The 72,089-nt window shown below is 43.7% G+C and overlaps 1 protein-coding gene across 1 annotated transcript; it reads right to left on the bottom strand.

Annotated features, from left to right (window-relative positions):
- Nucleotides 1-16,710: 16,710 nt before the first annotated feature.
- Nucleotides 16,711-57,105, bottom strand: LOC311058213 (receptor-interacting serine/threonine-protein kinase 3-like). The gene is made up of 10 exons (XM_084075578.1): nt 56,807-57,105; nt 33,685-33,848; nt 28,360-28,528; nt 27,371-27,529; nt 25,888-26,030; nt 22,673-22,719; nt 22,284-22,427; nt 19,123-19,205; nt 18,957-18,972; nt 16,711-17,301 (listed from the first exon to the last, which is right to left on the bottom strand). The coding sequence occupies exons 2-10, from the start codon at nt 33,840-33,842 to the stop codon at nt 17,291-17,293; spliced, it is 930 nt and encodes a 309-aa protein (XP_083931704.1). The 5' UTR covers nt 33,843-33,848; nt 56,807-57,105; the 3' UTR covers nt 16,711-17,290.
- Between the last annotated feature and the right edge of the window lie 14,984 nt (nt 57,106-72,089).

The following is a 72,089-nucleotide window of genomic DNA, read 5'->3' as shown; positions in this document are numbered from 1 at the left end:
CATGTATTAAGACTTCATAAATCATGTGTTAAATCTTTGTTCTAGCCCAAGGCATGAACAACAAACCATTTCTAAGCAATTATTACATATTAAAAAAATGATCTGCAGATCATTATTTCCACATGATCAATTTCACTTGTCGGTAATTTGGGAAATGTGTTTGTTCATGTTTAACATGTGCCTTGTAAAACATTCCTAAAATATCTATAAATCCTTAGTACATGTTATTATGTGCCCTATAGTAAAGTGAAGACAGTTCATCATTTACAGCTGTCTGTTAATGTGTTTGTTCATGTTAAACATATGCTTTGTAAAAAATTACCTAAAATATCTATAAATCCTTACTACATGTTATTATGTGCCCTATAGTAAAGTGAAGACAGTTCATCATGTACAGCTGTCTGTTAATGTGTTTGTTCATGTTTAACATATGCTTTATAAAACATTCCTAAAATATCTATAAATCCTTAGTATATGTTAATATGTGCCCTAAAGTAAAGTGAAAACAGTTCATCATTTACGACTGTCTGTTAATGTGGACTTTCTCCTTACCTGTTGCAAACTACCTGGCTTTCATGAGTGCAGACACCAAACAATTACCAGAATTATCTTTCATGTTAAGCAAATTATTCATGAGACATTCATAAAGAGTATAAACCATTTGCTGACATTATCATGTGCCTTATAGTAAAGTGAAGACTATGCATTATTATTTCATGTTTAACAATGATTAGTAAAACATGTGACATCAAAAAGTGGCAGAAGTAACGTTATAGAGTATAACAGTATAAAACAATTTATTAAGATAAAATGTAACAACTCTTGGACACAGCACACACACTGACATTTAAACAAAGACATTCATCACAACAGAATCACAGAGTAGCAGCTTGGACAGTGGCGTAGCTGAGGGGCAGCAAGGGATGCGGTGCGGGGGGGCCACCAGCAGGGGGGGCCCCGCCTGCACTGATACAAATATTTTATTGGTCAAAAAACGGAAAAAATGTTGATTTATATTGGTCAAACAGAACCGAATTAGACCCGAATTAGACCGAGTTAGACCCGAATTAGACCCGAAAAATTTCGCGCCCGCGCATTTCGCGCCCGCGCATGTTGTGCACGCATGTTCGCAGGGAGGCCCCGCGATTCTGCGCTACGCCACTGAGCTTGGAGCCTCTGCAGTCACCACCTCTCAGTGCAAGTCAGCTTTAGCCGCTAAGCTAAACTGCTAAGCATGGAGGACATTACTGCACATCAAAACACACATTGTGGAGACAAACGGCCACCATCAAAATATCAATCAATCAATCAAACTTTATTTATATAGCACATTTTTACACAACGTTAGTTGACCAAAGTGCTGCACAGGTAAAAAGCAGAAAAAGAAGAAAAGCAACAATACATCAAATCAGAAAAAAAAGAACACAAAAAACACATAGCATATTGTATGTTGTACACCTATGTAGGTTCATACAGAGGGTAGGGAAGCGATTTGATAAGAGTTAAAAACAGTAAAATTTATGATTGGATGTGGTTAAAGGCCAGAGAGAAGAGGTGAGTTTTAAGTAAGGTCTTAAAGATCTGGATGGACTGAGCAGATCTGACGTGGAGGGGGAGATTGTTCCACTGTGGGGCTGCCACCGCAAAAGAGCGACCCCCTCTGGTTTTGAGGGTTAGGTTTGATGGCACAGTCAACAGCATCTGGTCAGCAGACCTTAGTGCTCTGGGTGGGTTATGGGGTGTTAGAAGTTCAGCCATATATGACGGGGCCACACCATTGATGGATTTAAAAGCAAATAATAGAATTTTAAAATCAATTCTGTGTTTTACCGGAAGCCAATGGAGGGAAGCCAAAACTGGAGTGATGTGGTCATATTTTGTGATACCTCTAAGAAGGCGAGCAGCAGCGTTTTGGACTAGTTGCAAACGCAGATGTCGATCCCATAATATAGTGCATTACTGTAGTCAATACTAGATGAGATAAAGGCATGGATTACTAATTCAAATTGTTTGAGGGGGAGATATGGTTTGATTTTGGCCAGGAGTCGTAAATGAAAAAAACATTTTTTTATGACTGAGCTAATCTGTTTATCAAATTTGAAGTTGCTGTCAAAAATAACACCTAGATTTGTTTGCATTATTATGGATATTGGAGGTGAGGGGGCCCAGGGTGTTGACAGGTGACGTGGGGTGGTGTCCAAAGATGATGATTTCGGTTTTATTGTTGTTAAGGTATAGGAAATGTGCATTCATCCAGGATTTCATGTCATCTAGGCAGTTGACCAAGGGTGTGAAGGAATTATCGTTGTTAGACGCAAGTGGCATGTATATTTGGAGGCAACATATATAATAAAAATCACACCCTGTGTGAAGGAAGCGGTGCCTTTGGGGCGGGGCTTAACTCATTTCAGTTCGTCCCTATTGGTGGTCTGAGTCCACTTACCAAATTTGTACTTGGTAGCATGCTGCAAACTGGAATGATGGCTGTTTAAAGCCCAGCCAATGGGCAGACAGAGGGGGCGGGGCTTAAATAATTACAGTTCATCCCTATTGGTGGTTTTAGTCCATGTACAAACTAAAGGCCAGCAAATGGGAAGACAGAGGGGGCGGGGCTTCAGCAATTCATGCTCGTCCCTATTGGTGGTCTAAGTCCACATACCAAATGTGGACTTGGTGACATGCTGCAAACTGGAGTTATAGCTGTTTAAAATCACGTGCTCATCCCGTGCTCATACGGGCGGACGGACATAACATACGCTGGGGGTCCCTGGACCCCTCTTTGATAACTTCATGAAGTCATGCTCGTCCCTATTGGTGGTCTAAGTCCACATACCAATTTGGACTTGGTGGCATGCTGCAAACTGGAGTTATAGCTGTTTAAAATCCCGTGCTCATCCCGTGCTCATACGGGCGCTGGGGGTCCCTGGACCCCTCTTTGATAACTTCATCAATTCATTCTCGTCCCTATTGGTGGTCTAAGTCCACATACCAAATTTGGACTTGGTGGCATGCTGCAAACTGGAGTTATAGCTGTTTAAAATCCCGTGCTCATCCCGTGCTCATACGGGCGGACGGACATAACATACGCTGGGGGTCCCTGGACCCCTCTTTGATAACTTGAGCAATTCATGCTCGTCCCTATTGGTGGTCCAAGTCCACATACCAAATTTGGACTTGGTGGCATGCTGCAAACTGGAGTTATAGCTGTTTAAAATCCCGTGCTCATCCCGTGCTCATACGGGCGGACGGACATAACATACGCTGGGGGTCCCTGGACCCCTCTTTGATAAGCAGTGGCACGTGTGGCCAATGAGAGGAGAGATGGCATAGGCAATCTCCAAGTCCGTGTGTGTGTGTGCGTGTGTTTGTATGTGTTGCTTCTTTGCCGTTCTCATCCCAGGCTCAAACAAACGGACGGACACGCAGACAGAGTCAAACGTAGAGCGGTTGGCACCACTAAAAACAGTAGGGGGGCCAGAATAGAGCCCTGGGGAACCCCACAGGTGAGAGGGGCTGCGGGAGAGGAGAACTCACCCAGCTGGACAGAGAAAGTCCTGTCAGTCAGTCAGATATGATCTGAACCAAGATAGGGCCGTGCCAGAGATGCCAACCTGATTGTCAAGCCGTGAGAGCAGGATTCTGTGGTCCACCGTATCAAAAGCGGCTGAGAGGTCCAGCAGAACCAAAATGGCGGGGCTACCAGAATCCACAGTTAAAATTAGGTCATTAAAAACTTTTAAAAGGGCTGTTTCCGTGCTATGGCCCGGTTTAAAACCTGATTGAAAATTTTCATGTAGGCCATTGTTGGTTAGAAATGATTGCAGTTGGGTGTAGACTGTTTTTTCGAGGACTTTAGATAGAAAAGGTAGCTGGGAGATAGGTCTGAAGTTGGAGAGAATAGATGGGTCTAGGTTTTTTTTTTTGATTAATGGATGAACAACAGTATGTTTGAAAGTGGCTGGGTCATGTCCTGAGAGAAGGGATGTATTTACTATTGATAAGAGGCTTGGGCCGACTGAGCAGAACACTTCTTTGAGAAGACGGGGGGGATGCTATCTGTAGGGCAGTTTGTGGGCCGGAGATGAGAGACTATGTCGGAGAGTGAGGAGATGGATACCAGTTCGAAGTGATCGAAAGCAGCAGGGCAGGGTGAAGGTGCAGAGGGTGGAGCAGTGAAGGTATGCAATGACCTAAGATCTGATATTTTGTCAGTGAAGAATTTTTGAAAGTTGTCGCAGAGAGTGAGTGATGGGGTGAGAGGAGAGATATCACAAGGATTGATAAGGGAGTTAAAAATATCAAAGAGCACCTGGGGTTTGTGACTATTGTTTGAGACTGTGTTGGAGATGAAGGCCGATTTTGCAGTTTTTACGGCTCGCTGGAAGGTAACCAGGCATCCGCGCAGGATTTCCAAACTAACATGGAGTCTGTCATTTTTCCAACGTCTCTCCGCGCACCTGAGGCCTCTGGTGGTGTTGTTAAGCTATGGCTCGGAAAGCGCCTTAGTGCGTGTTTTTCTGAGTAATAGTGTCTAAAATGCGAGTGCATGTGGAATTAAAATTCAAGAGGAGTGCCTCCGCAGTGAGGACGATTTGTGCCCATGACAGTAGGCACAGAATCATTAAAAATACTGGAGAATTGTGATGCAGTGGATGGATTTATCGCGCGTGTGCGACGCACAGGGACATTAGGTTTGGCTAATGAGCAGGGGATTGTTGAAGTGAATAAAATTGGAAAATGATCTGATGCGCATGGAGGAGTACAAATATCGGTAATAATGACGGATAGTCCCTTAGTTAAAACAAGATCTAAAATATGGCTCTTTTCGTGAGTAGGGTTGGATACAGATTGCGTGAGACTAAAATAATCAATGAGAATTCAAAAATCCTTGACGAGGGGTTTTGATTCAGAGCAAAAAAAAAATGCTACTTCAAGTGTGTAACATTAGCCATTTTGTTACCTCGATCACCTGCAACAAGGCGACATATTTCTGTCCAGTCTGCAACTGCATCACTGTTCACTTCCTCCCTAGTAGGCGACTGCAGGTGTAATGCAGGTAATCAGTGTGTTGCCAGATTTTGCAAAAGAATCAAAGAATCAAAACAAAATACAAATACGCAAAACCAAAATCAAAATCATGCAATGCTACTTCATGGCCCAGTATAGCTCTATCCTCAGTCAACCCTATTGTACACAGTCCAATAGCAAAAACCCAGTCTAAATAGTATATATGGCACGGTGGGAAAAACAGTGATGGTTAGTTCAGCTCCTACAAAAAATCAAATAATAAAGCATTAGACCAACCCTCCAACAATTCATCCCAGACATTAGGCCCTAATAGCAAGATGACAAAATACAGCAAAATAACAAACATACCCAATGAGTCAATATATGCCCATGGCTCCCATTGATATAGGCCTGCACAGCCACAGGGTACTGCTGCTCAAAGGACCTGGAGGCTTCTGGAAATACAGATATATATTAGTGTAATTAACAACAGGCCTAATATTGTCTAAACTCTTATATTATATACTATTGCTAAAATGAGTTATAAAAACCTTGTCATTTGTTTCAGATTGTCTTACCGAGAATGAGTCTGTACCCCTCACGCCTCCAGGTCTCTCTCACAAACACTCAAGCCAGGCTTCTGGCTAGACCGGAGGCCACAAACCTGGCCACCCCTCTTTATGCACTTTCCTTAAAGGTAGTTATTGTTTGGTGTCATGTCACTCAAAACAAAATAGAGTATAAATAATGTTTTAATGTGTTTTATAATAATGTTAAAATTATTCTTAAATGTTCTACAATATTTTAATACATTATTTCATAATCATTAACCAATGTATATAAATAGTTTGCCTATGATTAGTTATTTACCTACAAATAGCTTGTATATATTGTATGCTTGTATATAACATCAGATACAAATGATTTAATAATCATTTACAGATGTATATAAATGGCTTATTCATGAATAGTTTACTACTTACTAATACCTTATACATGATTTGTAACCATAGTTATAAAGGTTTTAGTAATCATTTATGAATGTCAACAAACAGGTTGTTAATGATTTGTTAATAGTCTACAAACTGCTTATAAACGCTTTATTATTGTAAAGTGCTACCGTAATTTTCTTTCTTTTAAAAATCTTTTTATTAGGTTTTTTACTGTACATTTTCTTCAAATATGGTACCACAAAAGACAGAGTGCATATATACCACATTCCCCTATCCTACCCTCCCCCCACCCTCACTCCCCAGGACAGTTGTAGGGCACAATCACAAGATACAAATTAAAACAAAAGGCAGGAAAAATAGAACAAAAGGCAGATAGAATAGAACAGATATTTTAGAAAGTACTTTTTAGGTTTGCTGTGGTTTGGTGCTGCAGTCAAAGCAGGAACAAGCCACACTGTGCAGCCTGTGTGTTGTAAGAAAACCCTAACCCGTTAGGTTGATAATTCCCTATTTGACGAAAATGGTAAGAGTGTGTGTTTGTACATTTTTTGCGGAATTCCAATTTTATCCAAAAGTCAATGTTATTCCTTCCAATTTCACATGGAATTAATAACCACCTTTACTGCTTCTTTGTATGTTAATTTATCCACTTTAACCTTCTGTACCTCTACTTCCTTTTTCATTGTAGCACAACCTCCAAATATGACACTATGCTCACCCCCACAAATACAACACTTTGGTTTTACTCCTTCTAAACACTCCCCATACTCATGATCTCATGTACTTTCGCACCTCCTCCTTTCCTTCCAACTTTGCAATATGCAGACATTTTTGACATTTAAATACCTCATTGGCTATCATCTCCCTCTCCTCAATATCCATCTCCTCAATATCCAAAGCAATTCCTCTTATTGTTTTCCAACTTGTACCACCTTCACCACTTTGTTCTTTCCAATCATTGTCATGTGTTTTGCCAGAGCCATCTGGATCTCATCTGTGCATCCTATCAGCAAATTACCATCTCCTAAAACCCTTGAACTTGATCTCACCGCATTTTCCTGTTAACTCTTTTGTAAGTTGTATCGGGTTCATTTCTCCCACTCCTTCCTCCTCAACAAACCGTACTATCACATTGAGAATATCACCTCCCTTGTCCTCACTTATCATCTCTTCTGTTTCATTGCTGATTAAGCTAACTGTTCTAGCTCTCTTTACATTGCTTTCTCTTCCCTGATACTCGTGTTCCCTCCATACCTCCTATTTTTAAATAATCAAGATATTCCATGAGTTTTGTATGATTTGTCTTATTAGGATAGTGCATGCGCGAGCACGCACCGTCAGCGGCGGTCTTTAACACCTTAAAGTTTAAACAATAGCCTCTCAAGGTTCGCGCCGTCAGCGGCGAGCCGTTCTCAATAGCGTCTACCTGGCTGCTTTGCATAACATTAGGCTACTCGAGAAAAGCCATGGACTTGAATTGAATGTGTTACATTCCTCTCACAGTGAGAGACAACAGTCTCTGCACTCTCTGAGTGTGAAGTTCTCTGAGACAAGACAAAGACGATGTAATTTAGTTCAAATTTTCGGGGGATTAGGAAAACTATACATTTTTGGAAACCTCAGAGTATAACAAATCAGAAAATCCATGATTCCATTTGCGCAGAAGCCAATATGGTGGCCATCTTGGATTTAGCAAAATGGCGACCTTTGAATATTCGTTTTTTAATATCTCGACTTCTAGATTACGTAGGATCTGCATTCTAGTGGCTAAATATACATTTTTAGGGTCAGGAAATCCAATGGTGCTAATTAAAAATATTTACAAATGATCAATGGCACAGCTTTGGGTCATAATCCTTGATTTTGGGGGGAAAATGAAAAATGTAATATTCGTTTTTCCACTATTTTGACTTCTAGATTACATAGGATCATGATTCAAGTGGTTAAATCTACATTTTTTAGGAAATCCAATGGTGCTAATTAAAATCAGTGATCAATAGCACATATTTACGTAACAATCTAGAATTGTAATATATGATTATTTGAAGAGACAGAGACGATTTCTCTCATTGACACAAGGTTGGGTCATTTATTTACACAAACTAGACCAGTCTACATCATCCTCACTATCATCATTGCTGTCACTAGCCAATGTATCTTGACAGTCTTCATCATTTTGGCAGTCAGCAGTACACTGACATAGCTCCGTACAGGGTAGCCCCACTGATCTGCACAAACATCTACGTGCAGTCTGCTTTACAGTGACATCTGACCATCTCAATGATAGCCTCTGGTGCTGGGAGGGACTCAGTTGTAACTGGTTTCAGCTGGCCGTCCAGTCAAACTAATAGAGTACAGAAGTCCTGACGTCACTCGTTCATCCCCTGGTTCGTAAAGTAATTTCTCTATGGAGAATAACATTGGGTCATCTTAGAATCGTCTCATATAAGAATTGTGGTCCAAAAATAAACAAACTGTCACTGCGATATTATCAGGGAGGATGTTCTGTATCGTTTATGATAGTGAGTCACTTATATTTGATACAGTCTATTCTGGCGAAAATTTAACTAATTTGTCGCAAGTAACATTATTGTTTTCTCACCGTCAGTTGATGCTTCATATCCATAAGAGTCATTTGTTTATTTTTGGAACACAGTTCTTATTTGACGCGATATTAAAGACGTCTATGGGAATTCAGAACGGGCCTGGAAAACCGCGAACCAGGTAGGATGTGTAAATTACGTCAGACTTGAGGAGCTTGACCGACAGGGGGAGGGAAACACAGCTGTTGGTGTACAGGGAGAACAGTAGTGGGGACAGGACACAGCCCTGCGGGGAACCGGTGCTGGTGGACCTGGAGCTGGAAATGCTCTTCCCCAGTTTCACACGCTGAGACCTGTTGGTTAAAAAGTCCGTAATCCACCTGCAGGTGGAGGCAGGCACTTGCAGCAGGGACAGCTGGTGCTCCAGGATAGATGGTAGGATGGTGTTGAAGGCCGAACTGAAATCGACAAACCGGATCCTGGCATAGTTGCCGGCAGTGTCCAGACGGTGTAGGGCGTAGTGCAGAGCCATGTTCACGGCGTCCTCCGTGGATCGATTTGCTCTATACGCGAACTGCAGCGGGTCCAGCACAGGATCGGTGATGCGCTTCAGATGAGCCAGGACAAGGCGCACCAGTACCTTCATGACCACAGAGGTCAGGGCGACGGGTCTATAGTCATTTAGGCCTGTGACCTTGGCCTTCTTGGGGACGGGGATGATGGTTGAGGCCTTGAAGCATGCTGGGACATGACACAGCTCCAGTGAGGCGTGAGACAAAATCCGGGGGAGACAAAATCCGGGCCGGGCGCCTTCCGGGGGTTCTGGCTCCCGAGCAACAGTTTCACCTCTCTCTCCGTGACAGAGAAAGGGGGTGGGGGGAGAGGAGGGGGGCCCACTAGGGTACGGGGGTAGTGGTTGTGGCGGGGGGGGTGGAGGGAGAGGGCGGGAAGGAACCTCTCTCTCAAATCTGCAGTAGAACTCATTGAGCTCGTTCGCCAGGGGGAGATTGTCGGACGCTTGTGGCGACTTTGGTTTGTAGTTTGTGATGGTCTTGAGGCCTTTCCAGACCGAGGAGGAGTTCCCCTCAGAGAGCTGCTGCTGCAGCTTCTCTGAAAAGCGATGTTTCGCCTCCCTCACTGCTTTGGCAAACTCGTACTTGGCTTGCCTGAACAAAGCCACGTCACCGCTACGCCCGGCCACCTCCTTCTCTGACCTCAGCCTCCTGAGATGGGTTGAAAACCAGGGCTTGTCGTTATTGTAGATCTTCCTGGAGCGGAGAGCAACGCACACTTCCTCACCGAGGCTGATGAATGATGTCACAGTGTCAGTGTATTCATCCAGACTGTTTCCAGCCTCAGGCCCCGCCCACTCAACAAGGTCCTGGTCACAGCCCGCATTCTCCAGCCAGGCACAGAGTCTCTCCTTTGCCTCACTGGACCACACTCTGAAACTCCGCACTACAGGTTTTGATATTTTTAATCTCTGCCTGTAGCGAGGGATCTCGCCATGTCTTTCGGCCTGGCGGAGACAACTATATGATATTTCTTAATCATTTCACCCAAAATGTTTATAACAAATTATGACTATTTAAATAGAAATAACACTGTCTGTCAGTTATGTAACATAAGAGATTTAAAGGTAGGGTAAGTGATTTGCTTTGGTTAAAATAAGTGTTAAATAGCTCTATATTCTGATAGTACTCATTGCTATAGAGTGTTTGTTCAGTATTAGGAGTCTCCTTGTCTCTCCCCCTCTTTATAAAACAGAAAATGCATTTTCGTTTCAGTTTCATTTCCATTTTTTTCCAACCAGGACAGAGAACTCAGTCAGGATACAGATTAAACAAGTGAAATTGGAAGTGACGACACTAAGACATGAGCTGATAAAATTTGAACTGGAACACTATACAATTTAAGCTTAAAAATGGGTACTTTCTCCTGAATGGCTGAGATTTTGACACCTACCCGAAAAATGTATTTTCTGTTTATTAAAGAGCTGGAGAGACAGGGAGACTCCTGTTACTGCAAAAACACTCTATAGCAACGATTACTATCAGAATATAATATTTTAACCTTTTAACAAAATACTTTTTTGTTTTAACCAAATATCACTTGGTTATATATTTTAACCAATATCACTTACCCTACCTTTAAATAGGTTTAAATAGGATTAAATCTGACTTAGGCCAAAAAAACAGCCAAAAAAATTACAAAATTGCCTAAATCAGTAAATAATTTGGCTTAAGTCACAAAACCATGTGACTTAAGCCAAAAAAATGCCTATTTTTTGGCCTAAGTCACAAAAAGGGGAGTGAACAGCATGATCCTTTCCAATTAGGATATGGGCGATTTTACCAGAGGTGGCCAGTGTCATGAGGAGCTGACTTAGGACAAAATATATTTTTTTAACCAAAGAAAATCACTTACCCTACCTTTAACCACTTCAGCCCTATACATTTTGGCCATTTGACAAGCTTGTAGATCTGCTATTTACAAAGGATGTTTATACATTTGAAATGAAAAATTTAAATGGGACCTTCTGCATAATAACTTTTACGTAAGTACATTTTGATACCAATACTTTTGTACTTTTTACTCTAGTAAATTTAGAATTTCTGACTTTTAGTTGTATTTCTACATTGCAGTATTGATACTTTTACTGAATTAAAAAATATGAGTACTTTTTCCACCACTGCCCATGGAGTAAATTAAAGCGCTGACCTGTACTACTTCCTCCTCCTCGCTCAGCTTTGTTGCAACTCTGTACCTGGAAAACCTTTGGCCAGGCTGCTGGCTCCCAATGGTGGAAAAAGTACTCACATGTTTTACTTAAGTACAAGTATCAATACTGCAATGTAGAAATACTCTGTTAAGTAAAAGTCCGGAATTCACAATTGACTTGAGTAAAAGTACAAAAGTATTGGTATCAAAATGTACTTAAAGTACCAAAAGTAGAAAGTACTGATAATGCGGAATGTCCCATTTCATAAGTTTTCGAATGTATAAAATGTATAAAAATCTTTTGAAAATAGCAGATCTACAAGCTCACAATGTGTCGCATTGCAAAGCATTGTGAGCTTGTAGATCAGCTATTTTAATATGGACAAAATGTATATAGGGCTGAAGTGGGTAATGTATGTTTTCTGTCGTTCCTTCTTAAGATGCTTTAATACTTATGGGATATCATCGCCCTCTAGCGATGTACAGAGCACAACACATGAACTCCCGGTACAAAATCCATTGGTTAGGGTCGAGACGCGAAACCGGAAGCCGCCGCGTCACAGGGAACTCCCTCTTCCTTCACTCTGCACAGCGAAAGTGCACAAGCCTGAAGCAACACTATTACGAGGAAACTTCTTCGAATCCCAGCTACTCCCAGAGCGAGGGCACCGAGTGCCACTCTACAGGTGATTCGTAATTTAAGTTTCGGTTATTATTAACGCTCCCGCGTTACTTAAAATTTTCTCTCCTATCCTCTCAAGTTTTTTCTGCCTTGAGGCAAAGCTAAAGCTAAGCCGCTGTCAACAGCTAAGCCAGGCTAGTGCTAAGCTAGGCTAGTGCTAACAAGTTGTTGGCCTCGGGAAAACAAGAGGAGAAGATGGAGGTGCCGAGTGTCTGCGGCCTGAGGGCTGTAGCCTCTTCATAGCTGCGGACGACCGTCACCGTCTTTGCATCTCATGTCAGGAGGTGGCAATGGTCAGCCCAGATCCTCCTGCAGCTCCAGCGGCGATGGCAGCGGCTCCTAGCGAGGCAGCGGAGCCCTCCGAACCCGTAGCAGCCATCCTAAAGCGGGCGATCTCCAGATGCGGCCTGGAGCAGCCCATGGAGGACGTGAGGGTGATTAACAGGGCCCCCATCCCGAGTTTCCAGGGCTTGGAACCCCTCCCTCCCCGACAGGTCGAGTCCAAACTGCTGCCAGAGAGGTTGGAACAGGTCCCTGAAGGTCCTCGTCTTTCGAATGCTGACAATGGGCACGTTGTTGCACTCGACACGACGAGCAGATTGGGAGGCGAGGTTGGGTCTCAAGGATGCACACTGTCACGTCCCAATCTATCTATGGCACCGGAGGTTCCGGCGCTCCGGCTTCGGAACCACGGTGGGCAACTACACGGTGCTCCCGTTCGGCAGGCCACGGAGCCCTGGGGTTTTGGTGGAATGCTTGAACGAGGACATGGTGCCGCGGCAACAGCAGGGTCTCCATCTGGCGATGGTCCTCATTGCTCTCAAGTGTTTCGAGAACCACATCGCGGGGTGGTTTGTCCCGGCCAGAGGGGACAATACCACAACGATGTGCTGTGTCAACAAACGAGGAGACTTGGGTCCCCTTGTGTTAGACAACTTAGCGTGCGTAATGACGCTGTGGAGAGTATCGCTCCTAGCTCTACTACGCACCTTCCTCCTGAGCTGCAGGTTGGGCTTGATGCCCAGAGGTGGCTTTCGGTGCGGGAAACAGTCACTCAACCCCCGGGTTGCGGTCCTATTTTGCTCACGAGACACAGCCCGCTGGCTCCAGTGTGGTGCAGGTGGGGGTCGGAGATCACTCCTCTCCTCCACGACAAACCATGGCTTCTCCCGCTGTTCAGAGACTTTCTGGGACAGGGCGGGGACGTGGTGTCCTACAGGCACCACCAGGTGCTATACCGGTGGGTCTGGCGCATGAACGGACGAGCTTGAGCTCACAGGGGCTGCCCCCTGATGTGGTGGCCACCATCCAAGGGGCCAGGGCGAGTTCCACGAGGTCTCAGTATGACATCAGATGGAACATATTTGAGTCCTGGTGCGTGGAGCGTTCACCTCCAGTAGTGGCTTTCCAGGCGCCTGTGGCCAGTGTCCTGATTTTCCTGCAGGACAGGTTGAACCAGGGCCTGGCTTTCTCCACCATTAAGGTGTACTTGGCAGCCATCTCCGCTTGCCACGTGGGGTTCGATGGCAAGTCAGTGGGCCTTCATCAGTTGGTGCAACGGTTTATGGCCGGGGTGAAACGGGCCAAGCCGGTCAACAGGCCTTTGTTCCCCAAATGGGATCTGGCAGTGGTGCTGGACGCACTCTGCCTTCCTCCTTTTGAGCCATTTGAGACTGTAGATCTGAGGATGGTTAGTCTCAAAACGGTTCTTCTGGTGGCCCTGTGTACAGCTAAGCGTGTTGGAGACATGCAGGCGCTCTCGGTGAGCCCAGACTGCATGCGTTTTTTAGGTGAGTCCCGGTGGGTCTCAGGGCCCACTCTACTCGGGGTGTGGCTGCATCTTGGACCCTTTACAAAGGGGTGCCGATGCAGGACATGCTCTGCGGCAAACTAGTCATGTCCTTCGACTTTTGCGGCCTTCTACAGCCTGGACGTGGCAGCATCTGAGATGGCGCACACGGTCCTGGGCGTGGCGGCTGCTGTCAGCCAGGGAGGTGGTGATCGGGGCTGAGGGCGCGTTTCTCCTCCTGCTGACATGTCATCAAAGTGTCAAAGCTCTTGACCTTTGTGACCTTCAACCTGGTCGTGGCAGCACTACGGGTGTCACTCACGGCCTTGGTTGTGTAGGCTAGCTACAGTCAGGGGGGGTTGGTGCTTGCATGGGGCATGCCTCTCCTTCTGCCTGTAGTTTTTCCTCTTATGCTTCCCCTAGACCGGCGAGGCTGGGCCTGGGGTAAGGAGGGCCTAGTTCTCTATGCCTGGGAGGTATAGACGAGGTCTACACCTCTCTGGCTATGGGGGCAGACTTTTGGTCTGTCAGGTCCTTGCCTTGAGGCCTTCTTCGCCTCTGACCTGAGGGGTCATGAGTCTGGAGGCCTGGGGTCCTGTTTATCTTATGGTTGGGAGGTAGATGAGGTCTAACCTCTCTGGCCATAAGGGTCAGACTTTGGTCTGACAGGTCCTTGCCTTGAATTCTTTCCGCTTTTAACCTAAGGGGTCATGCGTCTGGTGGCCAGGGTCTTGCCGGGGCAAGGTCCGGGGTCATGGGCGTGCGGATGGGATGGGGTTATAGACTGGGGCTCCCCAGGGGGCGTGTATGTGTCCCATAAGTAAGCATCTTAAGAAGGAACGACAGAAAACTAGGGGTTACGTAGGTAACCCCAGTTTTCTTAGTTCCGTAGTAAGATGCTTACGAGAAAACCCTTCTGTGCGCTTTTAGCGTGCAGAGTGAAGGGTTAGAGGGAGTTCCCTGTGACGCGAGGGTATTTATACCCAAGGCGGCTTCCGGTTTCGCGTCTCATGACCCTAACCAATGGATTTTGTACCGGGAGTTCATGTGTTGTGCTCTGTACATCGCTAGAGGGCGATGATATCCCATAAGTAAGCATCTTACTATGGAACTAAGAAAACTGGGGTTACCGACGTAACCCCTAGTTTTGTAATAATAATCTAAATCTACAAAGTAACTCAAGTTTAGTTTATTAACTAAAGTTTTCAAATAATTGTAGTGGAGTAAAAGTAAAAGTACTGCAATACTCCAGTAGAAATAAGTAAAACATAAAAAAATGTTTTAGTACAGTACTTGAGTAAATGTACTTAGTTAATTACTTACACCACTGCCGGCTTAGTAAAATCCAGCTAATCCGGAGGGGATAACTTTGCCATGGCGATGCACACACATATTCAGATGACTCAAAATTACTATTCCTTTTCTTTCCCAACTGTAATGTTAAAGGGATAGTTCACCCAAACAAATACTTTTTTTCTATCGATTGGTTTTTATCATGGAGACTGGAGACTTTTTTTTTTTTTTTTTGTCGCATTCCTAAGCCAATCATTTGCTGACCAGTGGTTCCGGTAGGAGACACAAAGGAGACTCTTTGGCCCTCATTTATCAACGCGGTGCAGACCAAATAATTGGCGTACGGCGAGATCACCGCAACTTTCGGCATTTATCAATATACTGTATCCTGACATTGGATTCATCCTACCGTAGGCTGAGATCTCACGTCTGGTCGATAGCAGTTGTTGACCTTGGCTGCGCCCGTTTATTCCATTGTAGACCTGCGGAGCAGCATTGTCTGACTGTCTGACAGGCATCTGGACACATAATCCACTCCAAAATGTGTATATCTACACTAAATAAATGAGAAAATATATCATTTTATAAACTAATTTAAACAAACTTCTTTAACAGTCATTCGGTTAAGCTTGCAGATCTGGCTGCATTGGCTATTTGAAAATAGCAGATCTACAAGCTCACAACAGGTTGCATCGCAACGCGTTGTGAGCTTGTAGATCTGCTATTTTCAAAATATACGAGCGCAGCAGCACTTCTGCGAGAGAATTTTCGGGAGTCCCGACCATCTTTTCATGGACAGTGAGGTCTACAAACTTACAGAAGCTTGTCCTATGTTATGGAGTTATGTCATAGAGAGTTATGTAGGCTACACAACCTGGCTGGGTTAAGGATATAAACCCGACGCTCCAATATTAACGTGGCGGCACGGGATCACTGCATTCTGCCCGAGTCTCATGACTGCTTTATTTAGTGTAACTCGAACACGCACTGCTCGGTATGGGTTAAATAAATGGGTATACAAACGTATTCCATTCATGGCGATGTGATTGGTATCATAATATGTCATTCATGTAGGCTACAAGCATGCCTATGTGACAACAAAGATTGTACCGCTACGTTACGGATTACATGAAAGACAAAGTTGGGCGGGTGTGTGTGTGTGTGTGTGTGTGTGTGTGTGAGTGTGTGAGAGAGAGAGAGAGAGAGAGGCGTGTGCGTGTGTGGCGAGGCGAGTGGGGGAAACTCTTTCTTGTTGGCTTTTCATGCTTTTTTTGGGTCGTATTCTGGTTCTTCATGTCGTGAAGTCGGGCATTTTGTGAATATTTAAGGGCGTGTTATTTAAATGACGCTCGTTTTCAGACGTGAGATTTATCAAAGCTCCGACCTGATATACGCTACGATCGGCTGTATAGGATCCTTTGATAAATGTGACTTCGACGTTGGTGTACGGCCGAATATATGGAAAAATATAAGACGCTTTTTACGCTCCGTTGATAAATGAGGGCCTTTGTGTCTCCTACCGGAACAGCTGCCGGTCATCAAATTATTGGCTTAGGATTGCGACAAAAATATCCATGAATTCAAGTCTCCATGGGATGAGTAATCGATAGAAGAAAAGTCATTTTGGGTGTGAACTATCCCTTTACCTTCTGAGACCATATGGCGTTTTCATGCGTTCGTAATCAATTTAGATTATAACACATAGGACGCTCTGACACACACTTCACAGGGTACACCACCAGACTGATTTATTTCCAGATGCCATTCAACCACAACTCACACACACCGGTGCGCGCATGCGCATAGCAGACTATGCATATAATATTCACTTTATGTGACATTTGGTTCCCTAAATAAAGGGGGTCCCCAGCTAATAGTTAATAGAGCATCAAAATCAGTTTAAACCCCTTTAAACCTATTTTACACTATATTCTAAAGTAGCCGATCTACAAGCTCATAGCTTGTATTTTCTAAACATTTTGAAAAATCTGGAATAATCATGCGGGGTGCCTGGTACAAAATATTTTGACCGTGGCTATGATACACATCAATTTGGGGGTCCCTGCTGTGCCTGTCCTCCTTTCTGAGGTTCTGCTGGCAGCACTGGACAAAGACTGAGACAAAGGCTAAATCCACTAACAGATGAAGGCAACGGGTAATCAACCCATGTGCAATTAATACAGGGATTACAAGCAAAAGGACAAGATGCGAAGACATCTGGTGGACAAGTATGGAAGTACACAAGGAGACTGGAGGAACAGGCCGTGCACAGCTCGGACAACAAAACTCCTGCTCCACAGCATCACTCACTTCCTAAGAGGAAAAGAACAAAGCTACTGTTAATTACCATATCTGTGCAAAACAAAACAAGTATTGACATTGATAATATTGGTGATGATGAGGATCTATTGAGAAAGATAAAAAGCATTCTAGAAAACCCATCTACCTTCCTATTCATCAGCCAAGCTAAACTGGTAGTATTTGTATCTACTCATTTGGGGTCAATAACACCATGGTAATCAGGGACTCACCAAAAATCAGGTGTTTGACCTGGGCATACTGTAGTTTAGCTGGACATAGCAGTGCATGCTTCTGAACAACAACGTAGGTTTGCCTGAGCAAGTCGCTAAATGAGGTTTTGAAAAATGCACTGAGGTGCATTTACCACAAGGGCTAAATGAGGTTTTGAAAAATGCACTGAGGTGCATTTACCACAAGGGTGGGAATCAGTTATAACATATTCTTAAATTGTGTAGTACTTCAATATTAATATTAACAGGGCGGGAGACTCTTGGCACTTCTCATCATCCCGATGAGAAGTGCGTAGTAATTTGTTGTAGGATATGTGCACGGCCCTGTTTTGAATATGAACTATCCAGGCCATTGTCTGTAAGGTACATAATAAGCAACAGCAGCAAGTGAACTCCACAAACACAACTCAGCTTCCAGATAAGGGCAGCATATGACACCCTTTCCTGTCCCAGAAACCTCGCCCAGTGGTTTGGAATCAAGCCATCCCTCAGCCTCAGATAGCGTAACACTCGGCTAGAGTGGATAGAGATTCTTTTTTGTTTTTATCGCATTCCTAAGCCAATAATGTGATGACCGGCGGAGTCTCCAGATAGAAAATAAGTACTTTTTTGGGTGAACTGTCCCTTTAAGTATTCCGACTTGGCTGCAGAGTGCAAAGACCTGGTCTGGGCTGCAACCATCCACCCTTTGGAAGTTGGGTGCAGGGACTTTATGGGCAGATCGGCAATCCAGCTTCTCTGTGCAGCTGGAATGACGGAGACTAACCTTAAAGGAGAATTACGGACTAGCCTTTTTCTCACCAATATGATGTTATTATATCATAGGACGAGTGGTACAGTAGAACATTTTCATATCTCCATCCCTAGTCTACCGTAGCTAAAAATATGAGCGGACGGTCCGTGCGCTAAATCGCATATTTTTATCGCTCCATTTATTTTTTAGGTGATATGATGACAGAAACGGAGTTGGATGAAATCACGGGTGAAATTTCGTCTTGCGAGACTTCCGGAGGGGCGCATCTAACACAAACACTGTGTGGAGAGTTTTCTGTCAATATGAACGTCAGATATCACCAAAAAATCTAAAACTTGTCACCAAGTGCATGATCTTGATGATTTTGGCCGAATTCCCTCCCAGCTAGCCCCAATAAATGCACTTTGGCTGTTCTGCCTAGCTGTGCTGTTATACAGTATGTCATGCTACCATGTTACCATGTTTTGATACATGCTGGATGCTACCATTTTTAATATGCTGCTCAGTTTGAATTCACTGCACTTCAGGATTGTATGCTTATTTTTTTATTTATTGATAGTTATTTTATTGTACACTTCTGGTCCTGAGTACGATTTTCGTTTCATGTGCTATCATGTAAATGACAAATAAAATGAACCTCGAACCTTGATTTACGAAGATGATCATTGAGAATAAGCACATACCTGATTCCTGTTGGTCCTGGAGAGAGGGAGAAAAAAAAAAAAAAAAAAAAAAAAGACAAACACATTTGAATAGATAGATAATCATTACCATCATCATTACCAGCTCCTTTAGCACTTGTAAGACGGTATCGTTTTAAAGTGAGTGCTGACTGTGTGTATTCATTACCAGCTCTGTAACCACTTGTTGGACGGCATCTTCAATCCTAGACTTGTGCTTCTCAAAGAGGGCTTCTGTCCGAACAGCGCATTCTGGGAACAGTAGATTCAGTTTATCAGACAGACTGCAGTTGATTCTTAGAACCATGACTATAACACTGTTCTATTCCACCACTCTCTTCTATTCTGCTCTCTGTTCTGCCATCTTAGAACAGAGAGGATATAATCTGGCACAACATCTGGCTTGTGGCATGTCGTGTAAATTGGGCTCCTCCCGCAAACATTGAAAGCCGATCATAGTCAATTGGAATGAATTGTGAAAGATACATCTTGATCACTTGACTACAGGTGGAAATGGGCGTAGCCTATTTGGGGAGTTGTGTAATGATCTAAGGAATGATTAATTGATTGATTGAATACTTTATTAGAAAGAAATGCAAACAGCACGAGTACAGTCATACACTTGGTCTGAAAGGATTTACTCCAAAAAGTCGTAGTGGTCTTGTTTCCATTGAGGGCCTATGTATTCCAAGGGAAAACAATATTATTATGACCAATTAGTTAAGTATTAATTAAACTAAGTATGTCCTAAGGTAGCTCTCCACCAAACAGAATACTACAGATTACTATACAGACTGGCAGTCGAATGAAGTCGGGAGATCAGACGGTTGGAAAGTGTGAAATAAAGTTTCTGGATGCACCTGAGACACAACAACGACAGACTACAGGGTGCTTAGGGCATGGGCACAAGGTCATCTGTAATTAAACTATTTTGGTGTATCATATCTTTCACATTTAATGTTAATTGAAACAATACACACTGTGTGCCTGCAGAAATAGATAGCTAGAATGATTAGAAAAAATGGAAGCCTATCATTTCTGTTCCGAGTAGCCTACTGTAGGATATTCACCACACAAGACTTGCACATAAAGTAATTCAACGTTTCATCTTCATCATCAGCCAACCAGAGAGCTCTACCTCCTCTCCGCCAGCCCGCTGCTATCCGACGGTCTAAATACTTTCAACGCTTCCCTAGAACCTCCGACCCGGCGCGACAGTGTACCCATATTTATACAATTGTGCTGTTTGTTTTGCATGGTGTGGGAGAATGCAAGTCAACCAGCTCATATTTGAGAAAGGCAGCATCTAATATACAACATAACATGAAGCCAGGAGGACCGAGTGAGTGAGCAGGCAGGAATGTGTGGAATTGGAATGTGGCTGTCATCCTTGATTCCTCCGGATTCACATCTAATCCTCACCTCCTCGCACAGAGGCAGGCCTGAGGCGTGAGTGGAGAACAGGAGTGTGGACGTTAGAGTATTGGAATATGGCTCTAGTCTTCATTGGTGTAACTAAAGGCCAGACTGCACCAATGCAACTCCTTGCAGCTGCCAGTGGGGGAATGGTTGCAAGTATAGTTGCATGTTGCAAGGAAATGCGACTAGTTGCATTGGTGTGGACTGGCGTTTAGCTTCACCCTTTTCTGATTGGTCATGAATATATGTTTTTTACACTGCGCTTGTCATACAGACTTGTGGTTCATAATTGGACTCGTTGAGGACTTTGTCCTTCATTGGTGTAACTTAGCTCTGCAGCCTGTTTCGTTAGGTCGATATTTGATCATTCCTATCTTTCGACCACTTCTTTTATACAGACATGTGTCATATCATTGAACTGGTTTCAGTGTCCAATCATAGTACACATCATTGGTGTAACTTAGGCATGCCACCTTTCCTGATTGGTCAATGGCTGAAAAACATCTATCGGGGGACCACAAAGGGAGGTAAATGTAATTTCCCCATATCCTTTGTACATTGAGGGTCGGTTGCACCAAGAGGGATTAAGCTTGAACCTGGTTTAAATCAAGGTTTATCTATTAATCCAGTTGCACCAAACTTTAAACCTAGTTTCCACTAACCAGGTTTAGTTTTAAACCATCCATTTAATCTTGGTTTTCATTTTCACAGTAAACCTGGATTAATGTTAATCCTGTTGCACCACTACTTTAAACTCCAATTTAAATGTCAGTAAGGGATTAATTCTAAACTTGCAGTACAGGTGGTTTAAATGTAAACATGGCAGCATATATCAGATGGCTTCATGAAAACGAAAGAGTAGCTCAAAGAAAAATAAGGGACCGTCTAAACCCAGTCGAATGTTATGATAATGCTGAATTTAAAAGGCGGTACAGATTCAGCAAAGAGTCTGTAATGAGAATAATTGATAAAATTGGGCCTGCAATTGCAGGAGATATTTATAACACGCCTGCCCACATTATCTCAAAAGTGAATAAAAAATAATTCTAATGATATTTGGCTCAAGAGAAGAAGTATTCCTTTTTATTTACAGCGCAAATCCAAGATGGCGGACACACAACAAAGTTTAATCCATGAAATAATCACTGTTTAAAGTTTTAATCACTGTTTAACGTTTTAATCACAGGTTAAGGATTTAAATCACAGATTTGTTAAGCAATGCTTAAAATTAAGTGGTGCAACACAACTCGAATTAAAATAAATCCTAGATCAACAAATCTTTGATTAACCCTAAACTAAGCTTTATTTAATCCCTTTTGGTGCAACCGACCCATAGTGTTTGTATTTGTTGATGACATGTAATATCGTATGCTATTTGATTAATGTTGCCCTAGCAACCACATCCTAGCAACTTCCTGTTTGATGATTAGAACTGCCTAAAATATCCAATTTGATTTGTTGCTAAACTACTTTTAGTGTTAACAGTAGTTGAACACAGCTCTCTGTTTTGCACAGTCGTTTTTAAGTGTTTCTAGCCCCTTCTACACGTTACTTTGTGTATGTATGTGTGTGTGTGTGTGTGTGTGTGTGTGTGTGTGTGTGTGTGTGTGTGTGTGTGTGTGTGTGTGTGTGTGTGTGTGTGTGTGTGTGTGTGTGTGTGTGTGTGTGGAACAGGAAGCACAGCACGGTATTCACGGCACTTGAAAATACACGCACCCACACGCGGTCACGACACACACACACACACACACACACACATAGCAGCAACATTCCATTGTGTTCAGTGGTATTTCATTTTTCTCTCCTTGGTGATCAGTTCACCAGTGTCAGCAGGCCTATCTCTGCAGGTTGGAGGTCTAAAACTATTCAACTTTCCATCAAGTGATGGTTGTTGCATGGCAGCCTTCTCACCTGGAAACAGAGGTCTTTCATCCTGTTTTTGGTGCCAGCACCCCTCCATGAGTTGGGCCAGGTCCTCCAGCTCAGGGTCAATCTCCACCAGGGACGGCCTTTGTCCCTTAGGGACCTGATACTCTATGATGGCGGGGTCGGTATCTGAGAGAACAGAGTGGAGGATAGATGATGGGAGGGGATGGATGAATTGAAGAGAATCCTTAGTAATTTATAGGAGATCAGGCACTTGTCAAACAATGTGTTTCTAATTATTGCTATCGTTGAATTAACATTAAGCCAAAGAGTGCCATATGTGAGTCAGAGGCAATGTGTGATTTAAGGAGTGAGAGATTGATGGAGAGATAAAGGACAAAGAAGGAAAAAATAAGAGAGAGAAAATCACTTGCCATATGGTTCTTTCCCCTTTGCAATGGACCACAGAAGTATCCCATAGCTAAAATAAAAAGAGAGACATCGGCAATGTCAGCAATTACCTTAAATATAACAATAACACATAACACATAACACATACAAAGGACAACAAAATAGCAACTAGATACAGGGCCGGAGATAAAATGTCCATATTGTTCAAATCAAATCAAATCAAACTTTATTTATAAAGCACATTTAAAACAACAGAAGCTGACCAAAGTGCTGTACAAGGTTGAGACAAACAAAGCATCAACGCATCAATAAGCGCCCATTGGCACACAGACAAATACGGTACATTGTTAAGACACAATAGTGGATCAAGGGCAATTAAAAGCCAGAGAGAATAGGTGGGTTTTAAGGAGGGATCTGAAAACCCCAATGGACTGGGCAGATCGGATGGGGAGAGGGAGGTCGTTCCAAAGCGCAGGGGGCGGCAGCAGCAAAAGCGCGGCCACCCCTGGTCCTTTTATTGGTTGGTGGGACGATCAGTAAAGACTGATCAGCAGACCTTAGGGCCCTGGCTGGAGTGTATGGTTCTATGAGCTCAGCGAGGTATAGTGGAGCTAGCCCATGTTGAGATTTAAAAGCAAATAAAAGGACCTTAAAATGAATTCTAAAATTGACAGGGAGCCAGTGTAATGAGGCCAGGACAGGACAGATATGCTCACATCTTTTTTGTGCCAGTAAGAAGGCGGTCCGCAGCATTTTGGACCAGCTGTAGGCGCCTGAGACATGACTGTTCTAAGCCGGTGTAGAGGGAAATGCAGTTATCGAGTCGTGAGGAAATGAAGGCATGAATAGCTATTTCTAATTGTGGTCGGGGGAGATAGGCCTTAACCTTGGCGAGAAGTCGGAGTTGAAAGGAGCTAGCTTTTACAACAGAACTGATGTGTTTGTCAAATTTGAAGGCGCTATCCAGGATTACACCAAGATTTTTGGCAGAGGTGCAGATGTTGGATATGAGGGTGTCCGGGATGTTGGGGGGTGTGACGGTGTTGTGGCCAAATAATATGATCTCAGTTTTGTTTTGGTTGAGTGTCAGGAAATTGTTGTCCATCCAGGTTTTTACATCCTGTAAACAGTCGAGTAGGGGTTGAAAATGAGTCCAGTTTGATGGGTAAATAAATCTGGACATCATCGACATAGCAATGGAAGGAGATGTTATGTTTGGTAAAAATGGACCCGAGGGGTAGCATATACAGTAAAAAATAATATTGGGCCCAGTACGGAACCCTGGGGGACCCCACATGTGAGGGGGGTGTTGTATATTATCAGTGATAAGGTCGCAGGCCTGCCTTGGAAGAGAGTCTTGAGTCAGAGTTGAAGATACTTTGTAAGTCTTTATTTGCAAGACAGCGATTACAGCAAGGTGTCTGTCCTTGGATCGAATGACACAGAGCACACAAAATCACATCAATCAATACAATTTATACTCTTCAGTCAAGAGATCATCCCTAACTTTCCAACTCCTCCTCTAGTTCTCATTTGACCAGTCACATTCAACCAAGCTGGAGGCTGGACAACCCAAACTCAGCACTCCCAGTCAGTGGTTGAACCAATTTGCATTTACAGAGAATTACATTAACAGGGATAAACATGTATTCTACTTTAAACTATATTTCCACATGAAACTTTGTAAACCATCTTACTCAACATGTTGTTAGCTTTTGAATGAATCCAAGAACCTGTATACGTTAGTGATTGTAGACTTTGGTTCGATGAACTTCATTGACAGACTGGCAACTTCTCAAGAAAGGAACAAGGTAATTGATATGATAATGAACTCAGAGATACCCTTGATCTGATCAGAAGGGTTCTTTCAACCCCCTATTTCTACTGTAAACACTCAACTTTGAATAACAGGTGAAGAAGGCCCAGGGTGCCCTTCCAAACAATGGATCAAAAGGTTTCTGAGGTGGCAAAGAATGAAAGGCCAACAGATCTACAGAAACATATGGGAGCATAGCACTTGAATGTCTTCGCAAAACAAACGTGGTAACTTTATACTAACATCAGTGATCAAAAACACAATACTTGATAGGGGAGATATGGTTCAAATATTCCACAGGGGCCGAGGGTTCCCCCAGTTTGACAGCAAAGGTCCTATCAAACAGGTACGACTTGAACCAGGACAGGGCTGTGCTTGTGATACCGACCTGGTGTTCAAGGCGTGACAGGAGAGTCCTGTGATCGACAGTGTCGAACGCCGCTGAGAGGTCGAGGAGCACGAGGATGGCGGGGGTATCAGTGTCAACAGTTAGAATTAAATCATTAAAAACCCTAAGGAGTGCTGTCTCGGTACTGTGGCCTGGTTTAAATCCTAACTGGAATTTTTCATGGAGGTTGTGGGTGATTAAAAATGACTGTAATTGGGCATAGACTACCTTCTCCAGAACTTTTGAAAGGAAAGGTAGCTGGGAGATAGGTCTAAAATTAGATAAAACAGAAGCATCAAGGTTTTTCTTCTTAAGAAGAGGATTTACCACAGCATGCTTGAAGGCAGCCGGGACACAACCTGAGGTGAGGGAGCAATTAATGAGTGATAAAACACTTGGGCTAACAGCACCAAGGACTTCTCTGAGGAGCCAGGGGGATGCTATCGGAAGGGCAGTTAGTGGAGTGAAGGTGCATAATTGTATCATTGAGGAAGGACAGAGTGATTGGCTGGAACTGATCAAGAGTGACAGGGCACAGGGAGGTAACAGGGTCTAGGGTGGTGAAAATGTGTGCTGACCTAAGGTCAGAAATGTTTTCAATACATTTTTTTTTTTAATTTACAGAGAGGGCAAGAGAGGGGGCAATGAGAGGTGCTTCACGGGGGTTAGTGAGGGAGGCCATTTTCTCTCAGCACGCCGGCATGAGCGTCTGAGTGCTCGGGTGGAATCATTTAGCCATGGCTCGGGTAATATTGTTGGGGTATTTGTCACTGTACACATAGGCCTAAGTGAACTTAGGTACACATAAGTAGTTTCATGTATCTACTTTCTGTTAAACAAAACAAAACAAATCTAATAAAACAGAAAGATCAACATGACAACATGAACTTTGTACTTGAATGGTATGAAGCCTATCCACTACACGTAATGAGCAGTTCATGATTTATGTTGACATGCACAGGGCTTTGCAGCAACAGACAGCTGAGTTGATTCTGGGGATATGATTAGATAGACGCTCCCACAGTGATTTATACCTGTAGACATCAAAGGCAAGGGTGGCTCTGTATGACAAGGAGGGGATTAAAGCCTCTGGAGGCATGTAGCTTGTCGTTCCCATCCCCTTGATACCAGCGGACGTCACAGTGTCGACAAACTTGGAAATGCCTAAGTCAGTGATCTGAATGAATAAGAGAGGAGAATGGAGAGAAAATAAAGGAAACAGAGATGGAGGAAGAGAGACATGCAGAAAAATGGAAGGAGGAATAGAGAGAAGGTTAGGAGAGAGAGAGCAAGAGTGAATGATGATATAGTAAGCGATAGTATGCTTCTTTCCTATTCTCTGATACTTTTCTCATAATGTGTTTGTTTACAATCGCCAGTGTGGCAAACGTGTCTTTTTGTATGTGAAAACATTTAAGCATTTGTAGCGTAAGCCTGTTACATTCATATAGAGTTGGTGCATGTACAAGACACTGAGGCTTGTCCTCTCACAACATGTTGATGCAGGTGAATAAAGTAGGTTAAACACCTCAGATGAGTGTGTGGGTGTATGCAAACAGTACTACTCTGTGTGTGTGTGTTGACAGGGCCCATACCCCTGTGTGTGTGTGTGTGTGTGTGTGTGTGTGTGTGTGTGTGTGTGTGTGTGTGTGTGTGTGTGTGTGTGTGTGTGTGTGTGTGTGTGTGTGTGTGTGTGTGTGTGTGTGTGCGTGCGTGTGTGCGCATGTGCGTGTGCACGCGCATGCGTTGCCAGCCTGTGGTGCTTGTGTTTTTAAGTGGCACTGTTTGTACAACTGAGTTGTAAATCACTTGCATAAGCAAGATGGGCACTTTGACACCATGGCCATCTCAGCCGTCATTAAATTCCTGACCTGGTCCATGGAAAGTTTCTGCAGTGATACGGGTAGGATGGATATGTATCCCATGACCCACCTAATTCCAACACATTTTGCTAGTCTGGGATGGCTCGGGGTAGGAGACAAGGTTAAGCAATTAGATAGGCCCAGTTATAGAACAAACATGGTAAATTTCTCATTCTACTACTCTACCACCAAAATGTGAAATGCGCGGCACCATCCCTTACACAATCTATTAAGGGATGGGATCTTTCAAAACAGGCCGGAAAATCCATCTATCAGGAGACCACAAGGGGAGGTAAATGCAATGTTTCCCACAGAAAGGAGGTGTCATTCACTGCCAGCATTTTTCGTTTTTCTCCTTTTGCACATAATAGTGTTTTGCATTTGTTATGTATTATTGTGTAATTTTTATGCTATGTTTATGAATTTAATACATAGGACCACAATGGAAACAATTCCCCAGGACTTGTTTGTGTTATCCTTTTAGCCTAAATGTCTGACTGTACTCATGCGGTTTACATTTCTGACTAATAAAGTATTCAATCAATCAATCAAAAACAATAACTGAATGAATATGAGCTCTAACAATCCCAGAGGATGGACATGCTTGATCCATCATCACTGATGGTAATCATCCAAACATTTGTCTGGGACTCACCTTGACATTTAGGTTGGTGTCCAGCAGTACATTGCCAGGCTTCAGGTCCTTGTGGATGATGGGATCAGGGGTGAGACTGTGAAGGTGCTTCATGCCCAGAGCCACTTGATGAGCCAGTCGAAAGACCAGGGACAAGGGTAGAGGGTGGTTTCGTTTTTTCTGTTGATGGAGGGGTTAAAGCAGAAAGGTCTGGCTCAGAATCAGAGTCACACATACAAATAAAGGCTCATTTAAATATATAATTCTTAAAGAGGTGGTGCCATGGTTTTGCACTTTTTCTGTTTTTCATGTGTCTATGAGGTTGATAGAACTTCATTACGCCCCCTGGTGGTGTTTTTATGGTGTTTTATGTCTTCTCTGACTATTTTGAGTTTCGACCTGGAGGCTGAAACCTTGAGGTCAAACGTGCCAATAGAAAAACAGCCCTTGAGTGACATAGTAAATATATACCCTCCTCATTATCATAACACAACAGGTGTGGGCATGAGGAGGAGGAGGGACTAGGACAGGTGGGTGGTGCGGAGGTGAGAACCAGGTATACTTAATGAACTGGAGGCGTGTCCACATAAAAACATAATTTTAACAATTTCTGTACACTTTTTTGAAAAAAATCTTCCTCCTGGTATAACCATAATACCTGATGATTATGTTTGGGGGGGGGGGGGTCACTGAAGATCACGGCACCAGGTCTTTAAAGGTTTCATGACATACTTATTATTTTATTTTTTTTGGTTTAGAGAAAGAGAAGATGATGTGACATTTGTGTATTGTTTTCTTTTAAGAATAAGGTTTTCAAATTTGGGAAGTTATTTTGTTTAATTATCAGATCAGTTCAACATACATAAATATAACCATCATCATAACCTTTTGAGATGAAAGACAAAACAGAAAAACATTTTACAAGGACTCACTGACACTATGTTGGAAATTGTTCAACATTATTGGATCATCAAATAAATCAGTGAATCAATAAAGGGGAAAAAGATGACCTGCAAGGAGGCGAGGGATCCTCTCTCCATCAATTTCATGACCAGGCCGATCTGTATGCCAGGGGCAGATGGTTGACGGCCCCTGAAGACCCCCAGGACCTGGATGACATGGCGGCTCGCTGCCCGTCTCATCAGTTTAGACTCACGATCCAAGGCCCTATCTGATTTTCTGAAGACGAGAGGGTTTCAATATATATAAGAATTTAATTGTGTGTGTGTGTGTGTGTGTGTGTGTGTGTGTGTGTGTGTGTGTGTGTGTGTGTGTGTGTGTGTGTGCGTGCGTGCGTGCGTGCGTGCGTTCCCTCAGCCTTATGTTCCCTCAGCCCTATGTTCCCTCAGCCCTATGTTCCCTCATCCCAAATTAGACCCTATGTTCCCTCAACCCTACGTTCCCTCATCCCAAATTAGACCCTATGTTCCCTCAGCCCTATGTTCCCTCATCCCAAATTAGACCCTATGTTCCCTCAACCCTATGTTCCCTCATCCCAAATTAGACCCTATGTTCCCTCATCCCAAAATAGACCCTATGTTCCCTCAGCCCTATATTCCCTCAGCCCTATGTTCCTTCAGCCTTATGTTCCATCAGCCCATGTAATATTCTAATGTTTTGTATCATGTCAGTATCATGGTCAGTATCATGTCAGTATCATGTCAGTATCATGGTCAGTATCATGGTCAGTATCATGTCAGTATCATGTCAGTATCATGGTCAGTATCATGGTCAGTATCATGGTCAGTATCATGTCAGTATCATGGTCAGTATCATGTCAGTATCATGGTCAGTATCATGTCAGTATCATGGTCAGTATCATGTCAGTATCATGGTCAGTATCATGTCAGTATCATGTCAGTATCATGGTCAGTATCATGGTCAGTATCATGTCAGTATCATGTCAGTATCATGGTCAGTATCATGGTCAGTATCATGGTCAGTATCATGTCAGTATCATGGTCAGTATCATGTCAGTATCATGGTCAGTATCATGTCAGTATCATGGTCAGTATCATGTCAGTATCATGGTCAGTATCATGTCAGTATCATGGTCAGTATCATGTCAGTATCATGGTCAGTATCATGGTCAGTATCATGGTCAGTATCATGTCAGTATCATGGTCAGTATCATGTCAGTATCATGTCAGCATCATGGTCAGTATCATGGTCAGTAGCATGGTCAGCATCATGGTCAGTCATGGTCATGGTCATCATGGTCAAGTTTTCCTTGTGACATAATGTACACGTATACGTACCCCCAGAACATATGCTTTCAACACGTACAATTTAAGGTTATTTGGCGCGGCTCCGACGCCCCGTGGGTCCGAAAGCCGAAATCCGGGCTCAAAAAGGGTGGAAAAAGAGCAGATCCACAAGCTTGTAAAAGCCTGTAAAGCCTGTTGTCGTGGGGTGCAATACCACCGGCGGCCACAGGTGGCACCGTCCCCGGTCCATGGTCCCCCAGGGGTCCATGGACCACCTCAGTGCCCGGGACGGTGTCTCCCGGGGCGGGTAGAGCGGGCGAGTGTGAACCCGGCACTGTGCCGGGAGGCACTGGGCTCCCTGGCCCTTCCCCTGTGTGAAGGGGGAAGCCAGGGAGAAGGGCCGACTGGTGCCATCGGATAGGTAGGGACCATGCCCAGGAAGAGGCACCTTCCTGGGGGAAGCGATGGGGCTAAGTGTCCACATGGAGCCAGGGACCCCCGGGGGTCCCCGGTCCACCTCCATGCCCAGGGACGGTGGCTCCCGAGGCGGGTAAGGGCGGCCGGCGGGTCCCCCGTCGTGGGTCTGGAAAAGGGACAAAGTCCTGCCGTGAAAAAAGAGCAGATCCACAAGCCTGGATAGGCCTGTGGTGGCTGCGGGGCGCAATACCGGCCGTGTCCACAAGGCCCTCCCCGGTCCATGGTCCCCCCCAGGGGTCCCCGGCCCACCTCCGCGCCCAGGGATGGTGGCTCCCGGGGCGGGTGGCTCCCGGGGCGGGTAGAGCAACCGAGTGTGAACCCGGCAGTCTGCTGGGAGGCCCAGGGCTCCTGGTCTCTCCCCTGCTGGAAGGGGGAAGCCAGGGAGAAGGGCCGACTCGTGCCATAGGATAGCTAGGGATCATGCCCAGGAGGAGGCACCTTCCTAGGGTAGCGACGGGGCGACGAAGACCCCCAAAATCATGGTTCTTTGAAAAAATTAGATTTTTTTTCTAACTGTCCGCATGGGCTCCAGAGGTCCCCGGAGACCCCTTGGAGGACCCCCGGCCTAAAATTCCAACTTTTTTCGGCTTGTCGATCTGCGCCTTTTTGGGCTAAAACGGCCGGTACCTCCCGATCCGTGGGTCGCCCGGGGCCGGCGGAGGGCTCGTTGGATCCGGGCCGGGGGTGCGCACGCGTCGGTGCCCCCCCCCCCCCCCCCCCCCCCCCCCCGGGGCCCTGGGTGGCTGCCCGGGCAAACGGCGTCCGAAAAACAAAAAAAAAAGCTCCGGAAGGCTCAGGAGCTTTAGGGCTTGCGGCCTCTCCCATGCGTGAAATTTCGCATGGGGGGAAAGTGGCCACTTGTGCCATAGGGTAGCTAGGGACCATGGCCGGACATGGTGCACCATATTCGGGGGCGTCCCCGTGCCTCGCAGGGCCATGGATCCTGGAGGTTGCAGCCTGAAGTGTTGCAGCCTCAGGTCGCCCTGGGCTCCCTGGCTCTCCCCTGGTGGAGAGTGGGAAGCTACGGACAAGGGCCAACTGGTGCCATAGGATAGCTAGGGCGACGGAGCCTCGCCCGACGCGAGGCTCCGTCTGGGGGGGGCGCGGGCCGCCTTGCCCTGGATCTCCGCGTCGTACCTCCCTGTCCCCTCCCCGTGGCCCAGGAGGCGTCCCGCTCGTCACTGCCTCCCTCCTGTGAAAAAGTCTCCCGGTCGGGACGCCCACTCACTCTAGAACGTACCTGTGGAGCTTGGCCGTGGCGATGCCCGACGCGAGGCTCCGTCTGGGGCGGCCCAGGTGGGCCGAGCGGCGATGGCCATGAAATTGGAGGCCACGGTGGCCATCGGGCTTATGGGAAGACAGAGGCCTCCACTCGGGCACGGCCGGGCGGATGGGCGCCCTGGAGGTCCTCGGAGAGCCCAGGAGGATCTGGGGTCCACCATGGCCCCCTCTTTTGAAATTCTCTCCCGGTACAATCGGCAACTTTTCCCAGACCGGATATGTTGATCCGGCGTGCGGATGCTCTGGACGGACGGTAGGCCTGCCCGAATGCAGGGCCCGCCGTCTGCCACAGTGGCCACTCTAGTCAAAGCACTGTGTTCCGGGAACCACGCCGCCCGCAAGGGCCGTGGAACCCACAATTGATTCTGACCGATTGGTAATCGTAGCCCGCCTCTTGCAAGGGCCCCGCCGGCACCTCTAGGTGCACCTCTGGTTGCTCGGCGGACGCTGCCGACCAGGCGCGGCGGGACCACGTGCAGAGAGGCCCCGGCCTCCTCCCCACTCCTCCGTGGCCCACCCCGACCTAGCGAGACCGAGACGGGGGTCTCCGCGGAGTCTTATAACTTAGAACGTACTAATAATATATCTATATATAGTCTAATACCTTTGGGGGATACCTTGGGGAGCCTGGGGGAACCCAACAGGTGACCCCAACAGCACATTATGGAAGGGCCATTATGTGACACTGAAGGAACGGCTGAGGGAAGATAGGGTCTAATTTGGGATGAGGGAACATAGGGCTGAGGGAACATAGGGCCTAATTTGGGATGAGGGAACATAGGGCTGAGGGAACATAGGGTCTAATTTGGGATGAGGGAACATAGGGTTGAGGGAACATAGGGCTGAGCGAACATAGGGACTAATTTGGATAAAATAAAATTGTTAGGGATTGAGGGAACATAGGGCTGAGGGAACATAGGCATGACCCCCTTTTGATTACAGCTTAGAGGAAGCCTTCCTAACCAAGTGCTAAAATATCATCAGCTAGAGCAGACCATCTCTCAGCTAGGCTACAGATGTAAACTTTTGTTTTTTATCTTTGGAAGCCCAGGGCACGTGCACAAGTTGGTTGTGACGGGTCTTCAAATGTAGCCTGGTAAACCCTCCCTCCGGAAATCTCATTTCCATTTGATTTCAGGAATGAGTCTGGCCTGAAACGCCTTTCTGCAATATTCGCTGTGGGCTGGAGTTGGGGCGGGAGTAATACCGTTGACTGACAACCCCTTCAGCCAATGATCGTTTTTCCCCTTCAGCCAATTGCAGTGGATTTTTACCACCTCCGTCACTAATATGACGCAACGGGACTTTTGAGATTGCCATGCCCAAAATAGGTTGCCTTATTGGGATACATTCGTGTCACAGCCGGGAGGCATGCGTTAATCCGACAGACCTTTTCTCCGACTATGTGGCATCCGCGTGCGGTTAGGGTTAGGGTGCGGGTTTGGTTCGGGTTTACTGTTTAATGTCGGAGCACTGCGCTGTCGGAGGAATGCGCTGTCGGACTAACGTACTGCACCCGTTTAACTTCATATATGTGGTCAATTAATCATGACAGAGCCTATTTAAAAATATAAATTCAGAGAACCGGGAGGGGCGGGCTGTGAACTAAATTCTATCCAAACGATATCTTAATAGTAAATTCCGTGCCTCAAAAAAAAAGTTTGAGACCGTTTTAAAAACTAAAGTAAGCCGTGAAGGCACTCGGACAACAGCAATGGCTGCCGTTCGTCTTTTGTCGGAGGCACTCAGGCTGGGGTGCAATACGTTAGTCCGACAGCGCATTCCTCCGACAGCGCAGTGCTCCGACATTAAACAGTAAACCCGAACCAAACCCGCACCCTAACCCTAACCGCACGCGGATGCCACATAGTCGGAGAAAAGGTCTGTCGGATTAACGCATGCCTCCCCTCCAAAAGGAGGGCTAAACAATTAGCAAGGTACTGCTCAATATCAGCTGTTATAGGAAGCCGCTCAATTTGGAGGAGGCGTTGTTTCCTTTACCCATGATTGTTGTCCGCTGTGTTCGACAAGTATGCCATCTTTTGTTTTGTATGTAATAATGCTCTGCCTTACATGCACTTTGTAACTGGCTGTTTCCCCATTATCTGACTGCACTGGCAGTGTTTATGTCCTTTGTACATCTCGTACTTCTGTTTATGTGGACATAAATAAATATTTCATTGTGTGTGTGTGTGTGTGTGTGTGTGTGTGTGTGTGTGTGTGTGTGTGTGTGTGTGTGTGTGTGTGTGTGTGTGTGTGTCTTGTGTCCAAGAACAAGTGCAGTGTAAGTGTACTTTGAAATACAGTTTGTATCTTTTTAAATTGTCATCACCAGTAACAGTATTCTTCAGTATCACCCTCATCACTTACCCGTCATCAAGACCTAATAGTTTAATGGCCACATCCTCTCTCCACTGAAGATGTCTGACCTTAAAGACTTGACCAAATCCACCTACACCAATCACCTTCCAGTCCTTCTTGTCCAGACTCTTCTCATCAATCACTGCTAGATCTGGGCAGCTGGCCATGGTTCACTAAAGAGAGGGGAGAGGATTACAAAGACAAGGTCATTTACATACTACACAAAAATACCGGGGGAAGTGTAGGGATGTTGCAATAATTGCATCATTGAAATATCACAATATTAACTAGAAAAAGTGCTCCTCGGAGCACAGGTCTCCACCAGGTCAGGTAGGTTATTGTGGCCTCCTGGTGGCGCTATAATAAGGCAATGTGAAAAGGGTAGCATTTCTTCCTCGACCTAGTGGGAATGTGTTTGCAAAATTCCACAGAAATCGCACGTTGCGTTCATGATTTGAGGCATTTTGTTCAAACGGACCTATCCAGAAAATTTTGGAAGCCAAGGTTGGCCAATTAGGATGGAATATGAAATATCGGACACTTCCATCTTGATCACATGACTATAGAGATACTGGCCCTCATTTATCAACGCGGTGCAGTCCGAATAATGAGCGTACGGCGTAATCACCGCACCTTTCGGCATTTATCAATATATCCTGACGTGGGCTTCATCCTACCGTAGGCTGAAATCTCACGTCTGGTCGAGACGAGTTGTTGACGTTGGCTGCACCCGTTTATTCCATTCTAGACCTGCGGATCACCATTGTCTGACTGTCTGACAAGCATCACTCCAGTTTTAGCCTCGCTCCATTGGCTCCCTGTCCGTTTTAGAATAGATTTTAAGATTTTAATGTTTGTTTTTAAGATTCGAAATGGGTTGGCACCCCCGTCCCTTGCCGATCTAATTTCCAATCATTCTCCACCCAGAGCCTTGAGGTCGGCTGACCAGCTACTGCTGGAGGTGCCGGCAACACCCACAAAAAAAAACAGGGGCGACCGGGCCTTCGCAGTGGCTGCTCCCAGGCTCTGGAATATTCTGCCCCTGCATATCAAAGCGGCCCAGTCGCTAGCTACTTTTAAATCGCAACTAAAGACTCATTTTTTCTCCCTGGCCTATAGTGGCATCTGATGTATCCCTGCCTCCCCATCGACTGGTGCTAATGGTTGATTTGTTTTTATTTGCACTTAATTCTTGTACTCTACGTCTGTTTATTTTGCATTGTTTGCTCTTTGTTGTGTGTTTCTTTACCTGTACAGCACTTTGTTTGACTCTGTCATGTGAAATGTGCTATATAAATAAACGTTGATTTGATTTGATTTGATCTGGACACATAATCCACTCCTAAATGTGTATATCTACAGTAATAAATAATCGCTGTGAAAATATATAATTTTATAAAGTAATTTAAACAAACTGCTTTAACAGTCATTCAGATAAGATTGTAGATCTGTCTGTATTGAAAATAGCAGATCTACAATCTCACAAGCCAGCGTTGCATCGCGACGCGTTGTGAGCTTGTAGATCTGCTATTTTCAGCGCAGCAGCGCTTCTGCGAGAGAATTTTCGGGAGCCCCGAGCAGTGATGCTATGCTCATTTGAGAAGTGGTTGCTCTCTATTTTAATGACGTGACACGCACGTCGCTTAACACCTACAGTACAGGTTACACAATGGACAATTGATATGCATATAGGCTAATTCCTATGTTAATGTACCTGGCGTGAGTCAGGAGCCTTTGTAAACTTTGATGAAGTGTGAATTTAAAGTAGTTTTAAATCTATGTGTGTGCCTGCGCGTCCCCCTGGCCAAATAAGTGGTTGCTCGGCGTGCAACCCCGTCCACTGAGCATTGCACCCCTGGCCCCGACCATCTTTTCACTGACAGTGAGGTCTACAAACTTACAGTAGCTTGTCCTATGTTATGGAGTTATGTCATAGAGAGTTATGTAGGCTACACAACCTGGGGCCTGTTCCTCAAAAGGTGAATAAACTAAGCCTGGACTTAAGCCAAATCCAGACTTGACAAAGTCGGGTCCATATAAGCCTCGTTTATTCCGTTCCTCGAAGCAAAGCCAGGCTGAAAAGGAGCGACTTTGTCGAGCTAGGCCTTGTCAAGCCAGGCTATGTCCAACCAGGATAATGAAGCCAGGCTTCACGTATTTCTATAAAAGACCATGAAAGTCGATAGCAGAATCCTTGAACTTGACCAATCATGGAGTCCAAAACCAGAGCGGCGTTCCTCTCTGTGGCTGAACAGCAGCATTGCAGCAGCTCATGAAATCATACAAGGAAGTAAAATGTATTATAAGCGAGAAAGGAAACGCGACCGCAATAAATAGATCCAGGGAGAAAGCATGGCAAAGTATTGCAAGCACACACAGAGTGTGTGTGTGTGTGTGTGTGTGTGTGTGTGTGTGTGTGTGTGTGTGTGTGTGTGTGTACGGCAACGGGACGCACGGGACGGGGGGTGTACCGCGACTGGGGGCCGCGACGGGATGAGCGGGGGACGGGGGGACGGGGGACGGCGGGACATGCAATAACCCCACATTTGCAAGACCACTTTGGTAGAGGTTTGGGTTGTGTAGTTACCTTGTCATCATGATGTAACTCCAAAGGTGGACAAGAAATAAAAAAATATTTCTCCATTGACTAGAAACTGATAATTTAAAATATGCTCCTCATTGACTTACATTCAGTGAAGAGGCTCTTTTAAACCCGTAACTAATAATTTATATATATATATATATATATATATATATATATATAGACATTTTTTATAATATTAAAAAAAAATCTGTTATATATTATCAAACATCTAACAACAATATGAACTATAGTGTTAACAGAGTGACAATGACATCACATGAGTCATTGTGAAACAATTATGATTCATGGTCACACACTATTTCAGTAATATAATTAATTTGATTATATCTGATTGTATTTATTTCATTTTATTTGAATGCAAGGTCATTAAAATGAGTCCATATTCAAACACATGTGTTGAATTAACTGTGGAAAAACTTGAAGAACAAGGCACTGGATTAAGTAAGCTTGGCTGTTAGCCTGCTCCTGAGCAGGCTAACTTCACAGCTAAATTGCCATGGTAACTAAGGTAGGCTTGATTCAATTCTCTTTTGAGGAATCGGGTCATGGCTAAACTTAGCCAGGTGAACTGCCTAAACTAATCTTCAAGCTAATTTAGCTTTTGAGGAACCGATTCAGCCCTAATCCTGGCTAAATTAAGCCAGGATAGGTGTTAAAGCCAGCCTTAAGCTCTAATTCCCTTTTGAGGAACAGGCCCCTGGCTGGGTTAAGGATATAAACCCGACGCTCCAATATTAATGTGGCGGCACGGAATCACTGCATTCCGCCCGAGTCTCATGTACCGCTACGCTACGGACACGGACATGAAGGACAAAGTTGGGCGGGTGTGTGTGAGAGAGAGAGCGAGAGAGCGAGAGAGAGCGAGAGAGAGAGGCGTGTGCGGTGAGACCAGCGGGGGAAACTGTTTCTTATTGGCTTTTCATGTCTTTGGTCGTATTCTGGTTCGTCTTCATGTCGTAAAATCGGGGCGTTTTGAGAATATTTAAGGGTGTGTTATTTAAATGACGCTCGGTTTCAGCCGTCACATTTATCAACGCTGGGACCAAGTGTACGCTCGGATCAGCTGTGTAGGATGCGTTGATAAATGTGACTTCGACGTTGGTGTACGGCCGAATATATGGAAAAATATACGCCGGTTTATACGCTGCGTTGATAAATGAGGGCCACTGTGTACCGATTTGCGTGATTTTTGGACAGAATGTGAAGGAGTAATAGCAACAAAAATGTTTTCCAAAAGTCAGCCTCCTGGTGGCGCTCTAAAAGGCAGATGTGAAAAATGCATGGCAAAGGTTTTTCCTTTACCTCTAGGGTTTCACGCAGATCCGTGCAGATCCGTGCAGTTACAGTTAAAAATGCAAATCGGCCTGTTATAGCGCCACCATGAGGCTGATTTGAACATTTGAGTATTTCTTCCTCTGCCTAGTGGGAATGTGCGTGTGCAATTTTATGGAAATGGCAAGCTGCGTTCATGATTTGAGGCAGTTTGTTCAAAATGGACCAATCCTGCAAACTTTGGAAGCCAACCTTAGCCAATGAGGATGGAAAATGGGAAATCGGACAGATCCGGGTTGATCACATGACTATAGAGATAGTGTGTACCGATTTGCATGGCGTTTGGTTAAAAGCTGTAGGAGTAATGGGAAAAAATGGGTTTTGCACAAATCGGCCTCCTGGTGGCGCTATAACAGGCCCATGTGAAAAACGTGGGGCAGAGGTTCTGAATTGGCATCCAGGGAGTGGGTGTGCACAACTGGGCCAACGGTGCCGGAGATTAGCTGCTAACGGACGGACGGACGGACGGACGGACGGACGGACGGACGGACGGACAGGGGGTAAAGCATACTCTCTCGCCATGCCTTTCAGCCTGGCGGAGACAATAAGCCAACCACAAGAGGTGGGAAGAAACTGCATATAGTTTGCATTGTTTGGTTTGGGGGTGGACAAATACAAGACTGATGTGTTCCGTTTTTATTTGCATTTAAAATATACAGCCTGCCCTACTGTATGCATGTTGTGCCATTTTTTCTAGGTACCCCCCTTTTCTTTTCTCCTGTCACAACCAAAGGACCACAATGGAAATACATTTTTTTTCTTGTGTCTATCCTTTTTAGGCTATTGTGCACCTGCCTTCATTTCTACATGACTTGTACAATCAATAAAACATACATTCCCATGGCCATTTACAGTACATTTTGTGTCAACCCGGATCAACGGATAGGAAAGTTTGTGTTTCATGAAGAGAATGGCTCTACGACACATAATGCATACGATAATCACACAAACACACATGTCAGGACAAGTCATTAATAGCAAGGAGCCTAAGAACACCAACACACATATGTCAGTTATAGCGAGGAGAGGAATGAGCAGTGGCTGATATGAACTCAGAGGAATGAACAGTGGTTATGAACTCAGAGGAATGAACGGTGGTTAATATGAACTCAGAGGAATGAACAGTGGTTGATATGAACTCAGATCCCTGTGGATTTGTAAGAGATTCGCCCAGAGTCAGAGCCATTTGAACCACACCCCCATCACAGCCCCTCTTCAATGCTTCAGAACCACTTTCATCTGAGACCCCCTGGATCTCTGTCCCACTACCCTGTCCCGCTACCCTGCTCCTGAAACTCCACTAACGATCCCCACAGTTTGTCCTGTCCCTGACTGTAACACACCCACTCTACACTACACTGGTGTGGTACTGAGGGGTTGGAGGGACACACTAGACCCACAGGTCCAACAACCTGTGTGCCATAGACATGCAGACATCTGGGTATTTCACCTACATTTGAGACAGCTACCCTGCAAAAAGCAAAAGCCAGAACGGTGTATTACAGGCAGGGCCGGCATGTCCTATAGACGCCCTAGGCGGAGGGAGGTGCCAAAATTGCCCTCTCATGCATTAGAAGGACATTCTAATGCGTGAAGGGGCCGTGATTTTTCCATTACTTTTTTCATTTATTTTCTATATACATTTGTTTATGTTTATTTTATTTGAAAGTGAAATATCCCTTTAAACTCCTCCTTGGTAACCAGAAGAGTGGGCACAGGAGAAGCCTGTATGCTTTTAGTCCAGTTCTATATGTCCAAAAAAGAAGGTTCGTTAAAATTTTCGGGGGATTAGGAAAACTATACATTTTTGGAAACTTCAGAGTATAACAAATCAGAAAATCCATGATTCCATTTGCGCAGAAGCCAATATGGTGGCCATCTTGGATTTTGCAAAATGGCGACCTTTGAATTTGAATTTTCAATATCTATACTTCTAGATTACATAGGATCTGGATTCTAGTGGCTAAATCTACATTTTTAGGGTCAGGAAATTCAATGGTGCTAATTAAAAATATTTACAAATGATCAATGACACAGATTTGGGTCATAATCCTTGATTTTTGGGGGGAAAAAAAGAAAAATGTAATATTCGTTTCTCCACTATTTTGACTTCTAGATTACATAGGATCATGATTCAAGTGGTTAAATCTACATTTTTCAGGAAATCCAATGGTGCTAATTAAAATCAGTGATCAATAGCACATATTTACATAACAATCTAGAATTGTAATATATAATTATCTGAAGAGACAGAGACAGATGATTTCTCGATTGCGTCATTTATTTACACAAACACAAACTAGACCAGTCTATACATCATTCTCACCATCATCATTGCTGTCACTAGCCAATGTATCTTGACAGTCATCATTTTGGCAGTCAGCAGTACACTGACATACTGTGTAGCTCCGTACAGGGTAGCCCCACTGATCTGCACGAACATCTAAGTGAAGAACAGTCTGCTTTACCATCTCAATGATTGCCTCTGGTGCTGGGAGGGACTCAGTTGTAACTGGTTTCACCGTCCATGTCCTTGTAGCCATTGTTGAGTGGGTCAAGGAACTCCTGCTGAGCAAAGGGTGGGTGGAAGCTTGTCCCCTTCTGCCATGTGTTTGCAGAATAGATGCCATCTCAGTTCAGGGATGTTTTCGATTTTGATCCCCTTTAAGTAAGTATGGTAAATGCAGTGCATACAAACTTAGCTACTGTAGTTAGTAGATCCTCTGTCACATCACTGGTTTGAGAAAGCATCTTCAGAGCCTCGAGGACATCATCACCAGCTTTGAGGTAGCTGTTCCACCAGGTAGGTTTGCCTATCCTAGAAAATCTCCCAGTGTTATCTGCTCCTGTAAAGGCATGAAATGCAGGCAAAGCTTTGGCTAGTCTGCACCCAGAATTTTCCATATTGGTGCCACTTCCAAAATCCTAGATGTCAGTGTACTGCTGACTGCCAAAATGATGAAGACTGTCAATATACATTGGCTAGTGACAGCAATGATGATAGTGAGTGATTTTCTGCAAACACAAGGTAGAAGGGGACAAGCTTCCACCCACCCTTAGGTGCTCTCAAGCAGCATGTTATCGCCCAAAAAGATAAAGAAAATCCATCTTTCATCGCCCCCCCGCCCACTTCGCCCGATCGCCGGCTCTCATAGACTTTCTTTATATTTTGGGCGATGTTGCCCGGCATCGCCCGAGAGTTGCCCGCTGTTAAAACGCAGGGTGAGAGTCCACATTGCTCAGCAGGAGTTCCTTGACCCACTCAACAATGGCTACTACAAGGACCAGGACGGCCAGCTGAAACCAGTTACAACTGAGTCCCTCCCAGCACCAGAGGCAATCATTGAGATGGTCAGATGTCACTGTAAAGCAGACTGTTCTTCACGTAGATGTTCGTGCAGATCAGTGGGGGACTGGATAAGTCCGACATCCCATTACTCCGACTACGTGGCTTTCGCGTGCGTTTAGGGTTAGGGTTAGGTATAGGGTTAGTAACCGTCGGAACAATGAGTCGTCGGAACAATGACACGGCACCGATCAGTGGGGCTACCCTGTACGGAGCTATGTCAGTGTACTGCTGACTGCCAAAATGATGAAGACTGTCAAGATACATTGGCTAGTGACAGCAATGATGATAGTGAGGATGATGTATAGACTGGTCTAGTTTGTGTTTGTGTAAATAAATGACGCAACCTTGTGTCAATGACAGAAATCATCTGTCTCTCTGTCTCTTCAAATAATCATATATTACAATTCTAGTTTGTTATGTAAATATGTGCTATTGATCACTGATTTTAATTAGCACCATTGGATTTCCTGAAAAATTTAGATTTAACCACTTGAATCATGATCCTATGTAATCTAGAAGTCAAAATAGTGGAAAAATGAATATTACATTGTTTCCCCCAAAATCAAGGATTATGACTAAATCTGTGCCATTGATCATTTGTGTGGAAATAATCTATGATTATGAAAGATAATTGTGGATTATTATTAATGAGATAGTAATGTACGTTGTTTCAAATGTCCTGTTGGAGAAAGTGGTGAGTTGGTCTAGTGGAACCTTAGCATAATAGACCCCCTGGTGAGCTAGCAGCTTCAAAGGGTTCCTTGCATACCAAGCGGGGGAAGGTTGTGAGATAAGAAACAATAGGTGGACAGGGCAGAAGGCCAGAGCTAGCCAGCCCTTGTGTGATAAGTAGCAGTACATGACTAAGCGCAAAGCCTTGTGGGTAACCAGAACTTCCTGTTGCTTAAGACCTGCCCTAAAGGCGGACCTCATGTGTGAAGTTGATATAATAGGCTGTCTGGGTACAGGACTTCAGATTCGGAAGGAACTGTGCCGTGGGTTACTCTGAATATGGGTTTTAAAGTAACTTACCGAGATCCTGCAAGAGAGTGAGAGACCAATAGTGAGTAACATTGTAATTTTGTACTTGTGATGTGTGCGTCTGATGTGAAGTCATATCCTTAATACTCTGTGTGTTATGTGCTTATTCTCTCTCTCTCAGGTTTTATTACCTAACCGTAGGTTAACTAACTAACCACTAACCTAACCACTAGTTGGTAAACTAACCGTTGGTTATTTATCCACTAACCGGTGCCTAAAGTGCTAACCGTTGCTAACTGGTAACTAAGTTTTAGACTAGATTATGTTTGTAATGTTTGTATAGTAAATAAAAACCATCAAAGACACCAGGTTTGAGTAATGTGCTTACAACTCTCTCCACTCTTCTTGAACCCTTTCAATGGGTCTAGCAATTGTAGCTTAGCTGCATCAAACGCAGAGAGTTTAAATGTTCATAGTAATTGATCGCTAGTGTGCCACCTAGTTTTAAGGATTGATTACATAGTCGTTTAACAGAGTTTAAATGTTCACAGTAATTGATCGCTAGTGTGCCAACTAGTTGCAAGGATTGATTACATAGTCGTTTAACAGAGTTTAAATGTTCACAGTAATTAAACCACTAGTGTGTCTAAAAGGGACAACTAGTGTCGAATGAATCACTTGAAAAGTTATAACCCGTGGTAGCCTATGAAAGTATTAGGCCCTGGAAGCGGATGATATAATTAAGTGATGCTGTGTTGTTGTAAAGATATGACACAGATAAAGCCGTGGTAGCCTATGTATAGGCGCTTGAAGCGGAACGTATAACTATACTGTCTCTTTAAGATGAGGAGTTAGTTGAAACAAAATAATACTATTTGGCCTGGTTATGAGACAGGTTTAAAAATAGGCTCACAAAACTAACGCTGGCTTAATGAACCAGTGCTAGTAGTGTGTGAACAAAGGGGACAAAGGGCCTCAACTAACACAGCAACAACCGAGAGGAGTCATCTGAACCACGGAGGCGAAGGGGGATACACGGAGCCGGCGGCCTACACAACGCTAGGACCGAGGCAGTAATACCGTACGGGCCCGAGGAACCTACCGGGAAGAGACTCACTATCAGGTTGCTATGAACAAAGCCCCACAGTTCTGCGAAGACCGTGGAGAACAAAGACTTTAGAGTGAAACGCTGCGTGCTAACTATTCTATTGTCTGAGCTAAGATGAGGAGAGGAGGAAGGAGCTAAGAAGCTAACCACAAGGTTTGTAGCTCAAGGCTACCGTTAAAGGTGTTTAGCGTTAAACCAGGGGTGGGTCCAGCAGTCAGCTATCTGTCCTGAGAGCTACCTTATAGCGTCACTACTTTACAGCAAGCCAAGTAGCTCTATTGTCTAGCATAAAAGCTAACTGCCACTTCTGGTGGGGGAGTAAAATTAGCATTGTCTTTGTTCACTTACAAGACAGTGCTAAGCTAATAATCTAATCATAGATGCTTGCTTTAAGCCGATTAGACAAACTTTAAAATAGTATTCATGGTTTAACTAGGCTTTAGCCACTGCAATATAGCTAAAAATTAGACTAAAAGACAGTGATTATGAGGTGATCTTATAATTGGGAGTTAAAGGCCATTGTGTACTGATAAGGGGTGGGGGAGGTTTTCTACCTCTAGTGTAATACCATGGTTAACCAGACTTTATGATAGACTAAAACTGTGAGCAACTAGATGGTTAGTTACGATAGCAGTGGATTAAGTCATCATTGTGGGTTAAATGCTATTATTTACTTTGGTAGAGCTAAATAAATCCTTCCAGTATTAATTAACAAAATAACTAAATGTGAATAGACCATTAACAGGCTTCTTGCATAGAATGCTACAGGGTGGGTGCTATTACAGGTTAAACACAGTGTTAATTAATTATTGTTGTTATGAGCTAAAGGCTGAACAACACTACTACTTGCCAAAAGAACTGACGATAGCTTTCACAGCCTATTGAATTAAGACTAACTAAAAAAGGCCTACCTAAAGCCTGTAGCCAAGCAGGCGAGGTAAAAAAGGGGAACATGGCAGAGTTAAGGAAAAGGTTGAGAGCAGCACAGTCAGAATTGGAGGTGAGAGAAATAGCGGCAGACTATCGGAGCAATAGGCCACCGCTTGATGAATATGGCTCAGAAGAGCTCCCAAAGTGTGAGGCAGCTCTGGCAGTCTTGATGGAAAAAGCTCAGTATATGGCCAATATCCTTTGTGATCTACCGACAGAAGAGATAAGTCCAGCGTTACATTGGTTCAGGGACGAATGTTTTAAAGTACTCGAAATGACTTTAAATTCTGTGCGAAGAGCCCGTCGTCCTGCCGACAAATCTGAGATACGCAACATAAAAGAGGCCTGTAAGCAGGTCTGGGTTGAGGCGGAACATGCGATCCAGGAAGAATATGGGTCCCGCTTCACACAGCCCGAATTGTGTGAATCCCCTGCTGTGAGGGAAGAGCGAATGACCTCCCCCACAGAGATAGCAGCAAAGCCCGTTGTACCTGGAGAGGGGGTTGGAATCACCAGTCCTACAGATAAGCCGGTCGCTGAAAAGGGGGGTCGGAATGTCACACCTACAGCTGGATCAACTGGGCCAGCAGTCCTCAGAGCCAACCCAGATGGCACCACTCCAGGGGGGAACGCAGGGTCCTGCCCGGGGGTCCCATTCTACGCTGCAGAGGGAGGTGAGAAAATTACTCCCACTGTACAAGCAGCCATCGCCGCTGCTGCCATGGAAGTCGTTCTAGATGCTTCCACTACTGCACCAGGAGACGACGCTGAGAAGGTTCCGGGGGGAACCGTGCCGGGAGTCAACGTCGCAGAGGAGTCGGCGGCCGAGGAGGGAGTGCCATCGGAGGTCGATGACTTCACAGAGGCGTCAATCGTGACAGCCACGGAGGAGGACCCACTCAACGCAGAGGGATACCATCCACCAGAGGCCGCAGGAGAGGCGCCGGCAAGGGCGTCAGAGGACGTCGTCACCGACCTACTCATAGCCGGGGAGGTCGTGACAGCTGGAGGAGAGGTCGTGACAGCTGCTGAGAAGGAGGTGCCATCAGACGGCGTTGCTGCTCCTGCAGACCAAGCTGCGGGCGCGGTGGAGCTGCCACTGGAGGTCGCGAGAGAAGCTGCAGAGGAGATGGTCGATGGAGCCGCGAGGGCGTCAGAGGACGTCGCCACCGAACCAATCAACGCTGAGGGGTGCCAGCCACTGGATGTCGCAACTGGAAATGCTGCACCAGGAGAGGCGCTGGCGAGGGCGTCAGAGGACGTCTACACTGATCCACTCATCGCGGAGGAGGTCCAGGGAGTAGCTGCTGGAGAAGGAGCCATGGCCAGCCAGCTGGGTGGTCCTACGGAGCCCCCGGGTAACCAAGGTAGCAGGCTACCTGCTGAAAGCGGCGTTTCCTCTGAGCCTCCAGTTCACAACGGTGGCAGGAGGCAAACCTTGGTTTGCAGACCAGTCGAGGTAAAATTATGCGGTGGCAGGCTACCAGCTGAAAGCGGCGTTTCCTCTGAGCCTCCAGTTCACAAAGGTGGCAGGCCTGGGAGCAGGCGACAAGCCAAAGGCAGACCAGAGTCTGTCCGAGATCGGGGGCTGGGCGCCAACCCAGCACCCCCAAAACCACTCAGAAGGAAGTCTGAGTGGGTGTGGCCTGACATGCGAGCGCCCGCTCGGAAAGAGAGGGGCGGGGTGCTACGTCAGGTCATTTCGGTTCTTACCGCCAGGATCCAGGCAAAGAGAATGCTTCGTCCTGGTGGGGCTGGAATAATTAGAAAAAAGAAGGTGAAGATAAAAGATAAGCCTTCTTCACCCTCTGCGGAGGGGAGCAAAGCCCCACGCTCTTTCTTGGCAGCGGCCAAGAAAAGCCCGCAGCTGGGTGCTGCTGGAAAAGCAGTCCCACTGGCGGTTGGTGGTGCCAGCAACGTGACACTGGCGAACGAACTGACATTCCTCGCTGCTACCCTCGGCGAGGAGCAGCGCTGCCAAGAGGCAGAGTCCATGTGAAAGCGACCCTAGTGACTGGACTGGTTCAAGCCTGTGCGGCTTGACTCACAGGTCTATCCAGTTATTGGCTGGGACAGTGGTACGCAGTGCGGACGAGAAGCGAAAAGACACCATACGAGGTGTCTAAAAAATCGAAATGTCTTATTTGAGCGACTGTTTACATAGGAATTTCGAGATATACTTTGTAAATGAATGTATCATTTCTAGGATTTGCAATATTACCACAGAAGAAATAACTTAACGCATAATGAAATGTATTAAGCTACTTGTAACTTCCAAAACTATGCCACTAAGTTCAAAATGCAAACAATGGTTGGAAGGTTCTTCCGCCCAACAAAATATATTCTTTACTGATGTTTGACTCATGATCTGAGTAACCAAACCGTTTGAATTATTATTTGTTGATTGTATAAGAAGCATTTTTGTATGTGTGCTTGAAGTTTAAGTTAAGGTTTCTTAAGGTGAAATTGTAGATCAACTATTTTAATAATCTTTTAACCCTTTTGCCCAAATTACAATGTCAGTTACCATGGCAACATGCCCTAAAATAGGACATTGATTTAGTGGGAGGAGAGAAGAAAAGACAAGACACGTGGGTGTCAAACAAATGGGCCCTGGAGGGTTCATGCTTAAATGTAGATAATAACTACAATTAAAGTTAATTTGTCCTGGGATTTAGGAAAAGATCTCAGGGATAAACTAGTGGAAAAGAATTGTTGCTAAATTAAATTGGTCATGATTTACTATGAAGTAAAGTCAATTTGAGATCAAATATTAGCCACAATGTCCAAAAAGTATTTCAAACAAATTGAGAACATTAAGTTGAACTGTTAATTGTTTCAAAATATGGGTTTGGAGCCACTTAGAGACAATGTGTGAAATGTGTGTTGAAAATGTAATCTGTATGAGTATGGGATCAGAGCAGTTTACAGAGAGCCATACTAAACAATTGTTTTACCGAGCCGTTATCTAAAGAGCCAAAAAAGCTCACGAGGAGTGTTCTGTGTGTGTCCTGGATCTAGATCAGACACACAGGTGGCAGGTGTGGAAATAATCTATGATTATGAAAGATAATTGCGGATTATTATTAATGAGATAGTAATGTACGTTGTTTCAAATGTCCTGTTGGAGAAAGTGGTGAGTTGGTCTAGTGGAACCTTAGCATAATAGACCCCCTGGTGAGCTAGCAGCTTCAAAGGGTTCCTTGCATACCAAGCGGGGGAAGGTTGTGAGATAAGAAACAATAGGTGGACAGGGCAGAAGGCCAGAGCTAGCCAGCCCTTGTGTGATAAGTAGCAGTACATGACTAAGCGCAAAGCCTTGTGGGTAACCAGAACTTCCTGTTGCTTAAGACCTGCCCTAAAGGCGGACCTTATGTGTGAAGTTGATATAATAGGCTGTCTGGGTACAGGACTTCAGATTCGGAAGGAACTGTGCCGTGGGTTACTCTGAATATGGGTTTTAAAGTAACTTACCGAGATCCTGCAAGAGAGTGAGAGACCAATAGTGAGTAACATTGTAATTTTGTACTTGTGATGTGTGCGTCTGATGTGAAGTCATATCCTTAATACTCTGTGTGTTATGTGCTTATTCTCTCTCTCTCAGGTTTTATTACCTAACCGTAGGTTAACTAACTAACCACTAACCTAACCACTAGTTGGTAAACTAACCGTTGGTTATTTATCCACTAACCGGTGCCTAAAGTGCTAACCGTTGCTAACTGGTAACTAAGTTTTAGACTAGATTATGTTTGTAATGTTTGTATAGTAAATAAAAACCATCAAAGACACCAGGTTTGAGTAATGTGCTTACAACTCTCTCCACTCTTCTTGAACCCTTTCAATGGGTCTAGCAATTGTAGCTTAGCTGCATCAAACGCAGAAAGTGCGATTTGCTACAAAATTGAACAATTTGTAAATATTTTTAATTAGCACCATTGGATTTCCTGACCCTAAAAATGTAGATTTAGCCACTAGAATCCAGATCCTACGTAATCTAGAAGTCGAGATATTGAAAAACGAATATTCAAAGGTCGCCATTTTGCAAAATCCAAGATGGCCACCATATTGGCTTCTGCGCAAATGGAATCATGGATTTTCTGATTTGTTATACTCTGAAGTTTCCAAAAATGTATAGTTTTCCTAAAATTTGAACGAAATTACATATAGAGCTGGACTATTTGGGAAATGGTCTGAAATAAGGTAAAGTTTACATTTAAGGCCTAATTTCAACTATTACTATACAACTTGTTGATGTCATATGGCATAAACAAAGGGTAAATCTAGCTGGTTCAAATCATCATGCATTGTTAGCATTATTTTAAAAACAAATTCAAAGCATTATTTTATTTACTTTATCTTATTTATTTATTTATTTATCACACGCACGCACGCACGCACGCACGCACGCACACACACACACACACACACACACACACACACACACACACACACACACACACACACACACACACTTCCTGTCTGTCTGTCTGTCTGTCTGTCTGTCTGTCTGTCTAGTAGACTCTCTACTGAGTTAACTCCTCATTTAGAGTCAATTTTAGTGACTATCTACAGTAGCTCTGTAGATAAAGGTATTTTTGTTGCAGAACTGATTGTTTATGACAATATAATGAATAGCTGTAGAAAATAGTCTCTTGTAAGTTTGAAGCCTCAAGTTGTCCACTGCCCACGCCTTATTCTCATCGTGTTTAGGCACAAACACACATCATTTTGAAACAGACCTGTCCAGTCCCTGAGCCTAAAGCATGGGGTTATGAACTCTGATGGCTCAGATTACACTGACAGCAGGGCAAAGCAAAAAGCACCAGTGGTGTAAAGTTACTAAGTACATTTACTCAAGTACTGTACTTAAGTACAATTTTTAGGTATTTTTTACTTTACTGGAGTATTTCCAATTTTCAGTACTTTAACTTCTATTCCACTACATCTCGGAGGCAAATATTGTACTTTTACTCCACTACAATTAACTTTAGTTAGTTACTTTGCAGACAGGGCTGTATTAGCCATTGGGCCGCCGGGGCCGTGGCCCCCAGGGCCCTGGGCTGTTAGGGGCCCTTCGATGGAACTGGACCGCGCGGCCATCGACAATTTACTAAAATCAAATGTATAGGTTAATCAAATATCAAATGTGTGGGCCCCTCTGTATTTACAGCAGTGATTCTCGCTGGGTTTGAGGCCCTTCAAGGGCTCTTGGGCTCCAAGGGCTCCTGGGGCCCTTCCATATATGATGGAGTATGATATTTCATATCATACACACCATACCTGTAAATTTCACTAGCAATGAAATTGCTAGTGAAATGAAATGCAGACATAAATGTTATGCTAGTGTCTGAATGGGAAAACCTTATTTCTTTATTTTTGCTTTAAAAAAATAAGACAATAATTTTGCATTACGATTCTGCACTTAATTTGTTTACATGGTTATTTTGTGCACCACTGAATGAGCTTTAATATTTATATTTTGTTTTGATCCCACGCTGCACTAACTTGTGATAAGTGAAAAAAAATAAGCTATATTCATGTTGGATACTGTCATTTAAATACAAAAATAACCTTAAGGGACAACTTGAATATGTTTTTTAATACGGGACAACCCTAATTGGCCTCATTGAATATCACTGACAGCTCCTTTAAAATAACATTTACACCAATTTGTTACAATCCATTCATTAGTTAAAGCAGGTGTTTACACTGTGGGTGCTTTACAGTGGTGGAAAAAGTACTCAATGTTTTATTTTTATTTAAGTAAAAGTATCGATACTGCAATGAGGAAGTACTCTGTTACAAGTAAAAGTCTGGATTTCAAAATGCACTTGGGTAAAAGTACAAAAGTATTGGTATTCAAATGTACTTAAAGTACCAAAAGTAAAAAATACTAAAATGTTTGAAAATAGCAGATCTACAAGCTCACAACGCGCCGCTATGCGACGCATTGAGAGCTTGTAGATCGGCTATTTTCAAATAGCCTATGTATAAAATACGGCTAAAGTGGTTAATGTATGTTTCCTAATATAATAATTTATATCTGGATTAACCCTGCAAGGGCCCTGGGGCCGCCAATTTTTCAGGCCCCCCTAAAAGAAAGATTTGAAAAAATATGCTTTTATTTTATTTTATTTTTCTTATAATTTTTATCCCACGATTTTGTAACCCTTATTTTTCACCCGGTGCCAATTTTCTAAGTGATCCTGGGCACTACACTCCCCTCACCAGCCTAGGGAGGCCAGGGCCGAGCTCATGCCTCCTTCAATGCATGAGAGCCAACTGACCTTCTTGTCACCTGACAGGGGGGAGTTTCCCTGGTTGGACGTAGCGCGTGGAAGGAACCATAGACTGTATAAATGAGATGGACAAACCCCCTCCGCTGCTTTCTACAGACCGAAAACGAAGCCTTTGCTGCAAGACTGTAGGTCCGCCATCTTTCAATACGCGTCAGAATGAGTTCAGACCATTATTGGTTGGGTAACTTGTCAATCAAGAGCGGGGGGCGGGGAATGAATGCTATTGGTTGTGTAGCATGTCAATCAAATCATCCCGCCCCTCCTAGAGAATAGCCTACTTTATCGTCAATTTTATAATAAATAGAACCATAATTTAGCAAAACGCATATCCTGATGATTGAAAGGAGACTTTAAACTAGCGACTGGAAGCATATAGAATTTATGACAATTTTTATTACAGTAAGAAAATCTAGTCTAAAGTTTGTCAAAAAACCCATTCACTTGCGCTAAAATAAATTCTTTCTGAACTCACAGGTCGGCGCAGGGTAAAACAGCGCCACTCTGGCCATTTTGTCGGCCTCATCGTAAATATCTCAGCCTTGCCCCTTGGAAGGAACACGTTATTCCAACCAGTTCCCTTCCCCTCCATCAGGCGCCCCGGCTGTCATGGGGGAGGAGTTTAGTGACCAGGATTACTACATGTTTTTGTGAGGGTATCAACTACCCGCAGGGCTTGAGTCTACAGCCATGCAATTTGACTGGAGACACCATGTCTCCAGTCGGTCTCCAGACGTCAGGGGGGCCCCCTTGTCTCCAGTCGCCCCCCTCATAGACCTCCATTCACTCTCCAGTCTCCAGAGGCCCCCACCTTCCTGAAAATGTCTCTTGTTTGCCTGTCCCCGCCCCCTTCACTCTCTCTGAGTTTCTCAACGGCAGCCATCTTTGTTTACATTTAGATGGACAGGAACACTCTATGCTTTTTAATTCATTATAGACCCCCACCACCAAACAATGATGGTCCCTTGGTGCTGGTTAGGACCCAATAACATTTCGATTTTATGTTTTATATGTTTTTGATGGCGTTAAGGCCTGGATTTGGACATCTCTTCCACAGCCTTGAGCAGCCAGAGTTGCCAGACTCTGCGAGAGAATCGAGCAACAAGGTCTGGGAAAACAAATCCCAAAAGAAGTGACTATATGGGCCACAGGAGCCCCCACGGATGGTCTCTTTGTGCTGGTTGGGACCCAACAACGTTTATATTTGATGTTTTATATGGTTTTGATGACATCAAGGGGTGGATTTTTACATCTCTGTCACAGACTCCTGTCACAGCCAGCGTTGCCAGGTTCTGTGAGAGAAACGAGTGACTGGGTGTGAGCCCTTTTAAACCCACTGTATACATAGTCAATTTGAAAATAGCAGATCTACAAGCACACAACGTGTCACATCATGACGGATTGTGAGCTTGTAGATCTGCTATTTTCAAATAAATCTTGGGGGACATAATAAAGGCAAGCAGACCTCGCTGCAAGCATTGGTGAGAGCTTATGTCAGACAGCAGCATCAGCAGAAGAAGACAGGTAAGGTGCCTTGTAAACAGATGTTTAATGTCTCCAATTGTGCTAATAGGACATAATCATTGATCATTATATACCCCTTAGTCCCTAAGGAAGACCAGATTTTTTTTTATTGAATATGATTTTAAAATGGTCTTTGTTGAAAGGAGGAAATGCTAACAAAATGTAGCGCGTTAGCATCGTTTATTTAAAGAGGGGTTTAAAGGCTCTATGGGACAGTTTATAACATGGTAAAGCAAACAAATGTATGCTCAGATAACCTGGTGAGTTGCTGAACACAGTGGATTCATTATTAGCTCAATCTGTGATGTTATAAGTGTGTACTGGGCTGTCTGTAACCTGTAGCTTAAGGGCTATTTTCAAATAGCTGATGTAGGGTTTATAGTGGGCTGAAAGCTGCTTAAAGCTAACAAACAGTCCATGCTAGACACATATCATTATTCACAGAACATCACTGATCACCAGCCTCGATTTTATATTTCATATTATTTAAAATATGTTTAGCTTTGTTTATTATATAGCAGTTTGAGGGAAAGAGCTCTAGCTCCGTTTTTGTACTGTTATTTAACATGACAGTTTAATGTTTTGTGGTCATGAGTCAAGGTGTGTTGGTCAACACATGTTTACCTCCATCTGGGTTGTGTGGGTTTGTAAACTGCTCAGTGTAACATGCATGATTTTATACAACCCAAATGCTAAATGAGGAGAAATCAAATTAGTGATTGACTGTTTCAGACAATGTAATGTATTGTAGATGTTGATTCTAATCACTGTATCTGAGCTGTTTATTTATGTCTATTATGTCTATTTTTCTGGGGACCCCAGTACAGTTCATCAGTACAGTTATTTTAATAATATGATACGGCAGTGGTTCTCAAAGAGAGGGTGTACAAATGGAACCAAATGGACCCATGAGGGTCCAGCTTGTAGATCGTCTACTTTTGAATTGGAATCCTGAAAAGTAACATTTTTATTGAATTCCTAATGCATTTATTTATACTTATGTCAACTTTATGAACTTAAATACAAATACATTGGACATAAAAAAGACAATAGTATTTTAATACCAGTCATTAAGCGACTAATATAGACTGAAGTAATTAAGCGCGTCATGTTTGCATGTTTGTAATTGTAAACAGCTGAAATCAATAATATATCAGTATTCCGATATTAACCTGCAGACCGCATGTGGCCCCGGGCCGCCAATTGCCCATGTATGCTATAGATATTAACACATTTTTCATGTAGTTTCATGTTCATCAGTACAGTTATTTAACATGACAGTGTGGTGCTAAAGCTGCAGTGGAAATCCAGCTCTTAGAGAACCACTGTGATATCCCCTGGTGTGTGTTCATATTATTTTAGATATTAAATGATATGCAGGCAGCAGGCCTGAAAGCTGTTCAATACATGTTCATCCTGTGTGCTGTTGCAGTGGTTCTCCAACCTTTTCATGTCAAGGACACAAAATGAATATGTTTTTGACCATTTGAAGATTTTTTGAAAATAGCCAATCTACAAGCTTGTAGATCGGCTATTTTCAACCAGGTGATAAAAGGTTTAAAGTGGCTATAATGTCGTCACCTTGCTAAACTAATGGCCTAAGTAATTTTTTGAGGAAAATTATATTTTTGCCTAAGTCAGCTCCTCATGACACTGGCCACCTCTGGTAAAATCGCCCATCTCCTAATTGAAAAGGATCATGCTGTTCACTCCCTTTTAGTATAATGGCCTAACTCCCTAGTGTGACTTAGGACAAAATAGGCCTTTTTTTTGGCCTAAGTCACATGGTTTTGTGAGGCCAAATTATTTACTGATTTCGGACTTTTTTTCTTCTTTTGGCCTAAGTCCGATTTAAACCTATTTAAACCTATTTAAATCTCTTATGTTACATAACTGACAGACTGTGTTATTTCTATTTAAATAGTCATAATTTGTTATAAACATTTTGGGTGAAATGATTAAGAAATATCATATAGTTTTGTTTTGGATCAGTTTTTTATTTTTCCTGAAAAATGTTTAAAAAATGACATAGGCCATTAGTTTAGCAAGGCGACGATGTGTAACATGGATTATAGGCCAAATGATACAGCAGAGGAAATGGTGAGAAATCAAATGAGTGATTGGGATTTTAAAGTATAGATTGCTGTCCCAGAGGTAGAAAATGTTCAAATAGGGGTCCTTGAAATGAAAAGGTTTGAGAACCACTGTGATAGGGGATATGCATTCATATTATTGTCTCCGCCAGAGAGTATGTTTTGCACCCTGTCCGTCCGTCCGTCTGTCTGTGACCAGCTAATCTCCAGGACCGTTGGCATGATCGCAGCGAAACACATGGGCCTGTTATAGCGCCACCAGGAGGCCGCTTTTTGCACACAAAAAAAATTGACAGTACTCCTACAGATTTTGTCCAAACGTCACGTTAATCTGTACACAGTATATAGTCATTAAACAAAACGTGTCTTTCAGATTTTCACTATCATCAGTGTTTCCTTAATTCATGTTTTTTGTTTACACATGATTTTTTTCTATTGATATATTGCATTCATGTTCATGGGTATTTTCAGACATTTAACCACCTGTGAGGGGTTGTGAGCTTGTAGATTGGCTATTTTCAAATAGATGATGTATATAGGGTTTATAGTGGCTAGCTGATTTTTATACTATATAAAATCTGAGAATCACTATGCTATTGTATAGTGTGATTACAGCTTTACTAAAGGAAAGCTGTGTGGGTAAAGCCAGGTTATTCATATCTTTTCATACATTTTCATGCAAGTAAGGGCATGGTGTGAACATGGCAAACAAACACTGGTAGTAGGTACTCCTGGTTTCTGCTGGGAACAGGGTTCGAGTCCCTGCAGCGCTGTGCTTACTGTTTCACCGTTGTCCTGTTATATAATGATAATAATAATGAATTGCATTTTTATGGCGCTTTTCTAAGTACTCAAACTTACTCAAAGTGCTTTACAATGGTTCATTGATTCATACAGGGAGGGGACATTGGGAGGTGGAGCGGCGAACAGTCGACGCCAGCGTCCCCACTTTTCCCACATTCACACACCAATGGTGGCAAGCTAGCGCCGACCGAATCATTGGAGGCAGTGTAGGGTTCAGTGTCTTGCCCAAGAACACTTCGACATGTGGACAGGAGGAGGAGCCGGGACTCGAACCGCCGACCCACGGATCATTGGACAACCTGCTCTACCTCCTGAGCCACAGCCACCCCAATATGTTTACATAAAATGTTAGCACTCAATTCATAGACCTGAATGCACTTTTAATTATAGTACATCAAGCAGGTAGCCCTGTGATTACATCTTTATAGCACATGGTTGCATTACAGTGCAACCACAATGTGATTACGTTCTTATTCACAATGCAACGTTTTTTGTACTCCAATGTCATGGTGTATTGGTCAGCACAGTGGATTAATATTTCGATCGATCTGGGATATGTTAAAGTTGTGCAAAACTGTGGTCAATGAATTGCCTCTTCAGCTAGATCAAACAGCAGTCACTTATAACTGTTGAGACTCCTAGAACATTAAGACGTGTTGACATGGATAGCTTTGTGTCTAATAACATCTCTGTGTTAATGAATGGGGTATGAGCATTATGTCATACAGTGTAGATTGTAGATCGGACCATGTCGTACAGTACACGGTCTACAGACCATGTACTGTAGACCATGTCGGTCTACAGTACAACAAACTATTAAGATGTTTGTGATTACAACATGTACTGCTTGGTGTTATGTTTAAAGTAAAGTAGGCCTTGCACAAGCCCGGGATCGAACCCAGGACCTTTTGACCATGTCATGTGTAAATGACATGCAAATGGTCCAAACAGGGACTAATGCTAATCTGATCCCTCCCACATTGACTGGAGAAACCTCAGCCAATCGCTGGCCTCAAAGAATGCACTACGGTACGGCTCATCCCCCTGTCAGGGGGGAGGAGTTTAGTGACCAGGATTACTACATGTTTTTGTGAGGGTATCAACTACCCGCTGAGAGACACGGGGAGAACATGCAAACTCCACACAGAGTGGGCCCTTTCGCCAACCCCACCTAGGGTATGGGCGCTGATGACGCGGAGGAGGACACACGCCCCCAGCGCCCACATCGTGCCCGGTGGGAATTGAACCCAGGACCTTCTAGCTGTGAGGCGACAGCGCTACCGACTGCGCCACCGTGCCCTCCGATATGCATGTATTTATTTAGGGGGGGGGGGGGGGGGGGGTGCTAGTGAAAGTTACAGGTAGGGTGTGCATGATATGAAATCCTTAATCATATTCCATCATATATGAAAGGGCCCCAGGAGCCCTTGGAGCCCAGGAGCCTCAAACCCAGCGAGAATGACTGCTTTTTGCTTTGCCCTTGTCAGTGTAATCTGAGCCATCAGAGTTCATAACCCCAGGCTCTAGCCTGGGGTTATGAACTAGGCTCAGGGACTGGACAGCTCTGTTTCAAAATGATGTGTGTTTGTGCCTAAACACGATGAGAATAAGGCGTGGGCAGTGGACAACTTGAGGCTTCAAACTTACAAGAGACTATTTTCTACAGCTATTAATTATATTGTCATAAGCAATCAGTTCTGCAACAAAAATACCTTTATCTACAGAGCTACTGTAGATAGTCACTAAAATTGACACTAAATGAGGAGTAAACTCAGTAGAGAGTCTAGGTTGGATCTCTACATTCAGAGTGTTTCCTGTAAATGGTGTGTTACTAGTAGAGAGAGACAGACAGACAGACAGAGAGAGAGAGAGAGGAAGTGTGTGTGTGTGTGTGTGTGTGTGTGTGTGTGTGTGTGTGTGTGTGTGTGCGTGCGTGCGTGCGTGCGTGCGTGCGTGCTTGCGTGCGTGTGTGTGTTTTAAATAGTGAAAGAGTGAATTATCTCATAGTATACCATACCACCGGCTTTGAATGCTATCAATGCATTGTGGTGCCCCATACAGTCATACAGTTATATTATAAACATTTGTATTGTTTCCAGCTAGCCTTACCTGCTGAATTCAGCTCAACACATCAAGTTAAAGAGTCAGTAGGTTCTGTCTGTAGTCTGATAGTTGTTCAATGTCTTGTTGTTGTTTTGTCAAAGCTTTAGATGTCAAAGTAAAGTCCTTGTTTGAAGTTAATAGCTGGTAAATAAAGTGTTTCTATCAGTGAAAACACTGAGGTGTGTCTTCCTGATTTAAACAACAATTGAGCTGAGCTGAGAGAGAGAGAGAGAGAGCGAGCGAGCGAGCGAGAGAGAGAGAGAGAGAGAGAGAGAGAGCTGTGTGGCTGAAGCCAGACCAAACACCACAGAGTCTTCATGCCTTGGCATGTATGCAATTCACAGCAGAGCCATATCAGGAGAGTTGCGTCACTTCATCGGGTAAGGTCTTCTACAGAGCCTTCTATTGGCCAATAGTGACAAAGCCCTGAACTGGTCTAACGAAAGTCTAATGTAACTTCCTTAAGTTGGGCGGTACTTCCTTTAATTCTGCTTCAGCACAGAGAGAGAGAGAGAGAGAGAGAGAGAGAGAGATCGACTGAATGACACACTTCAACCCGCCCCCAAAAATCTTACACAAAAATATTGAGGACAAAACATATTGTAGGGTGGGAAAAACTGATTAAATGGTCTAAATTTTTCATACATAGTTCACTGGCTTTTTTAAAATATTTTTTTAAACATGTTTTCAGCCATTACTTTTTAATATGTACAGTATAATTTAGAAACACATAGTTGCACTGAGCAGAAGAACATTTGTGTTCACACACACACACACACACACACACACACACACACACACACACACACACACACACACACACACACACACACACACACACACACACACACAGATCATCTATTATTTGATGACTTTTAATTGAAGATAGGAGCCGGTATAATGAGATTATCTTCTTCCTGCTCCTTTTCATTTGTGGAATGTGTAAAAGAAAAAAAGGTAAATGAATGTAATCATGTAAAGCCATGAATTGAATGAATAAAGATGGAATGAAATTGATGTATCCCAAAGAAAGCCAAGCAATTAATGGATTAATTCTCACCCGCTGCCTTCACGTCAGAATCCTCTCGCTGGGTTTTCTGAATGGGAATAGAACGTTCTTTTGTAGAGGAGAGCGACTGAGGTTACAGCTGTGCTGATAGAAGGTATAGGGTTAGGGAACTGATGAGCAAATGACTATCAACTTCTATGATGAGGTTTTTATGCATTTGATGTCGACACCCACAGATAGTTCAAGCCCACGGTATTGGGAACTGCTCCAGATCAGAGGGTGTTTTACTCAGCCTGTGTCTTTAGAAAGGTCACGTATATATCTATGGAGGGCATCCAGTGGTGGAAGAAGTACTCAGATATTTTACTTAAGTAAAAGTAGCAATACCACAATATGAAAATACTCTGTTACAAGTAAAAGCCCTGTGTTCAAATTGTTACTTGAGTAAAAGTACAAAAGTATTGGCATCAACATATACTTAAAGTACCAAAAGTAAAAGTACTAAAATGTTTGAAAACAGCAGATCTACAAGCTTGCGACGTGACGCGTTATGAGCTTGTAGATCGGCTTTGTTCAAATAGTCTATATATAAAATAAAATAGAATATAATAATGTATATCTGCAAACTAAAGTTTTCAAATAATTGTAATGGAGTAAAAGTACAATATTTGCCTCTAAGATGTAGTGGAGTAGAAGTAAAAGTACATTTTGGAAATACTCTAGCAAAGTAAAAAGTAACTCAAAAGTGTACTTAATTACAGTACTTAACACATTGAGTGCCAGTTTTTTTTTTAAACAGGGTACAGTCAGTGCCTGGATTTTTAAGCTTTCTGGCTCAACTTTCAAGGACCACAGAATATTCTGTGCTATTCCTATGTAAACACCAAATATCTGAGTTAAGTGAGTTGATAGCATGTTCTGTTTTTGAGATATTGGCTGTTGAATACAGCTTGATTTCACCAAAAACAGCACTTTTTATTTAGAATCAGAGCTATGGCCATTTTAGTAAATCTTTTTTTTCACCTTTTTTTTTCCAAAAATGTGAAAATTAATTTGACATTTATTTTTGCCTTCAGTGACAGTAGTCATCTCAATAGTAGTTGCTTTAGAGAAATAAAAATAAACGCTTTTGAAAATACTTTAGTGGTTTGTTTTCACTCCTATGGGTAATTTCAAGTGCATCTAGTTCAGCTAATTTCAAATAACAATAAATACTAATAAATCAAAGTTCAAAGGTTCAAGGTTGTACTTTATTGTTACATCTTGTGTACAGGTTGGATTCCAACCAGACAGCAGCAGCATCATATGTAGTAACAATAGAAAACCTAAGGCTTGTTTTCACTCCAAGTGCAAAATAGAAAAATAAGAGGTGCAAGGTTGTACTTCACAGTATACAGCACACTTTACACTATATACAGCAGATAGTTTAGTGCAAATTAGAGGTTCACGGTTGTACTTCCATGTATATACAGCACACTTTACACAGCAGATGGTTTAGTGAGCTATATGATTAGTAAAACAAATTAGGCATTAGGCACAAAACAATAAGATTAATATGAAAAGTAAAAACAAGTAGGCATTAGGCAAAAAAATATATATAGGGTCTGTAACCACATGAACGCTATAGCCTATTCTGGCTTAGTATTTTTTCCTTGAGTGGTACACTGTTGTACACCGTTCTACACAAAGGGGGACCACACAGGATCTGCAGTAGTAGACTGAAAGAACGAGCCCAATCGATGGTCTTGAAGGGCGGAGCCAAACCCAGGCGCTGGATTCCAGCGCCCGGGTTTGGAGCACTCTGATTGGTTAGGAGATAACAAGGTCCTAATACCAGCGTTCCTGCAAGGTTCTCCCAGGCTTTTTTTCTTTTGAAACAAAAAAAAAGGCATGGGTTTCCGAGGCTACTGCAGTAGTGCCTAGTCTGCTTTCTCAGGCCATGGGACTTGCAAACCCTGCAATCCCTTCCTGGGTGCTTTTTTTGGGGGGTTCTTGGGAGTAGGCACATTTCATGCTCTGCCACATTGAAATTCAGGCGGCTCTCAGGGTAGTAGTGTGGTGCCCTCATTCTCGGGTTGTGTACAGGGGGCTCACCCCACTACCCCTCCTCCTCCTCCTCCGACCCCCGACCCCCCTCCTCTTCCCCTCTCTCCTCCTCCCCTCCCTCCGCCCCCCTAAGGCGTCCCAAGATGGTCCAGGACTTTACAATGGCGAGGATGAAAGAGTACATGTTGTTACAGATGCCCCGAGGATTTTTTGCCTTGTAGAGGACAAAAGCATTGAAGAGGCTAATCTCGAACATGTAAGCAACAAACTTTTTGGGCCACTTGCATGTTTTCCTAACAAACAAATAGTAGGCTAGGTTTTGGTCTAACTTATCCACACCATTCATGTACCTGTTGTATTCTATGACACACACTGGCTTCTGTATTTCGACCCGGCCACTGTGGCCCTTCTTCCTCACTGGAACAGCGGCCATGTCGTTCTGGTTGAGTTTGGTGACCATCCTCACGATTCTCTTATCGCGCCATGCCACCACCATCACATCCTCCGTGTGACGCATCAGAGTGGACCCAATGGCCAGTTTGGAATTGGTCAGGTTCTTGATGGCTGGTGGCTCCCCTCTGTTCTTGCACAGGGTCCCGTACGCATGGGTCTGGACACTAAGGAGGTAGTCACACAGCATGACAGAGTTGTAATAATTGTCCATGAACAAACGGAAACCAATAACCTTTGAGGTCCACAAGCAGGAAGGAAATGGTTTCTTGAAGGCTGGCCTTCTGACCACAGAATGGCTTCATGTTGTATAAGTAGCCTGTGACCGAATCACACAGGATGTATGATTTGATCCCGCCTTGGCCGGGTTGTACACCTTCCAGGAAAGGCGCCCACGCCAACACAGCATCCCCTCATCGATACTGATGAGGGGATGAATACTGAAAGTCTGCTGACTCCGACCACACATGCACTACACCGCTACGAGGTCTGCCACCACCTGTACATAGAATAGAAATACATAATTTTGCCATAAAATACATATTTTGTTATTTGTTTGTGTGGTAAAAAAAAGTGTGACGAACAGAAAGAGTTCGTACCTCTTTTACGGCTGACCGGTGGTACTGCTGCATGTGAAGAACTGGGCTGCTCCTCCTCCTCCCCCCCATGTGCGCCTGATATCACAATAAAATATGAGATAGTTTAGTAAATATGATTTACACAAAATCAAATCAATTATGTCCCACATGACTTTATTACACTTGAATGAGAGAAGACATTTACCATGCCCTGTGGGGTTTTAGCAATTTTGTATTCCTGTATTATGTTGAATTTATGACAGCTTACTGTACCTCTCCTATGGCGAACAGCTGCTCCTCCAGAATAGGAAATGTGTTGACATGAACTCATGACCAGAGAACAAGATCAAAGGTGTTGTTATGTTTTGTTTAGTGTTTAGATGACCTGACATTTTATCTCTTTGAAGTTAGGGGGGAGGGGGGGGCTTAGCGCATCTGCAAAAAAAAGCAAGCTCTAGCTTCTGGTAGTCACTAGTAGATCTGCTATTTTTTGTGATGGCCCCACACAATACATAGTTTAGCCTACTGCAGCTGTCATTGAACATAGGCTAAATTGTCAATTGTCATAATCATACAGATCAGAAGCATATGTATACAGAATACATCATTTTCATCTCTTCAGTAGCAGGCTATAGTAAATGAACCTATAACTTAGTTAGAGTTGGAGGGTCTTGTACACAGTGAGCGTGTGTGGAATGTGCCCTGTTTGTTTTTGTTGCCAGATCTCGGGATAGGAATAAGCAACCAGGTCTATGAAAACAAGCCCAAAAGAAGCGACTATGTGCCAAAAGAACAGACTATATACTATTGTCACGGCTATTTTCAACTAGGTTTCAAGTGCTCATCTGGTCTATAGTCATAGGCCACATGAGCACTTCAAAACGATTGGAAAAAAATAGCCGTGAAAATCACATTCACAATAAATGAACTATTTACACACTCCAAGCTGTAGATCGTCGGACATTTCCCGACGTTCCTAAGCTCCAACCTTGGATTGCCTTTCAATAAAGCCTTTCAATTTGATAGACATGCGTTTCACCTACATTAATCTAGAAGCTCACAATCGCAGCTCACAATAGCACAGAGATGGGAAGTAACGAAGTATAAGTACTTTGTTACTGTAACAAAGTACTTTTTTTCGAGTATCTGTACTTTACTGATACTTATTTTTCTGACTACTTTTTACTTTTATCCGTTACATTTTAACACAAGTATCTGTACTTTCTACTCGATACATTTTCAAAACAGGCTTGTTACTTTTGTTTTAATGCTAAATATTAATGTTGCGCGGCAGATCAAAGGAAAAGAAGCGCTCATCCATACAGTCCCTCGCCGGGTACAACGTCAGTATAGAGACACACGACCGGAAGCGGAAGGCCTACAAATTCACGCTTACTTTTGACACAGCGCCGCTACTCGGGGTCCGTTAGAACGATGAACTGCAGCTGCCAATGCATTCCCTATGAGAGGATATGAGATTAGCCTACTTTTAAAATGATCCTACATTAACTGGAGACGATATTGATTTAAATAAAAATACGTTTCCAAATGTATGGAGTGTCTTTGTCAACATATCTTCTTGTTTTCTTAATAGTTGATGTGTTTCACATTTAATTTGCCACTTTAACGAGTTACCCATAATGTTAACACAGCAGAGGGTAAACGGCAGACAGACAAGTTGTCGTATTTCAGTGACATCACTGTCTTTACGAGCGCCGAGCGCCGCGCAGTGGCGTACCAGTGCCTGCCCAACTAAGATCTCGCCTCCCCTAGAAACCCCAAACAACCTGAAAATGTGTCATTGCGTGCTTAATGTCCTCAAAGTCACGCATCCAACAAGCTTTGAACCGAGCAGATTAGACCTTCTGTTCCAGAGATGATGACCAAAACATATTGAAAACGTCCACTTTCACCAGTTTTCTGGGTATTGAAAACCTCAAGGGATGCGTCCGTGACGTATTTACCATGCGACCACTTAAACTCTAGATCTCCGATGCTAGCGGTTTTGACAAACTGATGGAGTATATTATAGTATACTGTGGGTAGTATATCGAGATGACAGATATGGGACATTAAAAAGGACAAATCAAACAAATGGGACACTTTATTAGAACACAAAAAAAATCGTTACATCCTCAGTAGTTAACCAGTGAAATGACGGTATTTTACAATGCCTCTCATAGAGATTGCATTGAGAGCTGCAGTTCATCGTTCATCGTACGGACCCCGAGTAGCGGCGCTGTGTCAAAAGTGGGCGTGAATTTGTAGGCCTTCCGCTTCCGGTCGTGTGTCTCTATAGTGTGTGTGTGTGTGTGTGTGTGTGTGTGGGTGGGTGGGTGGGTGTGAGAGAGAGAGATGCTCAACGAGTGATCGCCGGGGGCGAAGGGGGGGGGGGGGGCAGCCGGTGTTTTCGGCATGGTTTCGGGTTTCAAGCATTGTTTGTGTGGCCACATGTGGAGGAGGACCATGTATACGTCACGGGAGAAGGGAAAAAAACTAAAAAAAAACGTCTACACGTGATGCGGAAGTCTGCCGTGGAGGAGCTGTGGAGAGCGGTCGAGCGTACGGGACGGAGCCGGGTGGTTTGAATGGCGTCTGACAGCGACAGCGACGAGTACAGGGAACTGAAACAGGCACTGCGAGCAAGTATAGCTGATAAAACTAGAGAGCCCTGGCAGATCATAAGTGACCAGAAGGAATTGCGCGACATACTAAGAGAAGAGGACACAAGGAGAAATGGAAATAAAAAGACTAGAGAGTCCAGGCAGTTGGAATCGGACCGCGAAGTCCAAAAGGAGAAAGAAAAGTTGAATGTTGACAAAAAAAAGGAGGAGAAATAATACAACAAGTTCAGAAAGTGATGGCAGCGGAGAGGAAACATTTGTGGCTGGAATGAAATCTGAGGGTTTAAAAAATGGGGTCTTCAGAGATCCACACGGGGTAGGCAAGTATATAGAAGGAAAATTTGGAAAGATAAGTGAAATAAGAGTAACAAGGAGCGGACTGGTCATAATTACGTGTAGAACAGAACAGCAATTGGAAGAAATATTGGGGATCACAGAGTTTGAGGACATTAATGTAAGATGTTTTCGACTAGGAGCAAAACCAAGGAAGAGGGGAGTGATTAGTGGGGTGCCACTGGCACAAGATAGTGAGGCTTTTCTTCACATTGAAGGTGTGTGTGAAGCCAGGAGGATGACAAGGAGGAGAGAGGGGATAAGGGAGGACAGCAAATTAGTTTGTTTGACATTTGAAGAGGAGCTACCGGAGAGAGTATATGTGGACTACGTAAGCTACAGAGTAAGGCCGTTTGAAGAAGCACCATTGCGGTGCTTTTGTTGTCAGGAATATGGGCATGTGGCAGCAGTATGCAGAGGAAAAAGTAGGTGTAAGACATGTGGAAAGGAAAACTGTGGGGGGGAATGTGATGAAGAGCAGGGGCAGCCAAAGTGTGTGAACTGTGAGGGGAGCCATCACACGGGAGCAACGCAATGCCCTAAAAGGGCTAAGGAAGTGGAGGTGAAAAGGATGAGGAACAAGGAAAATGGAATGACGTATGCCGATGCTGTCAGGAGACTGGAGCTGGAGGGGAAGGAACGCGGGGCAGAGCAAAAGGAACCGGAGGGTGGAAACAATGGAGAGGAGATGAACATGTACTTTACCAAAAAGAGATTTTTGGCTTTCATTGCGATGGTGGTGAACTGTGCAGTGGAAATAACACGAAAGTCAGAGAGGATTAAAATGGTGTTGGACGCAGCTAGGAGGTCCTTAGATGTGGAAGGTTTAAGTGCTGAAGAGCTGGACAATACTCTCAGAGAGGGTTTTGAGGAAACTCAGTCAATTGTGGCTGAGAAATAGAGCAGAAATGTTAGCAAGGGGATAAGTTGGGTGGGCACTATAAATAATTTGCACTGAGAAGAATATGGGATATATTCCCGACCTGTGGAGGGCAGCATTACACGCGATAGTGTACAGCCTGCCAGAAACTTAAAAGAAGAAGAAGAAGAGCATACCCGACATATGTAAGTCAAAGATTGTTAATATAGGAAGATACACATTCTCCATTGGAGCCACTAGAGGCGAAGTAGTACACAAATCCTACAAATGGTCTCCAAAGTAGGTGTGGTTGTCTTCTCCCCTGACCATCCCACCACCCTCCTCCTCCTCCCCTCTCCCTGGCTGACAACGTCATGTGGATGTGCATTTGTGTATTTTATTCATTAAAGAAAATAAATGTTTTACATGTTTGAAAGTAAACTGTTATTGGAAAAGATGCGTTTAAGAAACCTATGAAATTCCCCCAACAAACACACACGTATTATTCAGTCTTATTATGCTAGATGTGCTCCTGTTTCTGCTCAACATTGTAACAGGTCCTTTTATTTATAAGGTATATATTTTACCACTATAGACTATAATATGTTTAGCATGAATGTTATGTTTAGCAAAATGTCATGATTCCCAAATCATACCCCATCAACCAAGACATTTAATAATGGAAAATTATATTATTGAGCATTGGAACAACAAATGTATTTAATTTTTGAAATGTCCATAATGATTTCACGTAGGTCTACTACATTCACATATAGAATCTCAGTTTATCAGTTTTTAGAACTAGCCAGGGCTGTTAACAAAAAATGTGGACACGGCTCACAAAAGCGCCACATTTTTTCTACATGCTCTCCATCACCATAAGTTTCATTTTGGATGGGGAGCCACGTCATCAAGATGGCAGAAGGCGGCCATCTTGGATTTCAAAGATGGCCACCATGTAATATCTATAAGTGCCAATATCTCGGCTTCCAAGGCACTTAGAAGGTCAATCTAGGTGTCAAAATATATATTTTTGGGGTCAAGGAATTTAATAAAGCTATTGAAAATATCAGCAAGTGGCTATTTCTGCCAATGTTTGAGCATTTGGTTAATTCTGGCAATTATTTTGGTCGCTTAGGTCCAGATGTGGACACGGCGACCAAAAGCACCACATTCTTCCCACATGTTCTCCATCACCATAACTTTAAGTTTTTGGTAGGAGCCACATCATCAAGATGGCGAAATGCGTCCATCTTGGATTTCAAAGATGGCCACCATGTAATAACTACAAGTGCCAATATCTCGGCTTCCAAGCCACTTAGAAGGTAAATCTTGGTGTCAAAATTACATTTTCTGTGTCAAGGAATGCATTTAAGCTATTGTGAATACCATTTGATTTTTGCTTGTACCAAGATCAAATAAATATGTTCATTCTAGCAATGCATATTTATATCATTTTCATCTTGGTTGGTGGTAGGACACATTGAAAACTGGATAATCTGCATGAAGCGAATTATTAGCTTCACTTTCTAGAATAACAAGGTATTAAAATTATCTGTCACATGGACAACTGCAAAGATCTGTGCAATTCCAGTGTGTCTTCTTTCATGAGCACCTTGCACCACAACCACTTGGCCAGTTTAATGCAGGCTTTTGACACCATCGGTAGAATGCTCCACACAGGAAGCCAGTATAATGCTCCACACAGGAAGCCAGACCTGGTTGTCGACATCCAATGTCCATCCCCTCCTTCTGGACTAGGTGTCGCTGCTGGGCCAGTTCAGACGAGGCCCAGATCCCAGACTTGTAGACAACTCACATCACATGCTGCAGCAGTGAATCTTGAGTTGGTGGAATGTATTCCAAACTTCCATCATTTTGTTCTTCTGGCCGAAGCACTCTCTAGGTAAGTAAGTAGGATGCGGGAGTCTATCCCTGTTACAATGTGCATAGACCCTTCAGAGATGGATTGCTGAGGTGGAGTCAAAGTGCCACACATACCATCAGCTCCCAGTACTTACTGCAAGACTTGCCGCACCGAGGCTGTGCTACTTATATGGTGAGTTGATGGTGTCCGCCGCCCGGGATCGAACCCATGACCTTGTGGTCGAAAGGCGAGCGCTCTACTGACTGAGCTACACGGTGCTTCATTGACAAATTCCAAATCACTCGTTTTATCATAAATTATGACTGTGGAGCGCTCAAGAAGTTGAATGTATTGGTTATCTTTGGTCACAAAAGTGTATGGATTTGCTACCATGCAGTTTAAGGCCTGGGTGACGACAGGAATGAATTCCAAGCCAATCATACTGGCTTCTTCCCTTTCCCGCAGAATGCTTATGTGTCACAGCCTGTGTAAAAGTGGAAAATGGGAAGTGCTGTAATCTTTGGCCAGAGCATGGCAGATGTTATTTATGAAAATGGGTGTAGGTCTTGCCAGTGCCAAAAGCGACCCAGATGCCTGTAGATAGGCATGAAACTTGGTGATGAGGATAACGACAACATCTGTATGGATACATACATGAGTACCAAGCAGGTAGAACAGCCATGCTACAGGGCATCAAGGCTTCTTCATGGTTACATGGTAGCATGGAGTGGCTGGTGTCTGTGCTGACCACTGTGATGCCAGATGTAATGAAGACCAGCTTGCCCTCTGGCCAGGCAGTTAATGCAGACCATTAACTGAGGGCATGGATGGTTTTCATGCTTAAAGAAGGTGCTCATGTCCCCCCCTGCATGGCTATATATAATCAGGAGAAGAGTGCCACCACATCATCCTTCCACATTGAGATCTGCCCTGCCTGCTTGGTCTTGGTTTTGCGTGTTGGGCATCTGAAGAGAGGCAGTGAGTTCTATGTTGTGCATAATCTAGCCGAGGCATACAAAGTTGTGTAGATATACATTACATTAGTCATTTAGCAGACGCTTTTATCCAAAGCGATATATTGCCAGAATTAACTAAATGTCCAAATATTGGCAGAAATAGTCACTTGGTGATATTCCCCATAGCTTTATTGAATTCCTTGACCCCAAAAACATATATTTTGACACCAAGATTGACCTTCTAAGTGGCTTGGAAACCGAGATATTGGCACTTAGAGATATTACATCGTGGCCATCTTTGAAATCCAAAATGGCCGCCTTCTGCCATCTTGATGACGTGGCTCCCCGTCCAAAATGAAACGTATGTTGATGGAGAGCATGTAGAAAAAATTTGGCGCTTTTGTGAGCCGTGTCCACATTTTCCTAAAACCTGGTCTTAAGCAACCATACTAAACATCTTATGGGGAGAGAGCATAGAGTTCAAATCTAATATAATAATAAAATATAATATAAGGGACAGAGCCCTCTATGTCTCGTCTGTCAGACTGCAGATGGAACCTTCAGATATCTTCCCAAATCTTGCGAGAGTGTGTTGCTGGGATAGAGAAAAGTAGATTTTCTCCTAATTTGTGTCACAAAAAAAAAAAACATTATTGTATGAAAATCGTGCATATTTTGTGTCTTGTGACTCCAACTTGCTTCCTGTCTCCTAAAAAGGTGTCCACCTACGTCACGCAGAAACGGGAAGTAAACCGGAGAATGCGACTCTTGCTATTTTCCTCTTGGTGTAAGTGCACGGTGTGTCCCTTTTGGGCGGGGGCACGGGCGGGGACTTCTTTCTTCTACAATAGAAGAGTTAAGATGTCACATTCTAATACAACCAAAATAACCAATCTCAGCACCGGATGTACACTCGCTCAATGCGGAAGTGGAGAGCCTCCTTGCCTCCTCCACTCGACTCCACTCGCCTCCTCCATGAAGCACATGAACAATTCGTTTTTAGAGGTTGTGTGTTGTGTTGCTGCCACCATGACGCTGATCTGTAAACGTAATCGGGGGAAATGTAAACAAGAACTCACGTGGATTATAAACGCAGATTTGGGCCAAAATTCATATTAACGATATGAAACCATGCTCCTGTGACTTAAACACGTTGGAAGTGCGTTCTTTTTGAACCTCCGAAGCATTAGGTGAGTGATTATTAATTATATCATGATGCTGGCTATTAAAAGTAGTTCTACTCTGTGTGTGTAAAGACAAAAGTCCGCACAACTATTATAGCTTTGGTCTACATGGTCTTCAGGTTCACAACTTTTCGGTCATTTCTGGCTTTGCAAAGCCATATCTCGTTAGCTCTGTGTGTGTGTGTGTGTGTGTGTGTGTGTGTGTGTGTGTGTGTGTGTGTGTGTGTGTGTGTGTGTGTGTGTGTGTGTGTGTGTGTGTGTGTGTGTGTGTGTCTGTCTGTCTGTCTGTCTGTCTGTCTGTCTGTCTGTCTGTCTGTCTGTCTGTCTGTCTGTCTGTCTGTCTGTCTGTCTGTCTGTCTGTCTGTCTGTCTGTCTGTCTGTCTGTCTGTCGGTCGGTCGGTCGGTCGGTCGGTCGGTGGGTGGGTGGGTGGGTGGGTGTGTGTGTGTGTGTGTGTGTGTGCGCGCGCGCGCGCTTGCGTTTACTTTGAAGTAGCCAGGAGTCTATTAGGCTCACTTGCTGTGTTTGAATGAAGAACAGTACAGACAGACAGACAGACACGGCAAGAGATGGCATTAACAACTTTTTAATGCCATCTCTTGTTGTGTGTCTGTCTGCCTGTCTGTCTGTCTGTAGTATGTTAACAGGATAGGTGGGCACACTACTACATCTGCTCACCTCGATGTAAAATTTGCTATTTTGTTCAAACTGTAAACAAAAAATAAATTTAAAAACATGGGGGGAAATGATCTAAAGCAGGGGTCTTCAACGTTTTTCAGGCCAAGGACCCTTTAGCTGAGAGAGAGATGAAGCAGGGACCCCTTAGCTGAGAGAGAGATGAAGCAGGGACCCCTTAGCTGAGAGAGATGAAGCAGGGACCCCTTAGCTGAGAGAGATGAAGCAGGGTCCCCCACTACATATTGTATAAAATTGTGTTGCAGATTAAACATTTTCATAGATTTCATAGATAGCTTAGGCTGTCATCAGTTTTGTGTAAATTAATGTTTTTGATTAATTTCAGACATTTAACCACTTAAAACCTTCAATAGGCTACTTAGTACTTGATTTGCTCCTTTTCCCCCTTACACCAAACCTCTTTGCCGAAAATAGCCGATCTACAAGCTCACTACGGCTTGCAGTGTGAGGCGTTGTGAGCTTGTAGATCGGCTATTTTCGGCTAATGTTCCCCTGAGAACAGGGATGCTATAGGGTTCAAGTGGTTAATGTAAAAAAAAAAAATCTATCACACAAATATTTGCCGGACCCCATATAGTAGCTCTGAGGAGCCCCTAGGGGTCCCGGACCCCCTGTTGAAGACCCCTGGTCTAAAGTAAAGTCTATATGATTAGAACATGCACAAACATTCGACAATTAAGGTCTAATATTTCTACAATTGCTACAAATTCCTACAAAACCTGTGTATCTAGTCATTTTGGCGCATAAACGTTGAAGGATAAATTAAGTCTGATAATGATGTACCGTGCATGTTCACAACATGTATACTTTACTGTAGACCATTTTTCAAATCTTACATTTTTTAACATTTTGGACAAAGTACTCAGTGTAAAAAGGTTGAGAACCACTTATTGATTTCAAGAGTTGGGTCGACTACTTGTATGATTCGTCACATCACAGTTTGGAAACCAATCCTGGGACAGTTTTAAGACGTGTGTTTGGTGGGGATCTTTTAAGTTTAATAGCCTTGGGGTACAATTGGCTTTGCACAGAAATATCCCCTAAAAATACTTTTACTTTTACTCATAAATTACATTTCAGAGCCTGTACGTTTTTACTTTTACTCAAGTAAGTATTTGAATGAGTACTTCTACTTTTACCTACTTTTTTTTTTACACAATTGTACGTCTACTCGAGTACAAAATGTCAGTACTTTTCCCATCTCTGATATGCCACCACGTGTTAAGATGGTAAAACACCTTTTCTGAAGTTGTTTTTTATCACTTATTACACGGCTTGGTTGAATGCTTGATTGGTTAATCACTGAAATCAGCGGTGTGTTATTTCTGAATAATGACCGATGAGCTCTATAACAGACTGCTGTCTAATCAGAGCACCTGGCTTTGCTGCTTGAATTTTATGCTGTATCCAACATGACAGCCATGTAAACAAACACACAATGTCATTTACAACTAAACAATGCTCTCAAGAATGTTTTTGAAAACATTTGAAGCGAGAAATAGACGATGTAGTAACCAAAAATGTATTCTATTTGATCAACACTTCCTTGTTTTCTGAGGCGACCCAGGCCGCCCAGCGCAACACCTATGGAATACTTCCATTACCATGAGCAAGCAAATACTTTGTTTTGTTATTACTTCTGTGTCAATTTATAGATTTATTTATTAAATAGCCGTGTAATAAGCGGGATAATTGACATCACGCCGGTCGTTGTTGATAAATAATCCCCTTCAGGATCATTAAACACATCGGCTTTGCCTCTGTGTCTAATCCTGTCGGGAGTTATATCTCAACAACGACCGGCGTAGTGTCAATTATCCGTTACTTAGCCTCTCCGTCCATCCGTTTGTCTGTCAATCTCTCTCAACTAGGTACAAAACCGGAAACGTTTCCCTTAATAATGTAATTTCACTCTCTCATTTCTCTCAGTTGCACACTGATCCTCTCTCTCTCTCTCTCTCTCTCTCTCTCTCTCTCTCTCTCTCTCTCTCTCTCTCTCTCTCTCCAGGAATGCAAACGGCGTGTATCCAGAAATAATCCATGATGTCCTTTAATCAGGTCCAAATGGACACTCCTCACAAACGTCACAGGTCTTCTTTATGAAGGTGGCTTTCAGACTGTATTTTCTCGTGCGTAAAGCAAGTCATAGTGAAGTAAACCTCCTGAAACATGAATTACTTCTCACACAAGTCGTGTACAATAAATGATAAAGGCAGAAACATGTGTTTAGCAAAAGTACAAAAATCTTTATTTTAATTGGTTCTCACTAGTGTACAGTATAGCTATACACTAACAAAGCAGCAGTTATGTTACCGGGCCTGAAATAACAAACGGCCGTTTTAACCTACTATTTAATAATACTGACATTCATTGAGACAAGAGCAGAGAGGCAGACACTGAACCTACCACGTTTGCAAGGCCGGAATGCACAGTAGCACCGCCCGCAGTGCTACTGTGCAGTTTGCTTACTACCCGGCGGAAACCGGGTAGTAAGCAAACTGAAATAATAAAGGCCAAGGTTTACAGACATTATATTAGACACCAAATGAACGTGCTAATACTGCGGAGAAGGAGGATCACCAACGTACCTTCTTGTGCGTGGTGAAATGGCACCACACGCAAACACTCGGACATGGAAGGATGTTTGTAAACACACACCGGGGCCAAAAAGGACAACAAGCGGTCAGGT

Source organism: Gymnoscopelus microlampas, assembly GCF_963454915.1.
Source record: "Gymnoscopelus microlampas genome assembly, chromosome: 13".
Taxonomy (NCBI): domain Eukaryota; kingdom Metazoa; phylum Chordata; class Actinopteri; order Myctophiformes; family Myctophidae; genus Gymnoscopelus; species Gymnoscopelus microlampas.
This window is presented reverse-complemented; position numbering and strand designations above follow the sequence as displayed.

Excerpts from the sequence above, each read along its gene's own strand:
- LOC311058213 (XM_084075578.1), bottom strand. The coding sequence starts at position 33,842 with ATGGCCAGCTGCCCAGATCTAGCAGTGATTGATGAGAAGAGTCTGGAC. Across the intron at positions 27,530-28,359 it reads GATCCCTCGCCTCCTTGCAG|AAAAAACGAAACCACCCTCT; the intron begins GTCATCTTTTTC and ends CTCCATCAACAG. Across the intron at positions 26,031-27,370 it reads ACACCAACCTAAATGTCAAG|ATCACTGACTTAGGCATTTC; the intron begins GTGAGTCCCAGA and ends TTATTCATTCAG.